The sequence below is a fragment of the Magnolia sinica genome, chromosome 18, assembly GCF_029962835.1.
Source record: "Magnolia sinica isolate HGM2019 chromosome 18, MsV1, whole genome shotgun sequence".
NCBI classification, from domain to species: Eukaryota; Viridiplantae; Streptophyta; class Magnoliopsida; order Magnoliales; family Magnoliaceae; genus Magnolia; species Magnolia sinica.
In genome coordinates, this window is record NC_080590.1 from 17,456,976 (window position 1) to 17,529,064 (window position 72,089).

The following is a 72,089-nucleotide window of genomic DNA, read 5'->3' on the forward strand; positions in this document are numbered from 1 at the left end:
TTGTAATATATTTTGCAGTCAATCTTCTCTTGTAATTCCTCCACGCTTCATTGATGCATTTTGTAACGTAATCAAGACTTGCAGCCCAACTTTGACCCTCAAACTCATAAAACTGTGACAATCTTTCTGTGACCATATGAATTTGTTCATGAGGCACTTGGCGAAAGTCCGGGTATATGATCGGGATATGAGAACGGGTGAGGACACCGACATGCGATGCAAAGTCCCTGTGATCGGAACAGTCCTCATTCGGTTGCCCGAATTCATTCGTCTTTAAGACTTTTTCCTATCAGGTGGCACAAGTAAAGAGACCCCCCTAGTAATGCCTCTTTTTTTAGATGAAGAAGAAGCTGACACAATTACATAAAAAGAATAACAGTTATATATACACATTATTGATTACTGCCAATATATAAGGAAAAGGAAATTTACATATATAATTAAGGAGAAGTATCTTATTACCTTTGGTATTGCTTGAATCTGTACTCCCAAGCACCTGCGCACCCAATACCTTTGCTTGTGAATCCATGTGCCTATTTCTTCCTTAATATGAAAAGATAAGAAAAGAACACAATTGTTAAAAAAAATCTAATAGTTAAGAAATAATTTAGATCACAGATAAAGTATAAAAAATTCACTATATTATCCAAACCTTGTTTAAACTTCCTCCAATAAATATCATTCTGTTACATTCTTAGAAAATACAAACAAATCAGTAGATTCTCTTCGATCGTTTTCTTTTCTTTATTTTCTCGACCACAACACTGACATCTTCAGATTCATTGAATATCAATTCATCAATCATTGCCAATGAGGTGAGATCAGGTCCTGCATCGGTATTACTTACAGCCCTTAATCGTTCCGATAGAACGCACGTCTCTTCTTCGACAAAATTTTTTTGGGGAACCTCCAAGACCACATGCCAGTCAGGATTTTTTGGATCTCTGGAGTAGAAAACTTGCGTGGCATGCTCTGCAAGAATGAAGGGCTCGTCACCGACTTTGTCTGAACTGTAAAGACTAGCCAAATTTACTAATCTCAAATTCGCTTCTGCATCAAAAGAAACACCATGATGTGTCACTTTCACCCAATCACACTTAAATAGGACGGGCTTGTACCCTGTTCGGTACTCTAATTGGATAATTCTACGAAGGACTCCGTAGTAAGGTTGATTTTCATCCATTGTATTGATATCCTTAGCACTTGATCGAAAGGTTGTCATACCCTCTGTCCTAACCCCACTGTTTTGGTTCGTTTTATTCTCCTCATAGTCCTTAGTGACAAAGAGGAAACCATTAATACAATATTTATTGTATTGCATAGAAAAAGCTAGAGGTCCTCTCACAACATCTTTAAATTCATTATCGTCAGATTCAATGAACTCTGGTTGCCTCTTCAACCAAGATATGAATTCGTCCTCCCTAGGCACCCTGTTGATCCTCTTATAGCAATGCTGTAAGAAATCTTTGTGCTTCCTGCGTGATATTCGATAACATTGTTATATTGAAATCGCATAAAGTAAGGAAGATATATATATATATATACATATATATGAGCTTATTATACATACCATTCCCACTCGTCGTAGCTGGGATGACTCTTCAGTACCCATCTACGAGCTTGTTCGTATTCGATACCCGCTAGGATAACACTTTGACCCGAACCTACTGGACCAACATCGTCATCATTAACGATATCTTCCAACTTACGTAGTCCTAGAATGACTCTGTTAAACCGTTTTTCCAGGTTTTCCAGTAGGCTTGTTTTCTGTTTTCCTTTATATTGGTTGCAGAATATAATTGTCTCCTCTTGGATGTACTGCTCTGCAATACAACCCTCAGGTCGTGTCTTGTTATGGACATAAGCCTTGAATGTCTTCATGAACCTGACAAAGTTAATAATACATTATATATACATGCAAATGTAGATGTTAAGCCGATTTATTCTTAATAAGCTCACAACGTACCTTTCGAATGGATACATCCATCGATAGTATACAGGACCACATATGCGAGCCTCGTAAGCCAAATGGATCGACAAATGCATCATAATGACAAATATCGATGGCGGGCATATAGTCTCAAGCTGACATAACGTCCTAGCCATGCCCCTCTCGAGAGTAAGGAGTGTTTGAAGGTCTACGGTTGTCGAGCACAAGGCATTAAAGAAGGTGCAAAAGCTTGTAATTATAGGACGAATGACCTTTCTATGCCTGAATGCATGCTGGATGAGAACTGGGAGCAGATGTTGCATCAACACATGGTAAGAATGAGACTTCATTCCCTTTAAATCCACGCAATCTTCCTTTACGATGGTCCTCCAATTCGCACTAAAACCGATCGGAACACGCAGCTCATGCAAAGTCTAGATGAAAAGTTTTTTCTCTTCTTTTCTTAGACAGAAAGGACTTTGTTTCTGAATCACCTTGCCATTGTTCTTTTTCAGCCATAGACACTTCTTAATTCCCAATTGTTTTAGGTCCCTGCGTGCATTAGCATCATCCTTGGTTTTGCCAGGCGTGTTCAACATCAAGGCAACAAGGATTTCACATATATTTTTCTCAATATGCATGACATCAAGGTTGTGATGCACGGGAATATCTTTCCAATACTCCAGATCAAATAATATAAACCGTTTGGAGAACCACGGTGATTCAACATCATCCGCTAGCTCTTGTCGGCCTCCATCAATACCCCTTATATTACTCTTCCTAGTCTTCCCCCACTGCATATTCAAGTTCACGGTTTGTCTTTTAACCTCAATCTCATCCAGACGGATCGGCTGACGTCGTATCTCCACCTTCTTGTTGAACGTGTCAGCACTTGTGTCCTTCCTAGCCTGTTCTGACATTGGCAACCATCGTCTGTGGCCCATATAAACATGTTTCTTTCCATATTGGAGTCGCAAAGAATCTGTGTTAGGACCACATACAGGACAACCATACTTACCCTTTGTCCTACAACCAGAAACGTTACCATATGCTGGAAAGTCATGAATTGTCCAAAGCAGAACAGCAAGCATGTTGAATTTGTTTTCATGGTATGCATTGAATGTCGTGACCCCTTCTTGCCATAACTTTTGTAGTTCATCAATCAATGGTTGTAAATAAACATCAATATCCTTTTCCGGTTGTCGCGGTCCCTCAATGAGCAAAGTCAACATAGTAAACTGAGGTTTCATGCAAAGCTTTGGTGGAAGGTTGTACATCACACACATAACGGGCCATGAACTATGCGACATACTGAAAGTGCCGAACGGGTTAAACCCATCTGTAGCCAAACTCAATCAAACATTGCGAGGCTCAGCTGAAAACTCTGTATACTTGTCATCAAGATTCTTCCATGCAATAGAATCAGCAGGATGCTCCATCTTTTCATGTTGAGTGCCATGACATTTCTTTCGCCAACCATGGCACACTGAACATTCTTTGTAGCCTTGGTGTTAATGGAAAATACCTTAACACCTTCCTAGGTATTGTAGATCCTTTTTTCTCAGAACCTATTTCAGTCTTGTACCTAGAAGTTTTACAATTTGGACAAATGGTTTTCATCTCGTTCTCTCTCCAGTATAAGATGCAGTCATTTGGACAAGCATGGATTTTCACATAATCAAGACCCAACTTTGTAATGATCTTCTTCTCTTGGTAGGTATTAGTTGGGGCCTTGTTATCGGAAGGTAAAACCTTCTTTAGTAGTTGAAGGAGCTTTGTAAAGCTTTTTTCACTCCATCCATGATTCACCTTTAATTTGAAAAGCTGTACAATGAAAGTCAGCACGGTGAAATCTTGGGCCCCAGGGTATAGCTCAGTCATTGCGTCTCGTAGATTTGCTTCAAACTCATTAGTTTCATTTTCTCCGAAGACGCCTTCAACTATAGGGGTCACGTTGGGCTCATCCTGTACAACTTCATCTAGGTTATTACCACCAAGTTCTTGAACGATCGCGTTGTGAACCTCATTTAAGTTCGAGACACTATGGTATTGTTGGGAACTTGATTCACGTACAGTAAACTAAGGTGATACATGAACCCCATGCATGTTCAAAACCCAATAGCTAGGTTCGAATCAATTTTCATTAGATGTATTTCCATATCATCATAAGAAACCGGAAAACGTGCACATCTGCAAGTGGTGCATGGACAAGGAACAAATTCTCTACCAGGGAAGGTTTTCTTGTGCAAACTTTGAAAAACTTCTGATTCCAGAAAGAAAACGTGGGTCAGGGAAACTTAGTGTCATCCACTCCCTATTCATTGCAGCCAAATCTCGATTAACCAATGGGTCCATTTTCAACCTGCACCTTATGAAAAATTAAAGTTGGAAATTAACCTAATGCACCATCCTCCTTAAAAGTTGAAAATGAAGAAAGTGCTATCAGATGATTGGACCCATACAGATATTATCTACCAAATACAATGTATTAAGGAGTTTGCCATCATTGTATTTTTACAAAAAATTAATAATGCAATTAATAAGTATAATATTAAACCACTTGCATAGATGAAAAGTCTCGCATGCAATTCTAATATATCAAGCTAAATGATGGATCGTACCAGTCAAAGACTTCACCACACAAGGGCAATGGAATGCTTACAAAGACCTAGGATGAAGAAACCACACAAATATTAGCTCTATCCAAAATTTCTTCAACCCACATTAAGTTTTAATGGTGAATTACCACTGTTTCTTGTGCATCCAATCCATTCATATAGGATTGGCTCATCATGATGAAAAAACTACCCAAAAATTGTATTATTCCGAGACTGAAGTGGACCATACGATGTATATTTACAATTTTTAGGTATAATTTTATAAGTGGCCAAACTAGGAGTTAAAACAACCTGAGTTTTTGAATAAAAGCCAAAAATGTTTACCCTCAAGCTTGATTCCTGATGAATGCAATGCAGTGGATTAACATGTTTTATGACACATGTGGTGGATGAGTCACCAACATTTAAAAAATGGTGTAAATGCACATGCTAGTCCAACACTTCAATCATATTTCTCAATATATATATGAATGCCTATGCCAATAACATAAAAGACATTGTAAAAAAAAAATTAAAAAAAATAAAAAACATAGAAATTCAAATTGATGTCACAATTTGACAAACCCATAAAAAAATAATTCTGGAATTCCCATGGATCTTAAGACAATCCACCGACATCACCATCATTACCTTTAAATCCCATCCAATCCACCCTAATCCCTTTAAAATTGCTTGGGACGTGTTTGGTTCAAGGGATTAAAAGGGATTGGAAAGTTTAATCCCGGGATTGGCCAGGCGTCCCAAACAGACCAGAAATAGCAATCCCGGGATATAGCAATCCCATAGATCTTGCACCAATCTATTGACGCAACTATCATTACCTTGAAATTTGTACAATCTACTCTAATACCATCCAAATCCATCCAATCTGCCCAGCCAAACAGGCCCTAATGGTGGGCATTCAATCACCACAGTTTCCTATGGAACATGATGCAAGTTTCAAGTAAATGATGCCACGTTACAGGAGATTTAGGGTGAGAATTTTATTGGTTGTTTCTTTCCGGGCAAGTGCCTCCAACCTAGGCACACTCAATTCCCTTATACGAATGGGAAAATTCATCACTAGGAGCCTGTTTGGACTGGGAAAAGATGAGAAAAGTACAGTGATTATCCAATCATAGACTCTATGAGCATTATTTAAACATGGATTCCCATGGATTCTATTTTTTGAGGATCTTGTTTCGATAGAAAGTGAAAATCTCACATTCCTCTCACAATTTTCACGTTCTATATTGTGCATGAAAATTTGACTATGGAAAGGCTAGCAATCGCTTCCAATCTCACCATTTCCTTTGCTATCCAAACAACAAAAAAGGTCCAAATAATGGAAAACCCTCGAGTTTTCTTTTCCTTTCCCACAACCCAAACAGGCCCTAGATTTCAAAGCATGGAAGAATGATCTAGCTGAGAATTGTGAACTTCCAGATCCTCTTCTCATCTATACTCGTAAAGAAAAACACATCAATCAACACCATCAACAATACTTCACATATCTTTGTTTGTTATGCCTTGAACTACCAAACAATTAATTCCACACCGACACACCCCTAAGAACTCAAAGCACTCACTAAGAAAGCACTCCTTTAGCGCATCCCCCATTCTTTATCTTCTTTATTAAATTCACCCTCAATAGCATTTACAACATGGTGACAGGAAGCTAGTGTCCTCATCACCCCTCCTTGAGCTACATAGCACAGGAATTTCACCTCCAAAACATGTCTTCTAGTCTCACAATATCCTGTTACTCCTTGAGAAAAAATTTTCTGTTTTGTACCTCTTTGGACCATATCCTTTCTTCTTCCTTCCAACCAACTGCTTAGTTAACAAAAAGATTTTCTTACAAAATGCTTAATGAAAAATTTGTGAAGTTTGCATACCTTTGACACTTCATTTCTTTTTTCCTTTTTTTTTTCTTTTTTCTTTTTTGAAAGATGAAGCAATAGGCATAGCTGCAAACCAGCAAGCAGGAAATAGCAAAAAGGAAAAAAAAAAAAGCATAAAATAAAATACAACAATACCAGTCCCAAGACGGAGGAAACCCAAACCCAAAAGGTCCTAAGAACTAAAGGCACCGAATCTCTAAAGAATAATAAAACCCTGTTAAACACCCCAGCTGAAGAGACACTCGGATTCTGAAAAATGATTTTTCATTTCTGCCTACATAGTCTAAAGAACAGCCAGGAGAAGGATTCTCCACTTCTTTCTCCCAATCACTCCTCCCAGATCCTCATGCCAAGAACATAGCAGACCATCAATTGAAGCGGGCATCACCAACGCAACCCCTTTGACACTTCATTTCTAGGATACAAAGCATCCAATCCAATGCAAAATGATGCAAGACATCACTTCTGACATCCAACAGGCCACAATTGTTAAAATATACAACTTGATCATGTAATTTTCCAAGCTAACCCAACATAACATGAAGCAACAAGCCGGTAAAAAGAACATTACACCAACAAATGCATGCACCCTTTTCTAAAGTAACCCAAAAGAACAAGCACAAAACAAATATAGAAAAGCCAAACAAAACAGAAAACAAAAGCAAGGAACCAGCCAAACAACTCGAAAAACAAAACTAAGCAGAGCAACTAAACAACTCAAGAAACAAAACCGAGAACTATACACAACTTTCGAAATCTTGTGGGTTCACCAAAAGAGGTGCATCTCAAGGAGGCCTTTCTAATGGAAATTGGGGGAGCTAATTCCATGTTGCGTTGGAAGTTTGGAACAAATAATCAATGTTGTCAAAATCATTATTGTATTGCAAATCATAATAGGGGTTGAATCATATCGAATCGAAAATCATATTGTAAATTGTAAGATTTTTATGATTTTCTACAAAAATGAAAAATATAAATAAGCAAAAAAAATTAAAAAGTTATCAATCATCCTTTTGCCATCAATATGCGCCAAGTAATACCATGTTATGATAGCGATAAAGGATTCTTATCTTCCTTTTTATTATTATTTATCTTTCAAGAAATTTCATTTAAAAAACATACAAGGATCCTTTTATAATTTATGTTCTTGTGACATTTCATGATTTAGAATCACGTTGGAAAAGTGGCATTTGATTATGTAGACCAACAGAAAAAGATATTTTGATTTCTAACCACTATTCCACAATACAGATAAGTCCACATGATCGTAAGCACCCATGAAAACATTCCAGATAAGTCATACATTAATTTGGTGTTTCAACTAGTTAAGAAGTAAGAGATCTTAAAAAGAGTGAGAGAGAGAGAGACACACACACAGAGAGAGAGAGAGAGAGAGAGCTCCATGATTTAATGTTGAAGAAAATATATATCATTTAATCTCTCATAAAGAGCACAATAAAATAATTTACCTTTTCTAAACGATTCTTAAAGCCCCCACCAATTTAAAAACATAATATGAAAGCCGAGGGAAGCTTAAATAGAAGAGACCAAGCATAATTTGAATTGTAAATCAGGATTTGAATCATAAATCATAGGATTCAAATCAGAGAATCGTAGGATTTATATAAAATGGGATACAAGGTGAGATTCAAATCGTCTTACTTAAAATTCAACTCAAATCATAAATCGTAGATATTAGGATTTTGACAACACTGCTAATAATTGCTCATCCATCCGTTCCTCTAAGGCTGTTTGAAAGGTCCAAACCATTCATCAGACAGAGCCCAACATGAACATCCCCTGGGCAAAAAACCAAACTGGTCTACTCATCAGGCGGACCATACGTGTACATTAACTATGGACCATTCATTGCCCTTTCTTTCCACCATCCATTTTACTCAGAAACTAGCATGCAACCTAATGAGTGGACCACAGCCACAGGTTTATAATCCAAGGCATGTTCATCCCACCTGATGACTGGCCAGGATCTTGCACCCTTGTGTAACAACAACATGTTCCCCCCAATTCACCGTCCAAGCGAATCTCCTTCGCATTTCTCCTCACAAATTTCAACTTCCAATCACCGAACATATAAATTAAAACCGTAAATAACAATCTGCAGAATCTAACCAGCAAAACCTAAACAAAGAATTATAATTCACAAGGCAATACCTGACACCGGCACACAATTCTTCGACTGCACAATCCCCGTTGCTGCCGACTCAGCAGCCGGCGATGCCTCCTGAGCAGTTATTACAATTATCTGTAAAAATAGATGGACGGCATGGATGAAACACATACATCATGGTGGGGCCCACAGAGCACCGACCACCAGCCATTGGCTGGTGTCAGGGGGAGTAGCCAGTCCGTTCCCCCGTTTGGCTGGGTGGATTGAAAGGGATTGAAAGGTATTATGGTGGATGGCTTGGATTTCTAGGTATTGATGGTGTTGACAGTGGACTGTCTTCAGATACATGGGATTGCTATATCCCTGGATTGATATATCCAGTCTGTTTGGCACACCCGGCCAATACTGGGATTAAACCTTCCCATCCCTTCCAATCCCTCCAACCAAACACATTGGGATTGGGATCCGATCACCGACTCTGTTTGGCACGCGACCAATCCAGGATTTAACTTCCAATCCCTTCCAACATCCAATCCCTTCCAATCCGACCGCCAAATGGGCCCTAAATAGAAACAGAAGGGGCAAATCCTTCCAATCCCTTCCAATAACATCCAATCCCTTCCAATCCGACCGGCCAAACGGCCCTTACATTTCAGAAACAGAGAGAGGGGAACGCGGATTGAACCTCTGAAAGATTTGAGAAAGAGATAAAGAGGGAAAAAGAAATATACTCACCGTACGATGCTTCTTCTTCTTCTACTTCATGCAGCGAAATGGGTTTCGGGAGATGCGGAATGCGGCCTTGAGACAGTGAGAGATGGTGAGGGAGATCGGGAGATGAAGAGAGGGCAAGGGAACGAGAGAGACTGCATGCGAGAGAGAGAGAGAGAGATGGAGACGGAGATAGAGAGGGGGTTTCTGTTTTGGAGGCGGGAGAAAATGGCGTTGGGTTTGGTTTTTGGAGGGAGATGGGCTTTTCGACGGGCGCGTGACGGACGGCCGTGAGCTGTTTTAGGATTTTAGCTACGTGGGGCCCACTTTGATGTATTTCATAATCCACTCCATCCAATAAATTTAAATTATTATTTTAAGGATGATAAAAAATTCATTTAGATCAAATCTTTAAGCTGACCACACAACAAATTAACAGTACACATTTAATTTATATTATTTCATATGGTGTGGTCCACCTAGATATTCAATCCATATAATTTTTGGGCTTATGCAACAACATTATATATCCGAATTTTTGGACGGCTTAGATCAAATACATATATTCCAGTGGACCTCATGGATCCCCCTCAGCACCATATAGGTTATAGGTTGAAAGGTATGCTTTAGCTACAGAGAACCTAGGCTATAGCCACGGATTAAATCCGTAGCTATTTTGCTACGGATTTAATCCGTAGAGAAAACTCTTTGCCCACACCTTAGAATAACTCTCCAATATTCACTTTAACCCTAGAATAGCCGTAGGGACCCCAATTTATAGTTTTGACAACTTCCCTTTCGCACCCTTGCTAAAACGGACTCAAATTTCTGCAGTCCACATCAAATCCGGAAACGAATCTGCGTAACCACGACTGGTCAAGCAGATTGCACGACCAATCGAGCCGACCTCACCCAAAAAACTTATGCTCGCTGGACTTTGAGTCGTGTCAATCCATGACTGGTCGAGCAGGGGCCACAACCGATCGAGCAGGGCCCACGACCAGTCGTGCGGCCCCCAGATGTGGTTCCACATCTTAACCCTTGTATTTTCAAAATTTACTTAGGCTATGAGTTGTGTTGATACTAAAATGTGGTCGATCCAGCCTCATCTCTTGTGAGCTGCTGAGTGCTTGCAATTTAATGGAGAACAAGAGAAGATACTGAGGATGCCAGTTAAGGGCAGAGACCCTCCGATGCATGAGTCAGGTGTATAAACTCACAATAAGCATAGTAGAATTGAGGTACCTGAGGTTGAAGTCATCTTTTAACGTCAACAAACATGACCAACCTCCAAAGTCATTGGTCAGCACCTGAGGTCGGATCGATACTCCATTCGCTGGAGAATTTCTATAATCCCTTTATTTTATTTCTATTGGGTTAGTCTCATTTCACTTATAACAAGTTACATAACCCAAATTTACATGTAGGGCTCAAAAACTATCCCCATTCATTATTCAGGTGGACCACATGATTGGGAGAAGCGCATCCTCCAAACCATTTCCCATGGTGGCATTTGAGCTTATTTCACACAATTATCATGGTGGGCCTTGTTAAAATCAACCATCGATGTTTTTAATATTACAACTGTTTTATTTAGTGGGGCTCATCTGAACTATCAGTCAGCCCAATTTTTTGGCCCCAAGCGTGACATGGGATGGCCCATGTTATGGTTGGAGTGGATTTCATGACACATCACAATGGGCTCATAAAATTAATCTCATAATGTGCTGCTGTTCTATTTCACGTACAAACGAGCGGAGACCCGCATTACAGACAGGAAAGAAGGAAAAAGAAAAAAAAAAGAAAGAAGCAGAAGATCCAACATCTACTGATTGGAGCCATAGGTCCCGGACGTCAGTGCCCCCAACGGATTTTGATAAACCCTTTCTTCAAATGAGAAGGGCGCACGGTGCACACTCGGCACACGCCATGGGCGAGCCCGCCCTGGAACTTAATCAAATAGAGTGGCTCGACACACTTAAGCGGAGGCAGCGAAACCATCAATCCCTACGCCATGTTCTCAAGCAATCCCGACATGCCGCAATCCACCTCATCGTCCGTGTAAAATACATTCTCCGGTGGTGAACACGTCGAGTTCTCCTCCGCACTTTTGTCACCGCTGCCGGATGCCGTCTCAGATTTTCGATGTCGTAAAGCTTCAGCAGCTTCCACTGCCCCCTTCCCTATGTCTTGGGCACTGCCAGACACTGGCCATGGCAAGAGCTGGCCCAATTCGATAAAATCTAGGCATGGCGGAAGGCCCGTGAGAGCCATCGCAGCGACATCGAACCTCCCAATCCACAGCCATGATGCCTTGTTCGGATCGTGCACCTCGCACGGTGCGCACTTGGCACACATGAAGAGCGAGCCTGCCCTGGAATTTATTCAAATGGAGTGACTCCACAGCAACACGTCAGCATCACATTCTACGTCATCCCAGTGGGACCCACTTGAGTGGATCGGAGGCAGCGAAACCATCAATCCCTCTGCGATGCCCTCAAGCAATCCCGCCATGCCGCAATCCACCTCATAATCCTCGTAAAACAGATTTTCCGGTGGCAAAGGCATCGACTTCTCCTCCTTACTTGTGTCACTGCTGCCAGAAGCCGTCTCAGATTTTAAAGGTCGGAAAGCTTCAGCAGCTTCTGCCGCCGCCTTCCGTATGTCTTTGCCGCTGCCGGACACTGGCACGGGCAAGCGCCAGGCAGAATCGGCAAAATTGAGGCAGGCCGATCGGCCCCTGAGAGCCATCGCGGCAACATCGTGAGCCCGGGCAGCCATCTCAGGTGTCTGGAACGTCCCGAGCCACAGCCGTGAGGCTTTGTTCGGCTCGCGCAGCTCGCAGACCCACTTGCCGCCATTCCTTTGCCTGACGCCCTTGTACACTGGGTGCCGTGTCTCACGGAATTTCCTTCTCCCGGCCCGCCGCTTGGGTGGACTGGTCGCCACCGTGGCGTAGACTTCCTCATCAGAGACGGTGGTTGACGGCCGTGAATTCTCCAATGTGTAGCTTGTATGGACATCTGAGTAATCACAGCTGAAGAACGAGGCCATGTATATTAAGGAAGGATGTGGATTGAATTGGGTTTCGGTAGAATTTGTTAAAGGAGTAGAGTTACCAGCTGCTTTTATATGTTTTGGTGGGACAAGCCCATGATTTGAGCTTTCTACGCGCACGCGGAGTCTTATCCATATGCCAGCCTGGGCGCCCACAGACTATGCATTGGGTTGTATGAAGGACGTGGCACTAGTTAGTCTCCGAATAGCTGGATGGTCTTTTCAACACGAGGATCTTTTGTGCTTACGTTCCACAATAGGAGCTTCCAACCGACTTCGCCCTTCCTTTTCAGATAACGTATATGGGCGCTGCTATTGCTACTCGCTGTGTTTCAAGTAGGATTTGGGACTTAGTCTGAGATGAAGGAAATAAGGGCATTCGCATGGTCAGGACCATCCAATGGATGGATCAAATCTCACTCGTGTGCCTTTTTGACACATGTGCATGACGTAAATAGGCTCTTTTACATGCACGCCGCTTAGCAAAGCTCTCCAACTGCACCCAACCTGACCACAGCGTACCTGACTCACACTGAATCCAAGTTTTTAACCGGCTCAATTTCTAAGCGGTTCCAAAAGTAGAACACGAACCGTTAAAATTAGGCCCAGCTCATACCCATCGAAGAGGAGACTTGAGTTCAAGTAGTTTTCACGTATACAAATATCTCACTATCGGAGGCATGCTTTGCCAGTTGTTGACAGTTAGAGAGACCGAAATCGGCTGTAAATAGAGAGTTGACAGTTACTTTCCGCGGAAACGCGTGAGCAGAAAAGGAATACGAAACAGGATATACAGAGGCCACTAATTGAAGTGGGGCCCACTAAACTGACGCTGTTTCCCATCACCGCTGAAAACGTTGAAGGCACTGAGGTTATATACAAGTGCCTTGTGGATTTATGATGGCCAACAGAGCCGTTTGTGCCACTTATGCCTACGTAGGGTCATCTTTGCACATCTGGGCCCACATGCAAGACGGTTGGATGATCAGAACCGTCCACGTTTTGGTTGCCACGATACGTTAAGAAACTTACGATGGGATGAATTTGTCCATTGACGTATGCCCTCGGTGATGGTACGATAGATTGGGGCCCACATGCAATGCAGTGTGGGGGGCTCACTGGGGTGTGTGCATGACATCTAATCTGTCCATCATCTTCGTCTACTCTTGTCCACCTGGGCATCCAAAAATCAGATTAATCCAGAACTTAGGTGGACCACGCCACAGGAACAGTTGGGATGGTAACACCCACCATTAAAAATATTTCTGATGTTGTACAGCCACGTTGTTAAAAAAAAAAAAGAACGCTATTCAAGTTCCAATCCATTAAAAAGATGTTCCCTGCCAGAAATCAGGCTGTTCGGATACTCAAATGGTCAACACCAAGTGATTTTAGAGGTCTTAGGCTCCATTTTCAACGGTGGCCCATCATATGAACAGGTTGGTCAGCTAGAAAGCTATATATGATAGGTCCAATGAGAGGACTTTAACTGGTACAATGGCTCAAGGTTTATTTAATCATCATTTGGCTTAGAAATCTATTGGCTAATTTTAATTGTCTAATCATTCATGTGGGCCATTCATCTAGATTCCCTATATATACTTGATTCCCACAGATTGATCAATTGCTTAGATCTAATCCTTATCCATTCAAATAGTGTTTTTTTGTTTGTTTTTTTTTTTCTTCTTTTTCGCAATTGAACTCCAATCATATCAATGAGAGATCTTGATCATCCAATCAATCTAATTTCCTAAGATGATTATGAAGAAATGAGCAGTCCAGATCATGATCAACGTGTCCTAATTTGGTGTAAATTTATGTACAAGGATTGCATGGTGACTGGACTGTGTGAGGCCTACAGTGATTAATGTGTCTTATCCACACTGTACATCCATTTTCAACTCATTTTAAGGCATGACTCCTAAATGAAGCATATTCAAAGCTCAAGTGGATTACGTTATAGAAAAAGCGAGGACAATGATGCTCACCATTGAAACCTTCAGAAGGCCCACAGTAATATTTAGTTTCCATCCAACTAGTTCATGAGGTCAAACAGACCTGGATGAAGAGAAAACACGAACATCAGCGACCATCCAAAACTTCTATGACCCCATTATTACATGTGGTGTGGTCCACTAGGTGTTAAATTCTCACTTATTACATGTGGTGTGGTCCTGACGGAGGGATGAACGTGATTAGGTCGAACATTGTCTTCCTCAAGAGGATAACTATTCTGAATTCACAGAATTTCTCTGGAGTTCTCACAGAAGCTTCTCGAATCCACGAGAAAGAAAACAAGCAAAATATAAAATAAATTCTATAAAATTCAAAATTGATTAATGAATGAAATAAATGAGTTCACAATGGCCTTTAAATAGGGATACCAAGTAATAAGAGAGAAATCGGAAGCAAACTACAACTAAAACTCCTACAATTTTCTACCTGTTATAAATAGTAAACTTACTATTTATAGATGGTCGTGATGTCTACTAATGCACAAGGTTTTCTGCCAAAAATAGTAAGTGTCCTATTTGGCTTTACCAAACTATTTTCCTAATTATTCTAAGCTCTTTTCATGTTGGGTGTAACTCCTAAAGCCTGACAGATGAAGAGTTATAATCAAACTAAAACTTACTACTTATATTAAAAACGAAATTAAAATAGGAAAAGATTTGGGGGTATTTTGCAAATCCGGCTTGCGCAACCTAGCATTACAGGGTTGGGCGGCTAAAGTAGCTTGTTTTACGTCAAAATCATATATCTTACTTCCGATAATTCATTCCGGATTGTGAGATACGCCTAATTTAAAGTCCGACGGTCCGAATCACTTCTGTTGTCGACTGGGCCTTTTCTGATCCATCTTGACCATGAAACTGTCCGTGACCCGCTCTACATCAGGTCCACTTGAGCCTTAGGTATGCTTTAATTTTAGACTCACACCATAAAATCACTGAAAAGGTGGGTAGACGACCTTTGTTGAAACATATACATTACATTAGGCCCCCATAGAGTCCGGTCACTGTAGAGGTTGCCACACATACATGTTTGAAATTTCTAGAAAGTGTCGAAACTTGCAAAAAGGCATTAAAACAAGGCAGAAAGTAAAATTGACATCGTAGGTGGGCCTTATATGAAACCAGCTGTTAAATTTCAATTGGATTGACCAATACTGTTCATCTAGATGGGTGGACCCGCTTTCGAATCCTTAATCATGTTGTATACGCAGGAAGCATGTACATTGGATGTGGGCAATTTTGTAAAGAGTTGCAACTGACTGCCAATCAAGAAGATTAATCGCTTGATATTTAATGTCTTATCTTTCTTTTTTAAAAAATAAGAAACGGAAAAGAAAAATAAATGTAATGATTTCACTATCTCACAAGTGATGGGGTCTTTTAGCCTTACACCAGCAGGAAATAAAAGGTCCCACCCACTATGAAAAAATTTAAGGGTGGGCTCGGCCCCTAAACTATAGCAACAAGACGTACTAAAATTGAGTAGCTCAACAACAACACGTCAGCTTCGATCTCCATGTCATCCCATTGGGACTTGTCCAACTCAACCTGAACCGAATGGGTGAGTTGGTCCGAACCGAGTAGGATTTGTCCAATCCGAACTCAAACTGAGTCGTGTTTACCTGACTTGACCCGTAACTTGATCCGATCACACTTGACTTGATCCAAAACTCAACTCGACTTGGGTTTGGGTCTCTCTCTCTCTCTCTCTCTCTCTCTCTCTCTCTCTCTTTCTCTCCAATCCCTCCATCATCTCTCGATCCGACTCGGTGCCAATTCGACCCAACTTAGTACTTCTAACCGGGTCAAACTCGGTCCGGATCAGTCCAGGCCAGACCCAGACTCGGATTGGGTCAGGCATGCTGGACTCGGTACTGAGTTGGATTGAGTCTGGTACTGTTCACGTATACGTTGGGCGATATTCAGAATACATCCAGCGGAGACGTGCCACTAACCAATGTTTGGATAGGACATATTACTCTAGCATGTATACAATTTCATGTCAGATCAATGTTTGGAAACGATCGGATAAGGGCCACACGATGTATATACGTGCGTGTAGTGGGGCCCACTCACTGTTCCGTTGAATGATCTAAGTCATTCCTTCACTTCAGAGGGTGGGCATTACCCTTGCCTAGGTGTCTTTTTATTTCTATGCAAACTATTGCAGAATCTCAACCGTTAAACATGAAATGGATGGCGGAGTAAACACCCTCATGGGCTATGCTGATTTCACTCCAAAAGCACTCCCTTCCGGATGGTTTTTTGTCCTAAATCTAATGGACGGAGTGGATTTTCCAAGAAGCTTCAATAAATGGGCCACCAAACTTCACAGAGTCGACGTATGCGAAACAGAGGTTCCGTCTTTTCGTTATGGGCCACCATCATGCAGTGAAAGGTGGATATGAACCGTTCATCAGGTAGAGAGAGAAAAACTCATCAAAAATATGTTAACCTTCATGGCCATGTACTTCTTCATGATCGCTACAATGATTAAAAGAAGATTGTTCGACTGTTGTTTCAGCTTGATTGTCTCAGTGGGACATATCATTGGATGATCAAAGCTCACCATTCATGTTTTAAATCTCGAGAGGAAGATGATGGACGGTGTAGATTTATCAAAAGACGGTCATACTGGGCATTACCAGTAACACAGTGAAAGAAGAAAATACTTTCTTTCTGTTTACGTCTGACTAAAAGTCCGGCCGGTTGCGCGGTACAATCTCATCGATGATGCAAAGTGGTTCTCGAGCGTATTAGCGCGCGTTGAATGCGTCGCCCGCTGTTCGTTTCCAAACGAGGGACAGGTCTCATCAACCCCACTAATACAATACTATACACTCGAAACCGTGAATCCAAACACGCCCTGAAATTCTTACGTGCATCGCTCCCTCAAATGAGTTCCGCGACCGACACAGAAACTATCACTATTTTTTCGACTCTCAGTTTTGTCTACTATCTTATACTTTATTTCCGCAGCAGCGTCCATACATGTGTATGGGTCCCGTTCATCTATTACATCATACAGTACTCGGCGTTCCTTTTCTAAATAAATAAACAAAGCAGGCTGTGCAGAGAGGGCTGAAGAAATGAGTGATGCAGGTTGATGATATGGGCTGGCCATGTGTCCAAATGCATTAGGTGGACATTAGGGGTCACTACTCACTAACGGTTGAACTTGGGATTAACAAGACGCAGAAGGGACGGCAAAAGGATATTCTGTGATGAGGTAATGTCAAACCAGCTGTCGAGTTTCAACATGATTGACAAATACTGGCCGTTGAATGGGCAGGTCACTCTCTCATTAATTCTTAATTTTTAATTTTGTTGCATCCGTGGGGAACATCACGTGTATAGACCTTTCACGTGGCAGTAAAGTGGGATCAACTGATAGACATGAACTTCTGCGAGCAGCTTCATGGGATGGGAATTGATGGCCGGTTAGCGTCATCCCGTAATTATGGTGATATGGTGGTCCTATGGCACGTCTGCATCAAATCCCAACTATAAAATTAGTGGAACCAACGGCAGATGGATCATATACCAAAATTATGTTGGGAGCATGGTCTTAGGCGGCCCTGGCAGACATGTAATAAAGGCTTAATAAAAGAAGGATTTTCCTTACATCCTGATTGGTTCATGTTATTACTGACATTGTCAGCTGCTGCAATTTAGATTGCCCTAAGTAAGATTTTTTGCTTGGGGCAATAAGAGGATCCGAATTCTATTCTAAAAGTAATGAGAGATGAAAATTCAACAAGAAGATTCCCAGTAACTAGAGGTGGATACCTATTGATTTTTAAAGAGATCACTCTCACCCGTTTAGAAGAAAAAAAAAATGTAAATGAATCCCTCTTTTCATTGTTGTATTTAAAAATCAACTTCACATGAGAGGGAGTGAAAGCATATGGATTTTTAATATGGCTCTTTTTTTTTAAAAAAAATAAAATAAAATAAAATTATTTATAACTTTTTAAAAGAGTGTTGTTATATATGGATAAAATTAGAGTCACATATTGAACTAACTCTAATTAGATGAAAGCATTGGAGGCAAAAAGCTTGGATGAGAGATCGGGAAAGAACTCGGCCCCAAGTGCCGACCACAACCCCCACGACTAATCCAGACACTATGAGTGGTGGCCTTAGTCACCTAGTCAATATTTCACTATCGGGACCAAGGGACATATATGGACACCGTCTTGATCAAAGAACTCGACCTCGACCTTGATCATCAACTAAGCTCGTTCTACATGACCTTGACCAAAACTACTTAGAGGATAGCTTTGGCTATCAACCATGACCTCCTCGGATGCCAATCATTAGGAGATGTCTCTCCATATATGGGATGTATTACCTCCTCGAGATTTTTACCAAGAATCATGCCGAGATAAGCACCATATATCTAGAGAACTCCATATGTGATACGTATCTACACAGCAGACTCATTACCATACAGGGAAGAGGTCTTGAAAATTTATAAATAAGAATCCTACATACAGTAAAACGTATGCACTAATACCCTAATTCAATTAGACTCAAAGTATGCTTATTCTAACTTAGGCAAGAAATGATCCCCTCCTACAACCAAGGCTCCCATTGTCACTTAGCTTTGCAGGTATACAACAGGCTAATAGGGACGAATAGATCTTAGCATCAATATTTCCAAGTAATGTTCTATTTTATATATGGTACAAAGTCTTTTGGAAAGTGTCTAAGCATCACAATAGGTGTAACATTCTATATTCATTACTATATCTAATATGTATTGATATTATCTATATACTAAAGTTGTATTGGTGGTGAATGAGATAGTTCAATACTCTAATTTGAAGCATGTTTTGAGAATGTTTGTATGTGTGGGTGCCATCCTTATCTGATCGAATCCGCTAACCATTACAAAAGAAGATGAAGAAGAAGAAGAAGAAGAAGAAGAAGAAGAAGAAGAGAGAGAGAGAGAGAGAGAGAGAGAGAGAGAGAGAGAGAGAGAGAGGCCCAGGCTGTGTGCATTTTTCATATGTGGGGAACTTTACAAAAGAGATCAAGCAAAAGGATCTGATACCCCTCCATAACAAAAAGGAGAGGAGGGCACAAACAATGATTGAAAGGAAAGAACCAAGATAGAAAAGACTATGATTTCCTGATTGAGCCAAGCCTGGCACAGCCAAGAAGGAACTCTCCATGGGACAAATGGGAGAACTCAAGAAGGAACTAATCCGCTCACCATTTTCTTATAAGAGAAAGATGGGTTATCTTCAGAGGGAATGTCTATGAACCTTGAACCCCAATCTTTTATTTTCAACAGACTTAGGGCCCACTGATGATGGTCTAATAAAACATTGATTGGATGTTCCCCACCTGTCCAACAGAATGCTCTACGATCATATAGTCCTTTTTTCCCCAATTTTCTAATATTTTCTTTTTTCTTCTCATTATTATTATTATTATTCTTTTAAATTAAATTTCCCAGGACACATGGTAATTAATCCAAAAGCACGTTACTGATATGTAAATGCTGCTGTTCTATTTCATATACAAATAAGCGGAGACCAGCCGTACAAATAATAAAACAACATCTACTGATTGGAGCCGTGCATCCAAGACGTCAGTGCGCCCAACGGATTTTCATAAACCCTTTCTTCAAATGAGAAGTGCGCAGAGTGCGCACTCGGCACACGCGATGGGCGAGCCTGCCATGGAACTTAATCAAACGGAGCCGCTCGAAGCAACACATCAGCATCACACTCTACGTCATCTCGGTGGGACACACTTAAGCGGCACGGAGGCAGCGAAACCATCAATCCCTCCGCCATGTCCTCAAGCAATCCTGGCATGCCGCAATCCACCTCATCGTCCATGTAAAATACATTCTCCGGTAGTGAATACGTCGAGTTCTCCTCCGGACTTGTATCACTGCTGCCGGATGCCGTCTCAGATTTTTAGATGTGGTAAAGCTTCAGCAGCTTCCACTGCTCCCTTCCGTATGTCTTGGGCACTGCCAGACACCGGCAAGGGCAAGAGCCTATTCAATTCAACGAAATTGAGAGCCCTCGCAGCGATATCATGGGCCTGGGCGGCCATTTCAGGGTTCTCGAACCTCCCAATCCACGGCCATGACGCCGTGTTCGATCGGCTCGTGCAATTCACACGGTGCGCACTTGGCACACATGAACAGCGAGCCTGCCCTGGAACTTATTCAAATGGAGTGACTCCACAGCAACACGTCAGCATCACATTCTACGTCATCCCAGTGGGACCCACTTAAGTGGATCGGAGGCAGCGAAACCATCAATCCCTCTGCGATGCCCCCAAGCAATCCCGCCATGCCGCAATCCACCTCATAATCCTCGTAAAACAGATTTTCCGGTGGCAAAGGCATCGACTTCTCCTCCTTACTTGTGTCACTGCTGCCAGAAGCCGTCTCAGATTTTAAAGGTCGGAAAGCTTCAGCAGCTTCTGCCGCCGCCTTCCGTATGTCTTTGCCGCTGCCGGACACTGGCACGGGCAAGCGCCAGGCAGAATCGGCAAAATTGAGGCAGGCCGATCGGCCCCTGAGAGCCATCGCGGCAACATCGTGAGCACGGGCAGCCATCTCAGGGGTCTGGAACGTCCCGAGCCACAGCCGTGACCCCTTGTTCGGCTCGCGCAGCTCGCAGACCCACTTGCCGCCGTTCCTCTGCCTAACGCCCTTGTACACTGGGTGCCGTGTCTCACGGAATTTCCTTCGCCCGGCCCGACGCTTGGGTGGACTGGTCGCCACCGTGGCGTAGACTTCCTCATCAGAGATGGTGGTCGACGGCCGTGAACTCTCTAATGTGTAGCTTGTATGGACATCGGAGTGATCACAGCTGAAGAACGAGGCCATGTATATTTAGGAAGTGTGTGGATTGAATTGGGTTTGGGTAGAATTTGTTAAAGGAGTGGAGTGACCATCTGCTTTTATATGTTTTGGTGGGACATGCCCATGATTTGAGCTTTCTACGCGTACGCGGAGTCTTATCCATATGCCAGCCTGGGCGCCCACAGACTTTGCATTGGCTCGTATGAAGGACGTGGCACCAGTTTGTCTCCGAATAGCTGGATGGTCTTTTCAACGCGAGGATCCTTCGTGCTTACGTTGCACAATGGGTGCTTCCAACCGACTTCGCTCTTCCTTTTCAGATGACGTATGTTGGTGCTGCTATTGCTACTCGCTGTGGTTCGAGTAGGATTAGGGAATGAGTCTGAGATGAAGGAAGGACTGGGTGTGTGCCAAATAAGGGCATTCGCATGGTTAGGCCCACCCAATGGATGGATCAAATGTCACACGTGTGGTCTTTTGACACATGTGCACGACGTAAATGGGGTCTTTTACTTGCACGCCGCTTAGCAAAGCTAACTGCCTGCACCTCACGTGACCCCGTTTTAACTGGGTGAAGACAGCCAACCCGAAACGGTTTCAAAACTTGGAACCCAACCCATTAAAATCGGGCCCAGCCCGTTGGAGAGGAGAGCGACTTCTACTCACACGAGTAGCTTTCACATCTAGAAATCATATCACCAACAGAGGCAAGTTCTGCCAGTTATTGACAGTTGGATAAACGAGGGATGGACCGAAATAGGCTGTAAACATGAAGAAAATGAAAGAGACAGTTGACAGTTACTCTCCGCGGTTCCGCGTGAGAAGAAAAGGAACATTTCATACGAGATACGAAGGGGAAGCGGATTGGCTGCTGATGTACCACACACCAGCCATATAGCCTGTGTTTTGACGTCAGCAAGTGTTCTGTGGATCCCATCATGAGGTATGTGTTATTTCCAAACCGTCCATCCATTTGGAGAGATGTCTTAATGCTTGAAAAGAAAAATAAGACAGATCTAAATATCAAGTGGACCATACTGCAAAAAGCAGTGGAGGATTGAAAGGGATACCATTGTAACCCTTATGGGGGTCACAGAAGTTTCGGATCAATAAGAATTTTTTTTTTTTTTTTCCTCTTCATCTATGTATTTTTGACCTTATTAAAAAATTGGATGTAAAACAAACGTTATGGTGGGCCCTATGAATTTTGATTCATTTTTTGTATAATGCTCTAAAATGATCTAAAAAAATGGATGAGCGGTGTAAATATAATAAATACATCATTATGGGGTCATGTAACTTTGATCTCCTTTGAACCGTTTGTACAACTTGGAGCTCGAGGAGCGTTGGCAGTCATCTTTGCACGACCCATATCTACACCGGCTATATAGCTGGTGTGTGGTACACCAGCCGATCCGCTTCCATACGAAGGCCGCCAATTGAAGTGGGCCACAAAACTATATATAGCTGTTTCCCATCACCGTTGAAAACGTTGAAGACAATGAGGGACGTCACTGAAATTATATAAAAGGGGCTTGTGGATTTATGACGGACAATAGAGGCGTTTATGTGGCTTATGCTTACTTAGGATCATCTGTGACACCACTGGGGCCCACTTGCAAAGGCGGATGGATGATCAGAACTGTCCACGTTTTGTTTCCTAAACTATATTTCTTAAGCTGAATGGATGGATTTTTCCCATAGACAGATGGCATCGGCGCTGGTACCATGGATTGGGGCTCACATGCAATGGCAATGGATTGGGGCCCACATACCGAAAGTGTACGAGACCACTGTTTTTTAATACTGGTTTTGCCATCCAATCCATTCAAAAAATGTTCCCTACCAGAAATCAGGCTGGTCCATCATATAAACGGGTTTGTCAGCAATAGTTCAAGGTTTATTTAATCATCATTTAGCATAGAAACCTATTGGCTAGTTTTAATTCATCTGGACCATTCATCTAGATTGCTAATATTTGATTCCCTGGAATAGATAAATTGCTTGGATCTAATCCTTATCTATTTAAATTGTTTTTTGTTTCCTTTTTTTTTTTTGCTTGTGATTTAACTCTAATCATATCGATGAAAGATCTTGATCATCCAGTCTAATTTCCTAAGGTGGCATATAATGATGAGGAATTGAGCGGTCCAGATCATAATTGGGGTGTCCTAATTTGGTAGAAATTTCTGGACATGGATTACTTGGTGACCTGGCTGTGTAGGTCCCAATGTGATGCATGTGTTTTATCCACACACCCATCCATTCTTCCAGCTCATTTTAGGGCGTGAACTCAAAATGAAGCATATTAGAAGCTCAAGTGGATGATACCATATGAATTAGTGGGAATGACGACGTCCATTGAAGCATTTTTAGAGCCTAAAGTAATATTTAGTTTCCAATGCAGGGATTCTCCATTTCCCTACATTGTTATTAGCTCACATCATCACTGATACTGTCAGCACTTTTCAAAAAAACTTCAACTATATTAAAAAAGGAGAGAAACTTTAGTTATTAAAAAGCAATTCTTGAGTTCTTTCCCTCGTGCACAGAAAGCATTCATTCTTCCTTTCATATCAAAATACTTCAATTGCTAGCACAAGAAATAGGCCGATTCGTTGAGGTCACCATAAGTAGGATTCCAACCATAACATAATGGGCAGATCCAAGATGTACTCATGCAAAAGCATCATGGAAACTTTCAAAAATATTAATTTTGCTATCAAAATGGTCATGAATCGATCCAAAACTCCAATCTACTACATTAAATGCAGTATGTGATAATGTGGCCCAACCACATTGCATTAAATGCAGTATGTGATAATGTGGCCCAACCACATTGCGACAAACAGGAATCCTAAAGGATTCCGATTGCTAGTTTCCATCTACCCTATCATAAGGTCAAAATGAAGGGAAAATATAAACATAAGCATGACCCAAAACTTTTGTGATCCCCGAGAAGCTTCCAATGGTAGGTGTTAAATCCCAATTGTTTCTTATGGTGTGGTCCACTTGGGCCTTGGATATGCTTTGATTTTGGGCTAATATCCTAAATTGAGTTGGAAAAAAGATGGAGAACATGGATAAACCACATACATTATGGTGGCCTCACATAGTCCGGCCACCACATTGGGTCCCCACTCATTGTGCCTGAAATTTTTAAAGAGTGTTAACAATTGCTTAAAAGCCTTAAAGAAGGAGAAAATTGACATCCTAATAGAGTTGTACATGAACCGAGTTAGCTCAATTTGCTCGCTTAACTTGACTCAAAAATATCGATTCGACTTGAAAAAGCTCGAGTTGACTCGTTCAAAACTGCATCAGAGCTGATTTTTTAAGTATGAAAAAATTTCTAGCCAAGTTTAACCTTACGTGATCTTGACTCAACTTAGATCGAACCCCAACTCGAATCGGACTTGGATTGAACCAATTCAGTGAGTCGGTTATTTAGACATTGATGTTGCTCAGCAACTATTTGATGAAATGACTCCACGAAGTGTCGGCTAGCGGTGAGGAATGTATAAATATGAAACAAATACCATTGTATTTTGATTTTTTATATTGCTTACTGGCTGTTTGATGAAATACCTAGAAACTGATGTTAATGTTGCTTTACATTCCATGAGAAATTGAAGGTGTACTCTATGTGTTTGAGAAAATACCACGGAACCTTAAACTCGGCTCGAAATGGCCCGAGCTGCTGAATGAACAAGGTTCACCTCGTGTACACCTCTACATCCTAGGTGGAAAATATATGAAATCAACTGTCCAATTTCCATCCGATTGACTAGTACTGTCCATCTAAGATGGGTGACAACGCTTTCTCCTTCTTATTCCTAAATCGCGTCCTATACTTGGGAAGCACCGCGTGCACGGACTTCTCCAAATGCGGAAAGGTCCACCGTACAGGAATTTGCTATTACCGGGCGCAAGGTATTAGCTGCCATCCGGCATCCGTGGGATGCTTCGAAAGCCACTGCAGCATCGTGGATATGATATGACGTTGCCTGTGCACCCGGAGCATGGGAAGTTGCTGTAGTCGGAAGCTGTCTGGTGTCCACAGATATGCCCGTCAGAAATCCACTCCGTCCATCATTTTTACAAGACAACAAAAGGACAGATAGCAAAAAAGGGGTCAGATCCAATACTCATGTTTTCCACACGACACAAAAAAGCGGGATTGAACGGCCACCATTGAAAATTTTGTAGGGTCCATTAGTTTTGTATCAGATGATATTTGTGCCTACCGTTTATCTGAGTGGGTTGCTGGGAATTAGTCCTGCAGCTACGTGCTGGCTCCTCCACTGTACATGTGCACCATATCCTGACCGCCCAAAATAATGGACATCTTAGGAACGGATCATATAGCAGAAATTAATCAAATAGTACGGTCCTAACTTGCCGATTGGTCAAGATGTCCAATCGATGAGGAAGATTCTCGAGGTATCTCCTCCTTAGTCCCATCACAGGGAGGTTCCAAGAACTCATGGACACTTGATGCTGATACAAGGGTCCTTTGATGCTGATGTTGCACAATGGGACCTTCTAACCGACTTCCCTCTTTTCAACGGAGGGTTTGGTGCATGGTATTAGATGGGATTAGGTAGGATGGAATTGCTTTTGGTCCTGTGCCAATTCTACTCAATGTTTAGGAAGAATGGAAAAGCATGGAATAGATTAGATGGAATTGCATTGGGTTCTGTACCAATTTCACTCAATGTTAGCAAGTTGTGTAGGTCTTACTATGATGTGTGGGCTATATCCACACCGTCCACCCATTTTTCGAGATCAGATGACATGTTAGGATGCGACTAGGATTAGAGTCTGAGATGTAGGATGGCCTAGGCTTATGAAGCCCAGTTGTATATTGGGCCGGCCCAAGACACACATTAAAAATGATCCAGCATGATAGTCACGCTCATGGTTTTAATATTCCAACTCTTATGCCACTTGAACGTGGTCAGACCTGATCTGGTCCAATACCACAAGTTACCCTCCACCCTGGTGAGTCACAACTCAACTTACATAGAAGTGGGCTGGGCTAGGTGTAGTAACGGATACTTATCTCTTGGTGCCATCTTAGACTGGCCAATTTGTATACTGGTTGTCTTTGAGATCTTGGCCATTGACCACGTGGGTCCCACCTGTATACCCATAGTTTAAAAATTAGGCTGGTTTTCTCATTAGTTCGGCCAGAAGATCGAGTGCTAAGAAAAATGTAGGACAATTAAATTAGACCAATAGTCCACATTCTATGTGTGGCCCACCTGATATGTAGAACGGGCCATTTTGGGCATGGGAGCACCCGTGCAAAGGGCTGTGAACGATTCATGTTAGAATTAGATCCTAGAGTATCCATCCCTGGGCAGATTTTGGGTCTGCTGGGTGCAGTTCTTTTTGGGTCTGGGTCGCGTTTACAAGGACCAGGGATAGGATCTGATTGGATACAGTCAGACTGAAGTTGTGATTCAGTCAGATTGAAGTTAGGACTGTCAAAGGACATTCGATAGTCAGGACCACACAATAGATGGATCAAACCTCACATGTGTGCCCTTTTGACACATGTGCACTGTGTAAATGGGTATTCTTACAAGCAAGCTGGTTAGCAATGTAATACTTTTATTAGGTGAGCTCAACATGATCAACGATTTAGATGATTTAACTACTTATTAGTGGGTCACACTATATTTGTGATTAATTCAAATATATTACAGGGTGGTGCGCTTAGACTACGTTACATAGTCACATTAATTCAGTTGGACATGCACTCTATTAAACACTTCTAAAAACAGAGTATAAACCTATGATTAGTTAGGTTACTCCATTGCCCTATTCTATAAATGTCTTGATCTCCAAACCAATACGAGCGAAAAATGTCTCAAAATGTTTTAAAAAAACGGTATGAGGTGCATAATTCTTTCATGATCTACATAATTGATACATAAATGATCATTTATTTTTATGATCTCTATAACTGATTCATAGACCATCCATTAATTATTCCGTGCATCAATCATGGTGGATCAATGCAGGTAAATCAGTTGTGAACCCCTTTTTTAAGGCCAGATCTGGACTTCCTATTCATGTATCACTTGTGATCAGATCTGAACCATTTATTTTTATATTCAGTGATCAGATCTAAACTGTTTGTTTGTGGGTATTTATAGTTAGATCTAGACCATCCCTTCATGAGCATTCGTATACAGATTTGGGCCTATTGTTCAAGCAATGCTCACTAACTGCACCCCACTTAATCCAGTTTTAATTGGGTCAAGACAGCCAAGCCCACTCAATCTGAAACCCCACTTTTAGCAAGCCCAATTTCTAAACGATTTCAAAAACTAAAACCCGACCAGTTAGAATTGGGCCCAGTCCATACCTGGTGAAGAGGAGAATCAGTGCTACTCAAGCGAGTAGCTTTCACTTCCAGTTATTGACAGTTGGAGAAGACCGAATTAGTCGTAAACACGAAGAAAATGATAGAGATAGTTGACAGTTACTTTCCGCGGAAACGCGTGAGAAGAAAAGGAATAGGGAACATGAGATTCAGAGGCCGCCATTGAAGTGGGCCCCACTAAACAGTTGTTGTTTCACCGTTGAAAACGTTGAAGACAATGAAGGACGTCACTGACTTTACATAAAAGGTTTTAGGTATCCTCCAGCTGGGAATCAGGAGGATGTTTCTAATAGAAGGGGACTCGTGGCCTTGTGATGGCCAGAAGTGGCGTTTATGCGGCTCATGCGTTCGTACGATGATCTGTTGCACCACTGGGGCCCACATGCAAAGACGGACGGACGATCAGAACGGTCCACCTTTCGGTTATATGCGACGGAAGCGAATTGCGTCTGACCGCCGGTCTGACCTAGCAACGTCTGACCAGATCTGTGTAGGGGACCACCGTGATGTATCTGTATATCCAAGCCATCCATCCTTTTTTCTCAGATCATGTGAAGGTAGGCCAAAAAATGAGGCAGATACAACGCTCTGGTGAACCACACCAAATACGGACGCGGATTTTAAGCCTTTGGTAGGGATGCAAGGTGGGGTCCACCATGATGTTTATGAGAAATCTAACCCAAGCTCATTTTATTGTATGCGACCAAAATTACTGAGTATCCATGACTCAAATGTACCATACAAGATGAAACAGCAGGAAAAGGAATTCCTACTTTGAAACCTTCTTAGCCTCCACATTGATGTTTACGTGCCATCCAAATTGTTTATAAGGTCATTTTCACTGGGATAATGTGAAAACACAAGAAACATGGACCTATAAAAAACTGTGGTCATATTAATATTTCAATGGTGGTCGCCAAAACTCCACTGTTTCCTCTAGTGTGACCCCTTTGAGTTTTGTATCCACATTAACGAATGGACGGTTGGATTTCTAACAAATATCACAGTGGCCCCACCAAGAATCCTTGCGTAGTAACTTCATGGGAAAGGCTTTCATCTCTGGCGTGGTTCACTAGAGCTTCGGATCTAACTAATTTTTGGGAACATACCTCAACATGATATAAGATAAAGGGTGGACGAAGTGGATAAACAGATACATCACGGTGGGCCCCACACAGATCTGCCCTCAGTGCTGGTACGAATGGGGCCCACATGCAATGCCAATGTGTGGGGCTCACTGTGATGTGTGCATCACATCTAATCTGTCCATCATGTGGGGACTATCTACCCCTTCTTTTTTTTTTTTTTTTTCTGTTCATCCATTTGCTGCCATTATTGGACAATTCAAGTTCATGATCTGCACCATTCGCAGCCTAGATGTGGTGGGACTCACTTGTGGGGTGGATGGACTTTCCGTGAAGTTATGGTACATCTGATTTGTATTGGGTCACTCCTGTGGTGACTAAGGGGATAAATGCTTGCTAATCAAGAAGATTTTTGAAGCATAACAATTTAGTTCTCGTACATGTGATGGGCTCATTTGGACCCACACAAAACAAAAGGTACGGTACAATATATATATATATATGGCTCCTGCTTATGGGCTAATTGGGTTCCACCCCGTATTAAAAAATAAAAGGTTGTGGACCCCATCCCTACACCATAACAACAACAACAAGGGAGCAAGACTCTTCATCAAATTGAGTAGCTCCACAATGACACATCAGCTTCGATCTCCACGTCATCACAGTGGTACCCACCTCCAAAGAATGTAGGTGGAGAAAGCAGCAATCCCTCTGCCATGCTAGCTAGCAATCTTGGCATGCCGAAGATAGCCTCCTCATCCATGTAAGACACATTCTCCGAAGAGGCTGTTGGAATTTCTGGCATTATATTACCATCATCGTTAGAAGCATTGTAAGATTCGGACGGCCGAAAGGCTTCCGCAGCCTCTGCAGCAGCCTTCTGTATGTCCCGAGGACAGCTGGACGCCGGCACAGGCAAACGCCATGCTGAATCAGCAAAATTGAGGCACGCCCTTCGTCCTCTAAGAGCCAATGCAGCAACGTCATGGGCCCGAGCTGCCATCTCAGCAGTCTGAAACGTCCCAAGCCATATACGGGACTTCTTGTTCGGCTCGCGCACCTCACATACCCATTTTCCCCTATTCCTTTGCCTGACGCCCTTGTAGACGGGATGCCGCGTCTCATGGAACTTCTTCCTCCCAGCCCGCCGCTTCGGGCCACTAGTTGCAACGGTGGCGTATACTTCCTCATCCGAGATAGTGCAACGGGTGCTGCTGATGGACGTCGACGAATTGTCGGATGCGTAATATGGGTTGAAATCAAAGTCATAGCTGAAGAAGGTTTCCATAGGAAGTGGGAAGTGATAGCAGCAGTAGTGTTGAAAACTGAAGCTGGATTGGTTTTGGTTTTGATTTTGGGAGTGTTTGGAATGCTATCTTCTTTTTAAGTGGTGTTCGGCTTCCAATTTGGTGGGTATGCGCACACGCTGCGCACACGTCCGAGCCTCGTTATGTACAAAGTGGCCGGAACTTTTTCAACATGCACGTGCGTACGGATAAGATTTGAAACGTTTTGTCGTCCATCTCCGGAAAGCAATTTTCTCCAGGGAAGGTGATTCGATGATTGGTAGACACGTGTAGATATCTGGGCCAGCGCACCGATAATATACCTAAGTTCTTACATGTGTACCCTCCCTCGAATGAGAGTCCGTCTTTGACTGAAAGACCTTTTTTTAATTTCCTGGGCCCTCGCTGGTGTCTAATATCTTATCCTTATTTTCGGCAACAGTGTCTTACTTGTGCATAATCTGGATCGTACTTTCAGCTATTCCCCCCCCCCCCCCCCCCCATTTTCTTTTGAATAAAAGTGACCTGTGAAGAGAGGGCTGAAGAAATTAGCGGCCCAGATTGATGCTATGGGCTGGTTATGTGTTCAAATGCATTTAGGTGGACATACGTACGAGGGATTATCAGCTGGCAGAAAGTGACAAGGATTGGGACAAGGTACGTGATTGACTGAGACTCGAATGGGTGGGGCGGACGCGTTTTGGCTAGTGACGCTGCTACCAGCCAGGTGGCTAGTAGTCGGTGCTATGTGACCCCCACCGTGATGTATGTGTTTTATCCATTCCATCCATCCATTTTGAAAGATAATTTTAGAGATTGATGAGAAAAATGAGTTAGGTCTAAATCTCAGGTGGGCCATGCCATGGGAAAACAGTAGTGACTGAATGACCACTATTAAAAACCTCCTAGGGTCTACTGTAATGGTTATTTGACATCTAACCTGTTGATTAGGTCATACAAGCTTGGATGAAGGGCAAAAAATTAAATCATCTTGATCCAAAAGTTTTGTAGCCCCCATGAAGTTTTTAATGGTGAGCGTTCAATCAATCAACACAATAGTGGATCAACTTTATTTTTGGGATCATACCATAAGATGATACGAAAGAATGAGTGGATAGCATGGATAAAATATATACATCATAGTGGGGCCGACAGAGCACCAAACACTAGCCATTGGCTAGTGGCAGGGTAAGTAGGCAATCCGTTTCGAGTTGGGCGGGATGCGGATTTTCGACCAAAGCCTTTCGCAGGAAGCTCCTGTCCCGGGAATCTAGGTGGGCCCACATTGATTTATGTGAGAAATCCACCTCAACCATCAGTTCTGTGAGCTCATTTTATGACCTAAGATAAAAAAATGAGCAAGATCTAATATTCAAGTGGGCTCAAAGCGTGAGGATTGAATGTCCACGATTGAATTATTGGTCGAACCCCATAATTTTTTAAATCAGTATAACATTGTTTTATTCAGTTCACCATGTAGGAATGACATTATATACAGTATAAAAGGCATGTAAACATCATTATTGACCCAGGAAGGTTTCGGAGAATTTTCCTACCCACCTTTTCCTTTCAGTGCGGCCCACTTGGTTCTCGAATCTTCCTCACTTTTGGCGTCAACTCCTAAAATGAGATAATAAAGTTGATGGATAGGGTTGTTATAACAAACATCGTAGTAGACCCACCTAAGCCTCGGGCACATGGGCACATAACTTCGTGTGAAAGGCATTAGTAGGAAATTTCAGTGGGGCACTTCCGGGTTGGTCTCTCGTTAATTTTTATTTCCAAACCGTGTTGCATGCATTGGGATGTCGCGTGTCCAGAAATGTCACAATTAGTGAGGTATCGCTTATGCAGTCGGTCAAATCATCACACTGGTGCATGTAATACAGTACCCTGACAGCTTTAATGATGATGTTGGCCAATCACACGATGCAGTAAAACATAAATTTTCTGATTTGCTAGTTGAGGATCCCAAAGCCCACGGGCCGGGTGTAAGAGGAAGCGGACTGGCTGGGGTACCTCATGCAGGCTATACAGCTGCTGTATTGGGCGAGCTTGTCTTAAGTCTTGAGACAAAAAGTAAGACAGATTTAACTATCAAGTGGACCACACCTAAAAAAGCAGTGGGGAATTGAACGTCTACCATTGAAACCCTTTTTGGGGTCACAGAAGTTTTGAATCAATATGAAATTTGTTTTTACTCTTCATTAAGGTTTTTTTTTAACCTTATGAATAGATTAGATGGAAAACAAGCGTTATGGTGGGCTATACGAATTTTTTGACGGTGAAAATCATTATCTCCGCTGATATTTGTGGTGTGGTCCAAATGATCTTTGGATATCACTGTGGGGCCAACGTAACTTTGATCTCGTTCGAACCATTCGTACAACTTGGAGCTCGAGGAGTGTCAATGCTTATCTTTGCATGACACATACCTACAGCAGCTATATAGTTGGTGTGTGGTACACTAGCCAATCCACTTTCGGTGTAAGATAAGCAGATCAACTAATGTGCCACACGCCACCAACCTCGCTGGTGTGAGTATGTAAGAAGACGACCACTAACCCTCCCCGACTTCCATGTTATAGGAAGGGTTCAAACTAGAATGAAATTAAAGTTACATGAGGTCGATAATAATGTATTTATTATATCCACACTATTTATCCATTTAGCAAGATTATTTTAGATTATGATCCCAAAACTGAATCATATCCAAAGTTCAAGTGGACCATACCACAAATAGTAGTGTGAACACCGATTCTCACCATTAAAACATTTGTAGAGCTTTTATTTTCCATCTAATATGTTTATAAGATCACACATACACGGATGAAGAGGAAAAACAGATATTATATTGATCCAAATCTCCTGTGACCCCTAAAATATAGCTGTTAAAAAATGTAATACATATTTGGTAATTTTGACTCGACTTCATTTGAACTTAGCTCTCAATAAAGCTATTAGCAATTTCTTTTCCATTATTGCTTAGGGATTTTTGGTCAAAAAATCGCAAGGGCATTAGGCATGATGTTTTTTTTTTTTTTTTTTTTTTTTGGTGGTGCACTTTGAAAGCCCCTCACTGATGTTTTCTAAGTTGGGGTATATCCTGAAAATATTCATACTATCTTTGGTAGACCAAAGACGCTTAAAATTTCTAAACATCTGAGAGATATGATTGGGAATAATTATTAGAAAATTTAATCTAGTTGATTCCTTTTTGGACAACCCACTCCCATTCTATTCACAGCTTCCTTTAAAAATCATATAAGATTTAGCTTTGACTTGATGATTTGTCATTTATGTAAGTCAATGGATGTTTACCTGCATTACATACTTATCACATTGCATTAGTTAGATGTGGCGACTTAGGAGTTGAGGTCGCATGATGAGGGAGTGTTGGTTATTTACGAATAAGGAGTTGGAATCACTATGAGGGAGTGTTGGATTGTGAGGGCATGCATCATCTTATATAGCATATATGTGCATTAATAAGAGTATTTAGAAACTGAGTGTTTAATTTGCTTTACATTACTTGTGCTAGTGGAATCAATAACATGTGTAACTTAGAATTAATAGAACCACTAAGTTGATCACTCACTCCCACTTTAAGACGGTGTTTTAAAATACCAACTAGACCCTATTATAAATGCAGGCACCCTAGAGTTCGACGAGTTGGATGAGGCATCCATAGATTCAGAGGAGAAGTCCTCATATATTCAGTTGCTCAGTGGGCCAAGGTAGGACGCCCGTTAGTCATCGATAAGATCTTATAGTTAACACATTTGTAAATTTTGGGTTGCATATTTTTATCAGCGGTATTCCCATACTCTGGATGGACATTTTTTACTTATAGTTGATTTACTTGCATTAAAATTTACATTTATTCCAGGGTACATCGCATAGTCTATTTTAATTATATAAACAGCTCAAATGTCAGGTGAAACGAATTATAAAATCCCGCTTTCGCAAAGTATAAGTGGCACTTGGAATATCGGGAGTCGAGTATTTACTCGGCCGGGGCATTACAGTTCCACAGTTCAGTTCTATGGATCGATTCACGGTTCGGTTCTACATACTCCTAAACCGATTGAGAACTGAATCAAACTAAACGGTTCTTTGATTTTTGGAACCAGAATTGGAACCTGTGCACTCTATAACCGAACCAAATCGTACGGTTTGGTCTATTCCGTTCCAGTTCCACGGTTTTATCAGTTTAATGCACACCCCTGGATATAACTCATTACTCCTAAGCTACTTGGGTTCCACCCAGTATAAAACAGAAAAGGGGTGAACCCCATCCCTACACCATCACAACAAGACTCCTCATCAAATTGATATGTTCCACAATGACACGTCTGCTTCGATCTCAACGTCATCTCAATTAGACCCACCATCAAAGGTGTGGTGGTGGAGAAAGTAGCGATCACTTTGCCATGCTAGCAAGCAATCTTGACATGCCAAAGATGGCCTCCTCATCCATGTAAAACATATTCGTTGTCTGCATGTGTTCTTACTTGTGCACCACTCCCTCAAATGAGAGTTCATTATACACGTGTATAATATGGACCAATCATCTACTAAATCATACAATCAGCATTTTTAAGTAAAAGTTTCATGTGATGAGAGGGATGAATAAATGAACAGTCCAAATAGATGACATGGGTAGGCCATGTGTCTAAATGCACTTCTGTGGATATATGGGGTCACTAATAACAACCGGGAGAGGGGGTTATAAGCGGGTAAAAATGGACAACAAAAGTTCATTCTGTTGTTGTACCCTATTTCAATCGTTCGTGTCATTGTAGAGAAAGGGAGAGCATGCTGCAAATTTTGGAGGAAACTTTTGAAGTCAAGTTGGAAATTTAAGAGGCATAATTGAGTAGAAGAAATGGAATATGGCCGAGAATCTAAGAAGTGTGGTTTTCAGTGAGACATAGTCAAGCGGAAGAAGAATGGTCAGAGGGACACGCACCAAGAAATGAAGGATCGAAAAAACTAACATGGCGACTCAATTGTCATAATCATTGGATTGAAGGAGAAAAACGTATACAAGAAAAAAAAATCTATAAATAGTCAGAGGATTAGCAGAATATAAGGCATCTCACACCAATTAAATCAAAATAAATGTATCTTTTATCTCAATTAATCGTAGGAGTAGCGACAATCCAGTGGTGGTAATTCTTAATGATAGTTCTTAGTTGTAATACAGGTATATGCTTATACGTTGGACTAGATCCTTATCCAATATTAAGTAGTTAATTCTAGAGACGCATTCTTCCAGTTGCTTGTGAGTTTTTACTTTTGTTTGATTGCACAGGTATACTAAAAAGTCCTTTTATGTAAAAGCCAACTCACTTTCGGAGGAAGAAGCCCACCCTTTGATTACTGCCTGATCATTACAAAATTCTGCAAGTAGCTGAGTAGGTGATTGATCTTTTTATATTCTTGTAATATATGTTCATATTGGACGTATTATTTTGGCACATGGGGTCAAAGTTGATCAGTTTGAAACGAGCCACTATATCGATTGTGACATGCTCACACATACCACACATGAAAAAAACAAACCAAGTGCCAACATTTTTTTGGCATGCCTAGTGGGAATCTGAGTATTAGAATATTTATCAGTGCATTAATCTTGAGAAATCATGAGCTAAAGATAGGTTCATCAAGCACCTAAGTAATTAACTTTTCTATCGAATCCAGTATCATTTCCATTAAACCCAAATAGGGTATCCTCATCTCGGTTTGATCCTCTTAAAATATTTTAAGATAGAATAATCGATATATGATAAGGAATTTAGCATATCGTCAAACAATCATGGGTTCAGATTGAAGCTTTAGGTAGATGGATGGACAGCTATGCTAAAAACATGAATTAAGTGATGGTTCTCTTTGCCAAAAGATCACCTATGGTGCCTTAGCAACAGGTTAACACTACTTCTTTCAAAAGTCTAACACTGATACCCCTAGTATAGCCAATACCGCAAGCACCTCCTTTACGACGGAACATACATCCTACTCCAATACGGGAAGTGTGGAATTTTCTTCTACATGCTGAGTTTAAATGACTAGAATAGGAGGTCAGAAATGTCATTCATGTAGAAGGAAACCATGGTATACTTGGGGGGCGACATTTCCCTGGGAATCTATTAGAAAAGTTTCTTTTGGATATACCGAAAAAAAGAAAAATAAAGATTATCACTAGGCTGAATCACATATAAAATACGCTGTCCTTAAAGTGTGATTCGCCCCCTTATCAACTGCTGATGGGTTACAGGCAAATTGCTTCCAGGATAAGACAAGCCTTATCTGGATCCAGCGTGCAGCAATCACGATAGGTCCACTATGGAACAATTTAACGCAGTAGATTTATTCTGGCAGATTTAGACGATGGAGAAGATAACAGTATTCTAAAATGAAGCTATAGACTATATCTGATTTGATGGGGGAGATGGTGTGTTGAGATGATGAAATCGGATTGGAATGGTCCAGTTTATATAGGCCTCAGGTTTAGACCTGTTGCTGTATGGTATTCAATGGTCCAGAACATTTGAAAAACGTTTCTGGCCGTTGTCCATTAATCTCAGACGTTTCTGGTCATTAGATCTGTAGATCTGACCGTTGGATCATCCTAGCCCGTTCGTTTTAGGACTATTGTGGCTTTTAAGGTAGCCATCCGTTTAAGAAACGGCTGGACGTTTCGGATTTAAGATCCGACCGTTCTCAGTCACCTATAAAACTCAGGCTCATTTTCAACATTTCAGATCCACACCGCCCTAAGGCTCTGACCAGACCCATCGCACCGAGGTCGCACCGTCTCGTGCAAAGTGTGCCATCTAGCGCCACTACGGCCACACTGCCTCATTGCCTCACTGCCCACGCCCACGCCCATGCCCGAGCGCGAGCGCGCGCGCGCATGTGCGTGCGTGTGTTCCAGTGCTTCGCACTGGAACACGCAACCCGTGTTTCATCTCTTCCAAAAAGTTCCAAGTAAGAATACACTTCTCAACATCTCATATAAACCACAAAACTATTCTTTGCATTTCCGATGTGGGACAAAGCACACACATCGCACTTTTTAATTTAAAAATTCAAAAAAGTATTTAGGCGGGAAAATCCCAAAATTTTGAAAAATTGAATTATTATTATTTTTAAACCATTGATTTTCAACAGAATCCACCGTATCATGGAAGACAAAACTAGGTAAGTTTGGAATTGCCGCCAGTACCTGAACCACACCAATTGGATTGTGACCGAATCATGTAATTGTTCTAAGAATCAGCATGCCAAGTTCTCAGCCATACTATTACCTAAACCTATCATAAGCCTTCTCAGGAATGGATTGACCGACAGTCTCCATTACTGCGTCGAATTTACTATTTTAATTTTATTTTTACCAAGATGAATGAGCTTAATCAAGACAACCGACTTTGATGTTTTTCGACTAAGATGACCAAATTCAACTAAGACAGCCGAATTTGATGCTTTTTAATCAATATGACCGAATTTGACTAATATAAATGAATTTGATATTTTTCGACCAAGATGACTGACTTTGATGTTTTTTGTTTTTTTTTTTGTTTTTTTTTATAATCAAGACAATTGAATTTGACTAATATAGCTGAATTTGTTGTTTTTCGACTTAGATGGTTGAGTTCGACCAAGATTATCGACTTTGATGTTTTTCGATCAAAATGACTGAATTTGACCAAAATGGATGATTTCGATTTTTATTTTTTATTTTTATGAAGATGACTGAATTCGACCAAGATGGTCGAATCTATTGTTTTTTTTTTAAACCAAGTGTGAGATGACATGAGAGGCAATGTTGTACCTTATTTCTTACCATTCTTGGAATAGTCAATTAGGAATGAACTTGTGTCATTGCAGGGACAGAGATAGCCTGTGGCATATCTTTAAGGGAATTTAAAGTGTGGCCGAGAATCCAAGAAGTGCGATCAAGCGGAAAAAACGGAATGCGGCCAAAAATCCAAGAAGCGCGGTTAGACAGAAGAAACAGAATGCAGTCGAAAATCCAGGAAGCATGATAGACTAGATGAAACAAAATGCTGCAGAGAATCCAAGAGGTGCGATCGAGCGGTCGGAAGGTAAGAGGCGGCCGGGAAGCTTGGAAGCATAAAGTGGTCGACTGAAAGGGAAATGGTCAAAGGGACACATATCAAGAAATGTACAAAGGATTTGGAAGGCTGATGTGGTGATTCCTCAACTGTCATATATTAACCATTAGATTGAAGAAGAAAAACATATAAACGAATAGGTTCAGAAAAAAAAAAAAAAAAAAATCTATAAATAACTAAAGGACTAGCAGAACATGGCACCTCATATCAATCAAATCAAAACAAAACAAATCTATATTTTTATCTCAATTTATACCAGGAGTAGCCATAATTCATTAGCAAAAAAACGGGTAAAGGCTACGGACTTAATCCGTAGCCTTAGGTCTATGGCTACGGATTAAGTCCGTAGCTAGTCCGTAACACGACCGTCGTCGTAGGTGCCATAACGATAGGTCTGGAACCTATGGCTACGGATTTAATCCGTAGCCATAGACCTAAGGCTACGGATTAAATCCGTAGCCTTTTCCCCTGTAGCAAAAAAAAAATAAACAGCTATAGATATATTTATAGCTGAAAGTCCGTAGCAATAGGGCAAAATTTAAAAGGCTACACCTATCTGATTATTGGCTACGGATTTAATCCGTAGCTATATTGTAAATAGCTACAGATATAATCCATAGCAATTATATCTGTAGCAAAAACTTCAAACAGCTACGGATATTATTTGTAGCTGAAAGTCCGTAGCAATATGCCAAAATTAAAAAGTCTACACCTGTTTGACTAGTGGCTACGGTCAATATCCGTAGCTATTTTGTACATTGAAAAATTAAATCACCTATTCATTCAATTACCACTGTACAATCATTCATTCATTCATCCATTCATTCAATTACAATCATTCATTCATTCATTCAATTACCACGTACAATCATTCATTCATTCAATTACAATCATTCATTCATTCAATTACAATTACAATCCTTCATTCATTCAATTACAATTACAATCCTTCATTCATTCAATTACAATTACGATCCTTCATTCAATTAATTACAATTACAATCAAATACAGTTACAAATACAATAATGCTGAAAATACAAATTTTTGGTTTCATTAGAGAAATGTGCTCGACTTCACCGAATTTCAGCAGCTTCGTATATTCCATCATCTTACAAACAGTCATGTCATTCATAAATTAGAATGCCCATTAGAGAAAAGAAAGACAGTAAAAGAAGTGCATCACGTATAACCACTTTTTTTTTCTTAATGAATTAAAAAAAAACTCAAAGAGGAATGAAATTGACACAAAAGAAATGGTCTCACCATATGATTATAGGTTTAGGTTTGGTTTAGGTTTAGGTTATAGGTTTAGGTTAAGGTTAGGCTATAGGTTATAATTAAGTTTAGGTTATAGGTTAAGGTTTAGGTTATAGATTTTGGTTTAGGTTTAGGTTAAGGTTTAGGTTATAGGTTATAGCTTTTGGGAACTTGATTACAAGTTAAGGTTTAGGTTTAGGAAATCGGGTTCGGGTTCGGGATCGGGTTTAGGTTTGGGCTTTCAAGTTTAGGTTTAGGTTAGGGAGTTGAGATTAGGATTAGGTGTAGGTTTGGGTTTAAGAATTTGAGAATACATTTAGGTTTTAAGTTTAGGTTTAAGTTAAAGGTTTTAGGAAAGGTTATAAGTTTAGGTTAGGTTTATGTTTAGGTTTAGGTTTAGGTTATAGGTTATAGCTTTAGGGAATTGAGAATGGGTTATGGTTTAGGGAAAGGTTAGGTTTAGGTAATAGGTTTTGGGATTTGGGAATAGTTTTAGGTTATAAGTATAGGTTTAGGTTAGGTTATAGGTTAAGGTTTAGGGATTTGAGTTTAGGTTTAGGTTTAGGATTAGGTCTAGGTTGAGGTTTAGGGAATTGAGTTTAGGCTATAGGTTTAGGGAATTGAGTTTAGGTCTAGGTTAAGGTTTAGGGAATTGAGTTTATGCTATAGGTTTAGGTTTAGGTTTAGGTTGAGGTTTAGGGAATTGAGTTTAGGCTATAGGTTTAGGTTTAGGTCTAGGTCTAGGTTAAGGTTTAGGGAATTGAGTTTAGGTTTAGGTTTAGGATTAGGTCTAGGTTAAGGTTTAGGGAATTGAGTTTAGGTTATAGGTTTAGGTTTAGGTTTAGGTTGAGGTTTACGGAATTGAGTTTAGGTCATAGGTTTAGGTTTAGGTCTAGGTCTAGGTTAAGGTTTAGCGAATTGAGTTTAGGCTATAGGTTTAAGTTTAGGTCTAGGTTGAGGTTAGGTTATAGGTTTAGGTTTAGGTTTAGGTTTAGGTGTCGGTTTGGGTTTTGGTTATAGGTTTAGGATTAGGTCTAGGTTGAGGTTTAGGGAATTGAGTTTAGGCTATAGGTTTAGGTTTAGGTCTAGGTCAGCGGTTAAGGTTTAGGGATTTGAGTTTAGGCTATAGGTTTAAGTTTAGGTCTAGGTTGAGGTTAGGTTATAGGTTTAGGTTTAGGTTTAGGTTTAGGTGTCGGTTTGGGTTTTGGTTATAGGTTTAGGTTAGGTTATAGGTTAAGGTTTAGGGATTTGAGTTTAGGTTTAGGTTTAGGATTAGGTCTAGGTTGAGGTTTAGGGAATTGAGTTTAGGTTATAGGTTTAGGTTTAGGTTTAGGTTGAGGTTTAGGGAATTGAGTTTAGGCTATAGGTTTAGGTTTAGGTCTAAGTCTAGGTTAAGGTTTAGGGAATTGAGTTTGGGCTATAGGTTTAGGTTTAGGTTTAGGTCTAGGTCTAGGTTAAGGTTTAGGGATTTGAGTTTAGGCTATAGGTTTAAGTTTAGGTTTAGGTTGAGGTTTAGGGAATTGAGTTTAGGCTATAGGTTTAGGTTTAGGTTTAGGTTGAGGTTTAGGGAATTGAGTTTAGGCTATAGGTTTAGGTTTAGGTCTAGGTCTAGGTTAAGGTTTAGGGAATTGAGTTTAGGTTTAGGTTTAGGATTAGGTCTAGGTTGAGGTTTAGGGAATTGAGTTTAGGTTATAGGTTTAGGTTTAGGTTTAGGTTGAGGTTTAGGGAATTGAGTTTAGGCTATAGGTTTAGGTTTAGGTCTAGGTCTAGGTTAAGGTTTAGCGAATTGGGTTTAGGCTATAGGTTTAAGTTTAGGTCTAGGTTGAGGTTAGGTTAGAGGTTTAGGTTTAGGTTTAGGTGTCGGTTCGGGTTTTGGTTATAGGTTTAGGATTAGGTCTAGGTTGAGGTTTAGGGAATTGAGTTTAGGCTATAGGTTTAGGTTTAGGTCTAGGTCAGCGGTTAAGGTTTAGGGATTTGAGTTTAGGCTATAGGTTTAAGTTTAGGTGTAGGTTATAGGTTTAGGTTTAGGTTTAGGTTTAGGTGTCGGTTTGGGTTTTGGTTATAGATTTAGGTTAGGTTATAGGTTACGGTTTAGGGATTTGAGTTTAGGTTTAGGTTTAGGTTTAGGATTAGGTCTAGGTTGAGGTTTAGGGAATTGAGTTTAGGTTATAGGTTTAGGTTTAGGTTTAGGTTGAGGTTTAGGGAATTGAGTTTAGGCTATAGGTTTAGGTTTAGGTCTAGGTCTAGGTTAAGGTTTAGGGAATTGAGTTTGGGCTATAAGTTTAGGTTTAGGTTTAGGTCTAGGTCTAGGTTAAGGTTTAGGGATTTGAGTTTAGGCTATAGGTTTAAGTTTAGGTCTAGGTTGAGGTTAGGTTATAGGTTTAGGTTTAGGTTTAGGTTTAGGTGTCGGTTTGGGTTTTGGTTATAGGTTTAGGTTAGGTTATAGGTTAAGGTTTAGGGATTTGAGTTTAGGTTTAGGTTTAGGATTAGGTCTAGGTTGAGGTTTAGGGAATTGAGTTTAGGCTATAGGTTTAGGTTTAGGTCTAGGTTGAGGTTTAGGGAATTGAGTTTAGGTTATAGGTTTAGGTTTAGGTTTAGGTCTAGGTTAAGGTTTAGGGAATTGAGTTTAGGCTATAGGTTTAGGTTTAGGTCTAGGTCTAGGTTAAGGTTTAGGGAATTGAGTTTAGGCTATAGGTTTAAGTTTAGGTTTAGGTTGAGGTTTAGGGAATTGAGTTTAGGCTATAGGTTTAGGTTTAGGTCTAGGTCTAGGTTAAGGTTTAGGGAATTGAGTTTGGGCTATAGGTTTAGGTTTAGGTTTAGGTCTAGGTCTAGGTTAAGGTTTAGGGATTTGAGTTTAGGCTATAGGTTTAAGTTTAGGTTTAGGTTGAGGTTTAGGGAATTGAGTTTAGGTATAGGTTTAAGTTTAAGTCTAGGTCTAGGTTAAGGTTTAGGGATTTGAGTTTAGGCTATAGGTTTAAGCTTAGGTTTAGGTTGAGGTTAGGTTATAGGTTTAGGTTTAGGTTTAGGTTTAGGTGTCGGTTTGGGTTTTGGTTATAGGTTTAGGATTAGGTCTAGGTTGAGGTTTAGGGAATTGAGTTTAGGTTATAGGTTTAGGTTTAGGTCTAGGTCTAGGTTAAGGTTTAGGGAATTGAGTTTAGGCTATAGGTTTAGGTTTAGGTTTAGGTCTAGGTCTAGGTTAAGGTTTAGGGATTTGAGTTTAGGTTTAGGTTTAGGATCAGGTCTAGGTTGAGGTTTAGGGAATTGAGTTTAGGCTATAGGTTTAGGTTTAGGTCTAGGTCTAGGTTAAGGTTTAGGGAATTGAGTTTAGGCTATAGGTTTAGGTTTAGGTTTAGGTTTAGGGATTTGAGTTTAGGCTATAGGTTTAAGTTTAGGTCTAGGTTGAGGTTAGGTTATAGGTTTAGGTTTAGGTTTAGGTTTAGGTGTCGGTTTGGGTTTTGGTTATAGGTTTAGGTTAGGGTTTAGGTTTAGGTTTAGGTTTAGGTGTCGGTTTGGGTTTTGGTTATAGGTTTTGGTTATAGGTTTTGGTTTAGGTTTAGGAAACCGGTTTTGGGTTCGGGGTCGGGTTTATGTTTGGGTTTTCAAGTTTAAAGATAGGTTTAGGTTAGGGAGTTACGATTAGGATTAGGTGTAGGTTTAAGTTTAGGGAATTGAGAATACATTTGGGTTATAGGTTTAGGTTTAGGTTTTAGGTTTTAGGTTAAGGTTATATGTTCAGGTTTAGGTTATAGGTTTAAGTTAAGGTTGAGGTTTAGGTTATAGGTTAAAATTTTAGGTCATGGATTTTGGTTTAGGATATAGGTTATAGGTATAAGTTAAGGTTAAGGTTTAGGTTTAGGTTTAGGTTTAGGTTATAAGACATAGGTTTAGGGAATTGAGAATAGGTTAAGGTTTAGGTTTATGATATCGGGTTTGGGTTCGGGGTCGGGTTTATGTTTGGGTTTTCAAGTTTAAAGATAGGTTTAGGTTAGGGAGTTACGATTAGGATTAGGTGTAGGTTTAAGTTTAGGGAATTGAGAAAGGTTAAGGGTATGGTCCCTGCAAAGCAAATACAGATATAAACAAGGCCATCCGACGCAAATGCCAGGCCCCTTCCAATGCTGTCCATAAAAAATGGACAGCTTCATCATGGTCATAATAGCGGTTCCCTCTTTCCAGGGAACCCCGCTCTTCCGAATAGCTCCGACGCACATCCGGGACTGCTCCATTAATTTCGATCAAATACATAAACACGGCCTATCCAAATGGACAGGCCCCTCCAATGCTGTTCATAGGAAATGGACAACTTCATCATGGTCATAACGGTTCCCACCTTCCAGGACCCGCTCATCCGGATAGCTCCGACGCACATCCGGGTCTGCTCCATTAATTTTGAGCAAATTTAATGGAGCAAATACGTAACCACTTGGTCTCAAATACTTACTTTATAAAAGAAAATATCCCATGTTTTCTCAAATTTTCCATTTCGATCTTTTTTAGCTCAAATCCATGTCAATGCATGAGAATCATGCATAAACATGGATTTTAAGCAAAATACATGAGGGAAATTACAATATAGATATCATGCACACGATATCACATAATGTATTGTTTGATGAACTACACATGTGCATTCTTGACAAGAGACGTACCAGATGCTTGAATCTGAAATATGCAGCTCCAACCCTCCCACATGCAACATCTGATTATCAGTATCAGCTGGGTGTAAGAAGCTAGAAAAACACACGCAGAAGAAATTAGTGAGCAAAACAAACATTGAGAAACATGAAAAGCTAAGAAAATGGAAGACTTACTCATTAAACTCGGTAAGATAACATGCAGATCACTTTGATCACCTAAAACAAGGAAAGAAAGGAATACAAATTAGACTATCAAAACAAGCATGTATGGCATAGCCATCACTATAAAACATGACATTTCTCTAAGCAAAGCTGCTCACCAGGAGTCCGTTGGTCATTCTCAGCATCAGCAAGCATGTATGGCATAGCCATCACTATAAAACATGACATTTCTCTAAGCAAAGCTGCTCACCAGGAGTCCGTTGGTCATTCTCAGCATCAGCAAACAGGTCCCTTACATTCTTTTCAGTCTCTCTAACATATTTACTTAGGACTTAAGGCCCATTAAACAAAAGGCTAACGGTTAATTGAAAAAGGCCCATAGGATATTTTTCATTTTTAGCTGTCCAAAAATATTCATACCCATCCGGCGCTGGCAGCCTTTTCTGGAACAATCAGAACTTTAGCCTTCCTCGGAACATCAATTGCTTGCGGCGTACAGGGCATATTTGAACTTGGCACCCAGACAAGTATGTATTATTGGCAGAAAAGACAACTAAAAAAAACACACACACCGTGAGGCATTGATGGGTTTTAATGGAAAAGTCATGTATGTTTATAGATATATGTTTTCAATCTCATTTAGAGTTTTGATGAGTTATAGAATTTTATGATATTTAATAAAATCTGGAAATGTGACGCCACCTTTGAAACCTTCCTAGGCCCACCATGATGTTTATTTGAGAACCAAATTATTTATAAGTTAACAAAGACATATAATAAGGGAAAATACAAATATTAGCTTAATAAAAAACTTATGTGGCCCAAAGAATTTTTTAATAGGAGGTGTTTAATCCCAACTGTTTTCTGTGATGGGGTCTACTTGAGCTTTGGATCTGCCTCATTCGTTGTCTCATGCCCTAAAATGATGTGATTTATGATAATACAACCGAGGTGAGGAGAGACATACTTCTTGGGTAATAACAGCTTTAAAACATAGGGGCGTTCTCCAATGTTACCGACCACCCACCAAAAAAGGGACGCTGATTGTAAATATTCCAGCTATTTTGTGACTGAAATTCAAGGGTCCAGATTCCCTCGTAGCTCGTTTCCTTCGTTTTAGGGTCCTTGGTGGTTTTCTGGGGTGAAGAATCTGATGGTATGGTTGAATAGTGCAAATAAATTACTTGGGACATCATGTTTCCAAATCGAAGAATGGAGGTGATATGTTTTTAATAAAATAAAGTAAAAGAAGCTCACCTGCTCCATTTGGATGTGCATAGACAGCTTAAAACAGTTGGCACCTGTGATAGGACACTTGAGATTAGACAGAGTATATGGATGTGCTACCATTTATCTTAAAGCGATGTATATGCTATAGTATTGTCAATGCCCATCAAACGCCTACATATCAATTTATCATATATTAGCATAGTACACCTTCATCTTTAAGTTTTCCGCATGTATGATTGTACAAGCGTACGCCATGCCCATGCACCACATGTCCCTCGCCCATCTTCAAGCTCCGCTTGTGCACCACATGCGGATATGCCACGGGGCACCGTGAGCTACAATCCATATTCAACCGCCCCATGTGCCAGGGTACCACATGTTCTTAAGTGACAAAGTAACATGTGCTACAATTTATCTTTAACACTACAAAAGATTACAAGTGAGAGGTGATAGATTTGAAAGTGTATGAAATTTTTTCAAAAACTAATCTCATTGAAAACCAAGCCCTAAGCATACAAATGGAATTATAGGTTAGGTCTAGTGTTTTAAAAACTAGACCAGACCATCCAATCCAACCGGGTTCAACTAGAACTGGAACCCTTTTTAGTTTGGTTTTAATAAAACTACTCAAGCACTCAAAGAACATTAAAAATGGACTGAATAACGGCATGCCGACAGTGGAACCTATACAAACAAGTATGAACTGTCAGTATATTCGGTCTGAACCAAACTTGACTAAACTCAATAGGACATGTGCAATCAGTATTGCTCCATATACATCATGAACTCTTCACCTTTTAAATCTTGGCATTCATATTATCTATTCACTATACAGCCGAGGAACTTGCCTTGTAAAATGAAGTGAAAAAAAGGGCTAGATTTTGAATAAATGCCTGAATGGACCAAAAGAAGCATATCAGACATGCTCAATGGCACATCAGAATCTCAGTATGAAGATGCAGCAGAGGCATCATGAGTTTACATGCATGCAGCAATTCCATGCAATGAAGAAGTACCTGCTCTTACCATTTGCATAAGAATTAGGAGTATTCGTTCCAAGTGGGAGAATACTCTATGGAACATTAGATGATGTGTCATTGAGCACACTCAAGGAAACAAATAGCAATTTTGGATATAGAACTAATACACATGCAAATATGCAATGATAACAGAACGATACCGGTAGTTGCATCATGAACATAGTGTACATTTTAACATATTACATGTCATAGTAATCTTCAAATTGAAGGGACGAAACCTGTGAACATCATGACATTAGGAAACATAGAATAATCACTACTTAATAGAGAAAAATGGTAAAATATAGATTTCTATTGAACTGTGAAATAGATTCTTACATCTGTTAAACACAGGAGAATAAGATTCCTATACAATGCCATGGGAAAGTACTTTAGGAGTGTTTCCAGCTATCACACCCACAAAACATTAGCAAATGCATAAGATTAATGGGAGATAAGAAAGTCGGATAAAGGAAAATGTTACAGAAAAATATAGAAACCAAAAGTAACTTAGCACTAATAACTCTTTAGATCCGTAGTTGTTAAAACACAAACCAGCAGGGATTCAAATATATAGCCCAGAGGAATCCATGATAGAAAAGCATGCAATGTTGCCAGTGTTGCTCGTATAAGTTTTGTCCTTTGTGATGAAGATAGTACATATAAGCACAATTCATGAATTAGCTGAAACTCACTGTAGACAAACCAAACAGGATGTCAGTAACATGGGCACTATAACTAACTAGAAATAACAAGAACACAAACTACAATTAGTGGTTTGCATCTTTCCAAAGATGTTACACTTCACTATTCCCATGTTGTCCAAACAATAGATGTTGTAGGTGAGAAGAAATTGTTGAAGCTCACTGTTTAGATAGCAGAGTTTTGAAACTATATATCAGAATTTTTGGACGGATTAGATCAAACACATATATTCCAATGGACCTCATGGATCCCCTTAAGCACCATCTATATTTAATATGTTTTAGGTGAGAAGAAATTGTTGAAGCTCACTGTTTAGATAGCAGAGTTTTGAAACATGGAAAATCCAAGCTTGCCCATCAGTTGGATGCTTCAGATTCATCATCAGACAGTCCACATGCACAGAAAAGATGCAGGCTACATAGATATCATCTGATTTAGGAAATTTATTTGATTCCTATTCTAGGTAAACTAGTGTAGCTAGCTCCATTCCATTCAAAATGGCGGAACTAGGCCCCAAATTCTAGCTAGGATTGCTTCAGGCCTGCTTGAAATGCATGAGAATATAACTAAAGAGTAACCATTAATATGAATTAAATTGGTGTCACCTTGCTTTAGCAATTTTTGTGTGTTCATTTGATTAACAAATATCCGCACAATTTAAAAACAACGCTAATAAACTAAACCTAACAATTGAATTCGAAGCTAATTTGAGAAACTGGGTGGAACGATACGTTGCAAGATAGAAATCATTGGAGACATTAGAGACTAAAAATGATAGAATCAGTTTAGTGACTCTCCAACTTAAATCCCATGATCTAAATGTCACCAAATCAGTTTAGTTGCCCTTTGATCTTCTATTGCCCCATTGTTGGAACCTAGTTAGCTAGGTGCTTGGTACAAGTCAAAATGGGATGGATTTACTGAGTCGACTCAAGCAACTCACAAATCTGCCTGACCTGTTTGTTTTTCTCATATTGGATGGTCAAGTTTTGATGCTAAGTGACTGAGCCACCATTGGTGAGTGGTGAACCAGGTGTGTGATTTTTTGAAGCCACAACACCATGAGTCACCAATAGTTGGATAGTGCGAATCCAGCTTAGTGGCCAAAAGATCAAAATAGGTAATAAAAGTATAAAAATGAGCAATGTTAGAGTAAAGTAAAAGCAAGAGTTCAACATGGAAGAGGCAAGCTTAGGACTAGAACTATAACAGAACATATTGAGATTCAGCACATGTGAAATACAAATAGAAACCAATACGAATAACAGAATCCAGAAAAAGAAAGTCACAGAAAATCAGAAAAGTGTACCCCAAGAATACAGCATCATTAATATTACTTTGAGCAGAATATCAATGCCAACAAAATACAATTGGGTATTGAAAAAATAATCACAGCAGGACAATCAAATAAGCTCACCTTCCTTGCTATGTTCTCAAAACTAGGCCTGCTAATGAGAGAGAAAGTAAGGAGAGAGACATTAGCGCCACTGTAGCTGAGAGTCTCAGCCTGTTATAGTCTTCTTGACCTGCATGGAGTTTCAATGTCTTGAAAATCAGTAATTACAATGCACAAAATAGGAAGATGGTTTTATTTTAATTTCTTTCCCAAAACCATTAAATGCTAAAAATAATTCAAATTACTAAGATTTAGCACCACTAATTCCAACAATGGATAAAACCCAAAACAGGATATGGATTTGGTCCTCATTTAAATACATCAAATCTTATGTTTTGATTTGCAAAACAGGCCTGAATATAGTTGAAAATGAGTTCATAGGCTTCCTATACCTTCAAATGAAGAAAATACCTTGACAACTATACAACTATCCATGACTAATTGTAAGAAATAAGATTCTGTCATAGAAAAGACATAAATCACAATACCTGATTTGGATCAAGAGGAATTCTTCATGATCCCATCCCCAATTCAGGAAACCGATTCAGGGCTAGAAATGGAAAAAAAAAAAAAAAAATCACCCAATAACTGAAATTCGTTGCTGAAAAGAATCCCACCCAAATCCAAAAGGTTTTTTTAACAAACACACTCTGGTTTATATCATGACGCCTGAAAGAATCCTACACAAGTCCGATTCCCAATTCAGGTCGAGGGTAGAAATGCAGGGGGGAAATTAACACAGAGCCAATTCATCACTTCTCACAAGAAATCCAGTTAGGGTTACAATGACAGATGCCATGTTAATGAATTGCCAAAAAGAATTCATCGTGATTCTCAAAATTCATTATTCTAACCCAAATCCCCAATTCAAAACCCAAATCCTGCAAATTCCAATTCAAGAAAATCCCATTTCCAATCAAACGTGACAAATCCAAATCAGTAATTCCTTACCGATGCAACAACAGAAATCGCAGAACAGTCAGCTCGAGTGCTTGACATTTTCTTCGATGAAATAGAGACGGACAACGACACCGCTGCTCTCATTGACGAGCAACGTGCACCATGTCGGCATCCCTTCGACATTGTAGTCCTCGATCTTAGCACATTCCTGGAGGAACGATCGGATATTGTCGCGAAACAGGCCCGAGTAGTCGACTGGGCAGCTAGGGTCTGCGAACGCATGGAATGCATAGGCCTTGATCTGCCGTTTTTGCTTCTTGTAGGCATCAAAGATGGTAGACATGAGATAGAGCGTGGAGGTGCAGCTAGGGCGTGGGGACCTTCTTCCAATTCAAAGAGAGAGAGATAGAGAGAGATAGAGGTGGGGGTGCGGCTAGGGCGTGGGGACCTTCTTCCAATTCAGAGAGAGAGAGAGAGAGAGAGAGAGAGAGAGAGAGAGAGAGAGAGAGAGAGAGGTGGAGGTGCGGCTAGGGCGTGGGGGTGAGGTGGAGGCGTGAGAGGGATGTTTGAGAGAGAGGGAATGAAAAAAAAAGGCCCGCGTCAATGAAATAGGAAGGACCCGCGCAGCTTGTTTTTTCGTCGGATTTAGCTACGGATATACAGGCTTTAGCTACGGATTAAATCCGTAGCTATATAGCTACGGCTTTAAACCGTAGCAAAACTCCGCTATAGGCTGTATCCTTTGCCCGATTTTTTGGTAGTGATCATAACCATTTGTACCTGTAATTCAGGTATACATTTATACACCGGCATGTTTATCCAATATCAAATATTTCTTTCAACAGACGTATTCTTCCAATCACTCTTAATTATAGATTGTATACAAAAAAAAAAAAGTCAGTTTGTACTGTAAACAAAAATGTCCTTCCTAGTAAAAGGCAAAAAGGCAACCTTTTTAGGAAGAAATCTACTCTTCAATTATCAAATCATCGATATAAAATTCTGAAAGTGACAATATAAGTGATTGATAATTTCATATTCTACTGGTATACATTTACACTCGTTGTATCTGCAACTTTCAATGCTTGGGTCAAAGTTAATCGGTTTAAACCAAGTTGTTATATATTAATTTAGGCATGGCCGCCCACACCACCAAATGTAATAAGAAAACAAACGGAGTGACAACATCTGTAATAAGGCAATGTGAAAGCAGCTGTCCAGTTTCAACATCTTTTACTGATACTGTCATTTGAATGGCGCGGAGTCACGTTGCATACGTGGGGATGTGGCGGGTAGCGATTTTCCGTATGCTTGAAAGTGCGACCAATGAGCACACGTGACTTTCTTGTGACACCGGTAGCGGATTGAGTGGCGCGTGTACATACACCACCGACTTAGCTGATACGTTGACGTCACCAAGTTATGTGGGTCCCATCATGAGGTATGTGTTATATCTAGACCATCTGTCCATTTCGCAAGCTTGTGGTAATATGCTTAGCAGAAAAATATGACAGCTCTAACAATCAAACAGACCACGCTGTAAAAAGCAGCGGAGGATTGAACGTCTGCCATTGAAACACTTTTAAGGCTTACAGAAGTTTTGGATCAATATAATATTTGTTTTCCATTTTCATCCATGTCTATGTGAAACAGGGTTAAATGGAAAATAAACATTATAACAATCCCTACAAATATTTTAACGATCCAGATGGATGTCGGTGTGAATATAATAAATACATCATCGTGGGACTTATCTAATTTTGATCTCCTTTGAACCGTAGCTCCAGGAGCGGTAAACCCTCGGTCTTCACACGACACGTACCGAAGTCGGTGGTCCGTGGTACACCAGCCAAGCCGCTTCCTGTTGCATCTGCAATACCACGGCATATGGACGCCCCAGCAGCTTCACAGAGGACGCGATTTGGTTAGTGACGCTGCCGTCAGCAACGTGGCTAGTGGTCTGTGCTATGTGGACCCTACTATGATGTATGTGTTTTATCCACGTTGTCCATCCATTTTGAAAGATAATTTTAGGGCTTGATCTAAAAAATGAGGTATATCTAGATCTCACATGGACCACACCATGGAAAATCAGTAGTGATTGAATGTCTACAGTTAAAAAACTCATAGGGCCCACTGTAATGGTTATTTCACATCTAACCTGTTGATTAGGTCATACAGAATTGGATGAAGGGAAAAATGCTTGATCCAAAACTTTTGTGGCCCCTAAAAAGTTTTTAATGGTGGAAGTTCAATCAATACTGTGTGGTCCACTTGAGATTTCAATCAAACTCATTTTTGGGTTCATAATATAAAATGATCCGGAGGAATGGATGGACGGCATGGATGAAACACGTACATCATGGGGCCCACATAACACCGACCACTAGCCATTGGCTAGTGGTAGGGTGAGTAGCCTATCCGTTTCCCTTCAGAGAAGGGGGAAGTGATAGCTGGGGGGCATTGTACCACGTAAAAGGTGATGTCGTGTTCCCCTGCGGTATACGTGCTAATTGGTGGATCCTCGTGACAGATGGATATATTCCAAAATCCTCATCGGGTATATTTGAATGAACCACTTTGAAAATGATGAGAACTTTGAAACATGCTTCCTACCATATGATCTTTGGCAATTACACTTTGCCTGCTGAAATATTGTCACATCACCTAAGGCCTCACCTAATTGCTTAGCATTGTGGCACAAAGAGCGGTAAAAGTTTGAAATTCAACAAAAAGATTCTTATTGATCACTGGTGGGTACTGTGATTGATTTTGAAATAGACCATGCCCACCTGTGTAGAAAAAAATAGTACACACTCTATTTGTTTGAGTATTTCATAAAAGAATGAATAAAAAAACTATGTTGCTATTTTTTTAAAGTGTAAAAGTTAATTTCACGTGGGAGAAAAGAAGATACTTGGAGTGCTTATCTTATACGTGCATACAAGACCGGTCAGCAGGTGCTTGATTATAAATAATGATGCACCATTTTTGAACCATGTTTTAAACAGTTTTTTCGTATAAGGATTCTTAGATACAATACACACACTATCACGCCGCGAAATTCGGTACCCAAGTTGGCCAGGCTTGAACCCGAATTCCAGGATTGTGAGTTGTATTTAAATAAAATATACATCGCAACCCCCATTATTTCATACATTTTCAAGGCAATCAGAGCAAATAAAAGGATAATAATCATTTTTATTAAATAACGTTCACTAATCAAATCTTGAACCTTTAATTACATAAAAAAATATTAATAATAACAAAATGTATTGAATTTTACGAAATCTTCAAATAGAACAATAGGAAAAATCAACAATCTTGCCCAATCGGTTCTTCATATATAAACCCTGCAAAACAGTCTATACGGGTGTGAGCGCGACGGCTCATAGGGTCACATCCTTCCCAAAATTGAAAATTCTACGTTAACACAAATAAAACTTAATAAAATAAATAAGAACAATTACGAGTATTGAATCGGCATTTTACAGGACAACAATAACAATTTATTTTTTTCATAACAACAAAATAAGACAATGCAGTCATCTAAAATTCTTTTTGGTTCAATCCAGGGCAGAGCACTCATGTGTGTTGATCCTTTTAGGGAATGACCCTCGGTAGAGCACCTGGTGAATAAACTTTTAGGGTAAATACTGAGGGCAGAGCACCCGTGTGTGTTGATCCTTTTAGGAAATCGCTTAGGGCAGAGCACCCGTGCCGATCATTTCGGGAATGACCCTGGGTAAAGCACCCGTATCAAAATAATATAATGGTCCTTTCAGGGCAGAGCACCCATAATAAAATTAAAAGCATTTAACAATAATCAAATGAATTTATTCCACATATTAGAAATCGAATATTTGTATTCTACATCATGTAAAACTAAAATTAAATGTCTTAAATCACCAATACGAAAAAAATAATTAATGAAATGAAAGTATATAATAATATAGTCTTTTCAATCGGGAAAATCACCTACCTGGTGTGATGATAAAATACTTTGATATAGATATAAATTTTCATAGGATTATTCTCAAGGTAACAAAGTCTGATACAACTCTGATTCAATGTAATGATCACGAACAAAAATGGATTTGTATGATAGAATTGGTCCGATCGGATAAGATTTACGATGGACTAAAGAGCGATCGTGGAGATTTCATGCAGGCTAGCCTCATTTGGCCGATCGATGGAGGACCGTCAAATTTCGTGGGTGGCCCTCTCAAGGACAAGCCTCATCAATCTCTCCACTTGCGGCCATTGCTGAGGTCATGGCCTTGGAAGATGATTTAACTTAGCTGGAAGGAAAAAAATGTAGAGGATGATGTCACGTCGGCATAAGATTTGGAGATGGTCGAACCCAAAGGGATCTTGATGATGAAGAGCCCCAATATTGAACTGAGTATGAGCCCTGGCCCATGGGCCACCAATCCCAGTAGCTTGAGTTTGGCTAGCACCAGCAGCTGCATTCCCATCTCAGAGAGAGAGAGAGAGAGAGAGAGAGAGAGAGAGAGAGAGAGAGGAAGTGGATTGGTTTGTGGTGTGACGTGCATCAGCACGTCACTCTTGTTTTTTTATTTTTATTTAGAGAGTGGGCTTCACAGGAATGGCTTGACAAATCCACACCGTTCATCAGTTTTGCCTATCAAAGTTGGGGCATGTGCCAAAAAATGAGATAGATCCGGTGCTCTAGTGGGCCACACCATAGGAAATGCTGGGATTTAGGTCCCACCGTTTATAAAAAACGGGTTGTTACATTCTACCCCCCCAAACAAAATTTTATCTTTTAAATTTACTACACTATCGACAACACTCGAATCTCATTGTAGATGGTGCGGTCGGTGTTGGCGCGTCCTCTAGCAATGACATTCCCTCAAACGGTGGCTGACATACCCGTGTGTTGAAATTTGCTTAGTCTCTGGTGGTGTGACAGTTTATCCTTGTGCTGATGTGAGCATCGTGAAGACCTATGATGTTGTCATTGTTATCGTTGTTGATATGGTTCAAGTAGTTGTTGAGATTATCGACGTGGTCCTTGGTATGGATTCAATGTAATGTGTACAACGAAAGTTGTTGCTGAGATGCTCGGTATGGCCGTGGAGAACCTGTTCCTGTGGTTGAGTCTTCAAGTGTTATGGTTGTGATTCTGAATGTTGCGTCTAACCTTAAATGTTGTGGCTTCTAATGCGGGGTCGGTGATGTCCACTACCTATTCACTTGATCTGTTGTATGATGGTTGGTATGATCTTGCTGCAAATTGAATCTCGTTGCCTAGTTATGGAAATTATTATTATTTGTTTTTATTTATTATTGGTGCGTTGAGTCTTTGCATTGTAATATAGTGGCATCACACTCTTGCATCACGTTGTTCTATGGTAGTGATGAGTCATTATAACCTTGAGATGGATCGTCGTATTGTCGAGATGTGTTCCTGTAAAGTTGAATTATATCGTCTAAGAGTGGTGTCGTGGTTGGGTGTATCTATGAGTATGAGGTCATGGGGCATGGCTCCTTGGGCTTGTATGTTGATGTTGAGTGGTCTAACTTGTTAATGTGGTTGTTGAGGTGGCCTTAAAATGTCTTGTGGATGACCTTACTGTTGTGACCTCGATTATGACCATGACACTTTTGAAAATATGGTGAAAGTGATCTTAAAATGATGGTTATGCTGAAGAGTGTAGTGGAGATCGTTGGTGCATGGATAACAGCTCATTCTGTGGAGGTGGCCTATAAACTTGCTTAGGTAGTCCCTGATTTTACAGTTGGGAAAGAGGAAGGGGTCGTGCATAGACATACAATATGGTCTTCATATCCACAGTTGTAGGAGGATTTTAATAGTAGTGATATAGAAGTTTGATCATGGTCGGTATAACCAAAGCAACCTAAAAATACTTTAGGTCGTAGCTACTCTATTTGCAAGTGATCCACTCTAAAGGCATCGGGTCAGGCGTTCATGATAGCGTGTTGTGGCTCGTATCACTCAGATATAATCTACCATTGATTAGACAAGGATTTTTTTTAAAAAAATTATACGTACATTAAAGATTCTTTTTAGGATTGCAAGGAAGATTAGATGGTTTAAAAGACTTACACATGAAGATCAAGAGAATAAGAGCTGTGATATGTACTAAGGTTGTAGTGCAAAAAATTCAGATTATGAGGATATTGTTCCTACTAATGTTTCTGGTATTTGTAATTATTGGATTAGTCTAGAACTTTTTAAAACGATGCATCTATTAGTCTATTATACCTCTAAAAAATTTCAGCTGAATCCAAAGTTTATAAAAAATCTTAAAATTCGGATAATTGGGTCTACCCAGAAGTAAATGATTTCTAGCTAGTATACATATAAATTAAAATCGGTATTGGAGAAACTTAGATTTATATTTTTATATTAATTTTTTATAAAACTACGTTGTTAATCTACAATTGAAATTTTGAATCGCCTTAAATGGATTTATAATTAATTAGTTATAATTTTTATAATTCAGGTGTTTTATACTTACTATTATAGTCCAACTCACCGTACTAGGCTAAAAATTCTTAAAAATTTCTTAGGGTCTAGTTTTGGGCTGTTAGTTCAATGTTAAGCCTAATTAATATTATATTTGATGTCATACAGATACATAGGTTTTTTTTTTTTTTAAAGTTCATATTTTATTTTTATTTTTATCACAAAAGTAAAAAATATTATATTTAGATCTCTAATTCAATCTCTATCATAGGTCCTCAAATTGAAACTAGCCTAAGCTTAATCTAATCATTAATGTAACATATATCAAAGGTCCTCGTGAGAATCTAAAACCTAGGTTCTGATACCAATCTGTCACGCCCTGAAATTCGGTACCCAAGTTGGCCAGGCCCGAACCTGAATTCCAGGACTGTGAGTTGTATTTAAATAAAATATACATCGCAACCCACATTATTTCATGCATTTTCAAGGCAATCAGAGAAAATGAAAGGATAATAATATTGTTATTAAATAACATTCACTAATCAAATCTTGAACCTTTAATTACATAAAAATAATAATAATAACAAAATGTATTGAATTTTAAGAAATCTTCAAATAGAACAATAGAAAAAATCATCAATCTTGCCCAATGGGTTATTCATATACAAACCCTGCAAAACAGTCTATACGGGTGTGAGCAGGGCGACTCATAGGGTCACATCCTTCCCAAAATTGAAAATTCTACGTTAACACAAATAAAACTCAAAAAATAAATAGGAACAATTACAAGTATTGAATCGACATTTTACATGACAACAATAACAATTTATTTTTTTCATAACAACAAAATAAGACAATGCAGTCATCTAAAATCCCTTTTGGTTCAATCTAGGGTAGAGCACCCGTTTGTGTTGATCCTTTTAGGGAATGATCCTTGACAGAGCACCAATGTTGATCCTTTTAGGGAATGACCCTTAGCAGAGCACCTGGTGAATAAACTTTTAGGATAAATACCGAGGGTAGAGCACCCGTGTGTGTTGATCTTTTTAGGGAATCGCCCAGGATAGAGCACCAGTGCCGATCATTTTGGGAATGACCCTGGACAGAGCACCCATACTCTGTTGATCATTTTGGGAATGACCCTGAGCAAAGCACCCATAATATAATTAAAAGTATTTAACAATAATTAAATGAATTTATTCCACATATTAGAAATCGAATAAATGCATTCTAAATCATATAAAACCAAAAATAAATGTTTTAAATCAGCAATACGAAAAAAAATAATTAATGAAATGAAAGTATATAATAATGTAGTCTTTTCAATTGGGAAAATCACCTACCTGGTGTGATGATAAAATACTCTGATATAGATATAAATTTTCGTAGGATTATTCTCAAGATAACAAAGTCTGCTACAACTCTGATTCAATGTAATGATCACGAACAAAAATGGATTTGTATGATAGAATTGGTCCGATCGAATAAGATTTATGATGGATTAAAGAGCGATCATGGAGACTTCATGCAGGCTAGCCTCATCTGACCAATCGATGGAGGACCGTCAAATTTCGTGGGTGGCCCTCTCACGGACAAGCCACATCAATCTCTCCCAGTTGTGGCCATTGCTGAGGTCATGGCCTTGGAAGATGATTTAAATCAATCGGAAGGAAAAAAAAAATGGAGGATGATGCCACGTCGGCATAAGATCTGGAGATGGTCGAACCCAAAGGGATCTTGATGATGAAGAGCCCCAATATTGAACTGAGTATGAGCCCTGGCCCATGGGCCGCCGATCCCAGTAGCTTGAGTTTGGCTAGCGCCAGCAGCTGCATTCTCATCTCAGAGAGAGAGAGAGAGAGAGAGAGAGAGAGAGAGAGAGAGGAAGTGGATTGGTTTGTGGTGTGACGTGCATCAGCACGTCACTCTCGTTTTTTTTTGTTTTTTTTTTTAGAGAGTGGGCTCCACAGGAATGACGTGACAAATCCACACTGTTCATCAGTTTTGCCTATCAAAGTTGGGGCATGTGCCAAAAAATGAGATAGATCCGGTGCTCTAGTGGATCATACCAAAAGAAATGCTGGGATTTAGGTCCCACCGTTTATTAAAAAAAAAACGGGTTGTTACACACACACACACACACACACACACACACACTATAAGGTCGAGCGCATAGAACCATAACTTATGGTCGAGTCATGTCTTAGTGGTGAGCTGTTGGATGAGGCCGTTGGATGACAAATATTCAAAATGCGCGGGAAGATGCGACAACCTCTTGGGGAAGCTTAATTGGATAGGAAGTTAGTTAGGGCCCACCATCATGTTGTGAGAAATCCACACCGTCCATCTTTTTATTTATTTATTTATTTAAATTTCACGCTAGGGCATGAGACAAAAAGTGGGGTAGATCCGAAAATCACGTAGGCTTCACGACAGGAAATAGTGAGGAATGGATGTCTACTAGTGAACATTGGTGGGTTACAAAAGTGTTGGATTGAGCTAATATTTTTATATTTTCAGTTCATCCTAGTAAGAATGACCCTGTGAACAGTATAGATAGCATATAAGAATAATGGTAGACCTTAGGAAGATTTCAACAGTAGGCATTTAACTGCTCACATTTTCTTATTGTGTGGCCCGGTTGATTTATAGATATACGTCATTATTTTTCCCACGTCCTAACATGACCAGAAAAAATGAATGAACGTGGTGGATTTCTCATAAACATTATAATGGGCCCACCTATCTGTGTAGATAAAAATTCCTTCCCACACAATCCATAGGACAGGCTATCTGCGAGGTGATTATTCAATCACCACTGTTTCGATAGTATGGTTCACTTTAGAATTGGATTTTCTTTATTTTTGGAATGAGGACCTAAAATTGTCTTCCAAAACAGATGGGCCATATGGGTACACAATATGTAGATCAAGTTGGGCCCCACGATGAGGGACGCACTGTCTTAGGTTGAGCGGAGGCCGCACCTAATCTGCTCCCTTCCGTGGGGCGCGGATTAGCTACTGACAGGTTGAGTAGGGAGACTAGCTACCGAAGTGATGTCACCAAGCTCCATGGGCCCCGCCATCCACACCTTCCATCCATCTGGAGAGATCATTTAAGGACAATATCCATAGAAGTGTTAAATCCAAAGCTCCAGTGGATCCCAACATAGAAAACAGTGGGACAGTGATGCCCACCATTAAAAACTTCTAGAGGCCACAAAAGTTTTAGATCAAGCTGATATTTATGTTTTCTCCTATTTCATGTCTTTTTTTAAAAACTTTTGGACATGTTGGATTTCAAATAAACATTATGGTGGGCCTTAGGATAGTTTCAACGGTGGGAATCACTCTCCCCACTGTTTTCTGTGGTGGGGTCCACTATAGCTTTTTAATTGCCTCATTCTTTAACCCATGCTCTAAAATGATATCTAAAAATGGATGGACGGTATGGATAACACATACATCATAGTGGAACCCACGTAACTTGGTGACGTCACTTCAATAGTCGACTCGCTACTCAACCTGTCAGTATCTAATCCACGTCCCCTTCCGCGTGGGAAGTGGAAAGGCTGGTGTGCCACACGCCACCGACCGTGTTGTCGTCACTAAGTTCCATGGCCCCACCATGATATAAGTATTATATCTACACTGTCCATCCATTTGAAAAAAAATCATTTTAGGACATTAGCACAAAAATTAAGCAGATCCAAAGCTTAAGTGGACCATAATATAGAAAGTAGTAGGGATTGAACGCTTACCATTGAAAACTTCTTGGGGCCACAAAAGTTTTGGATCAAGATGATATTTGTTTGGTCCCTTCATCTAGTTCTATGTGACGTTATGGATAGGTTGGATGTAAAATAAACATTATGATGGGTCGTAGAAAGGTTTTAACAGTGGGCATCATTGTCCCCACTTTATGTGTCGTGGTCCACTTGAGGTTTGGATCTACCTAAGTTTTACAGTAAAGCCTTAAAATGATATCTCAAAATAGATAGACGGTATGGATATAACACATAGATCATGGAAGACCTCACACAATTGGCAGTGCACCCAAAGATTGTATAACTTCGATTTATCCAATTTTGCACTTTTTTTTCCGGGATGACATTTCCACTGTATATTTTGAAAATTTATCATCCAATGGCTCACATTAAGACACGACTTGACCGTATGTTATGGTTCTATGCCCTTGACCTTATATATACATATTAAATGAACTACTTCAAAGGAAGAGACACAAGACCATCCCTCGTATACACCATCTAAAACATAGCCGTCAAATGAATATATGAGGATACAAAGGTCTTCACTCAAGCCAGGGATGTACAATGAAATTGAAGGCTTTGGCTATAAATTGGAACAAAATTGAAGTAATGGATATTGTTCTCCGCAACATAATTGTTTTCACACATACATGTAAACGCACCAAATTAGACATAGGGTTTGTTTTGGCATATCTATTCTAAATATAATAAGAGCTTTTTAAATATGAGCTATTCTAATAAGCTCTTTATGCTCCAAATCTTGTTTTAAATAAATACTTTGGATAAAATTATATTAAAAAAATTGTTGTTTTAAGTAAGCATATTTGGTAAAATGTTCAATCAGAACTTTTTTTAAGGGTGGTAGATATCATTTTTAAAGATTACCACAAATCCATTATAAGAGTAATCGAGATAGTTATTGTAACACCCCGAATTTTGAGGGTCGAGCAAAGCTCAACTCCCGAGATCCAACGCATCACTTATCCAATATAGATAATGATGTTTAAATGTTGTCCATATTAGTGCATTAAACATGAGAGAGATTATATCAAATCAGTATATCATACTCCAGAGTTAATATAGTTAAGCAAGCGGAAGACTGAGATAAATATATAAAGTATGTACGTGTTTCACAACCTCCAGAGTATGATTATATTATGGGGCTGAATATATATATATATATATATATATATATATATATATATATGTTCTGTCTCAAAATATACAAATGTCAAAATGTAAATGTCCGACTAATCCATATAACCCCGTGATCCCGTCGAATCAGTACAAGGTCTACATAGACCCGTCTGATAGTTGAATGCAGGAGAATTCTTCCTCCTCGTCTATGAAGTCTAGCTCAACTGCATAGATTCCGTCATCACCTACATTTAAACCAAAGTCTAGTTAGTGTTTTAAAATACCGTCCCAGAGTGGGAGTGAGTGATCAACTCAGTGGTACTATAAGGCAAAGGTTAACATGTGATCAATTCAATTAAGCAGTAATGATAAAGCAGTACAACAAGCATTTCCTAACTACTCTTATTAATGCAGGGGTAATATGCAGTAATGATGCATGCCCTCGCACGAAGCTCCCTCAAGCAACTTCATCAACCATTCGGGCATGACAAACTCCCTAAATGTGCACTTCCTCACCAAAGCACATGCATTGCGGTGCATGGCCGTGTTAGCCAAGTACTTAATTAGGCTTATTCATACAGCAGATTTGGGAAACTAAAGTACCTTCCTTTATATCATTTACTCAAACCGGAGGATCCATCTAAGGTCATCAATCCTAGTTAACCACATACGATAGGCAAGTTATAGGGCATCGTCCCTAATGAAAAATAATGGATAAACAAATTCAAGAGTTTATACTCGAGGTCACTACGGGGAGGCTCGTCACCTCAGCGCAGGCCGATATCTCGAATATAGTATCCCATACCACCATATTCAGCTCACGAGTTTGGGTTGCTCATTGGTCACTACGAGGAGGCTCGTTACCCCAACGTAGGCCGACAGCTCGACTACGATGTCCCATACCACCATGCCCGGCTCATAAGTCTTAGCGGATCATGGTACCATGGTTGAAGTGGATCTTTTACATTATTAAGTTGTAAGACCCGTATCTTAGACCGTACCGTTCTATAGGCTTCTCGGTCCTCCCGGTCGAATTCTTGTAACCCTCGACCTATATCCGACATTTGCGCGCGATCTTAAGCCGAGTCCTACATACCAAAGTCAGCTTGACCAGAAACTTATACCTTAGTGACCGCACCATCATCGCTGTTCCAACGCTGCGACTCGCGCACCAATCCTATACCTGGGCCAGGAGATGTGGGCCCGTGTTCATTTTAAAGAAACGCCATGTGTTACGAATTTCAAGAGAATCTCTACGACATTTCACATCAACTCAAGTCAAGTACACCACCATACCTTAATGCCACCTCACCCTATCTTAAGTACAAATGACCACTCCCTCTTTTCCCATAAGTCAACACTCTCTCTCCCAACCCATCCCTCTTTTTTCAAATTTCAAACAAAACCTTACCTCTCCATCCCCTTCCTTACAACACCCATCCCATATCAATCCATCATTCCTCTCTCCCTCTCATTCTCTAAGAAATTCTCAAATCTTATGAGAGCTTCCAACGTCCAAGCTCTCTCTTAAAACTAAGTGTGGCCTACCTTCTCATCTCCCATCTCAACCACTCATTCTCTATCAACCTCCATTAAAATGGAAGGCAAGGAGCATAGGAGTCCAATGAGTTAAAGAAGAAGGCCGATAGGTGGGTGATCCACCATTGATTTTTAATTTAATGACCCACTTGTGATGGGACCCAATTTGATTTATGTGCTGTAATCATATGAGGGGCCCATAGTGGTGGGGTCCCTCCACTACACCGATCTCTCTCCCCCTCTCTCTTTCTCATTTTCTTTTGGTGATGTTGATGATGAGTGTGTGGCCCGCTTATGATGTATATATTATATCCATATCGTCCGTTTTGGGATGCATGGACCCCATCGTAATGAATGGATTAGATTCACCCCGTCCATTTGAGGACCATGTATAAGTGGGGCCACCTCTATACATATATGTGGTTGGTGGGCCACGAGTACGTAGACCCTACCTTGATAAAGGTATTTGTATCCATACCTTGGACGTCCACTGTGTAAGGGAAATCACAAGCAGCCATATATAATAATAATAATAATAAATAAATAAATAAATAAATAAAGAAGAGGAGTAAATATTTAATTAATATACATATAATATATTCTCATACAAGGTTAGTACGTGAGGTGGGCCACACCTGATTTCATGTGTTAAATCAGCACCGTCCAGAGCATCCAAACTCTAGACGATGGCCCTTTTTACATTTCATGAATATTATGTATATTATAATATAATATATTATATTATATTACATGGTATGATATCATGTTATATCCTATTATATAATATATTAATATATACAGCATGAGAGAGAGGGAAGGGGGTGGCCCACGTACGTGGGACCCACCTTTATGATTTGTTGTATATCCCAGCCGTCCAGCAAGTCTGGACGAAGGGTACCCACCTTGATGTAAGAGCTTTATACACACAGTCCATATTTGGACAGTGGTAAGTGCAGCCCACCATGATGTATTTTTTTATACATCCAAGTCGTCCATCTGTTTCGGTCATGGGACCCACCCACATGTGTCACACGTGGGGGGTGGGACCGGCCCTGATGGTAGTGCCTTGTATCCACATCGTCCGTATTTGGACGGTGGTGCAGCCCACCTGACTTATGTATTTTATCTCTGTCCGTTCGTCTGGACGTGCTGGTGGGGCCCACCTTATGATATGTTGTATATCTGAGCCGTCCAGCAGCTCATGCTGCTGTTGACATCAATAGCTGTGGGCTGACCACGAGGCATGTGTTTCTCCAACCGTCCATTGCTGTGGGACGCACTCTGATACATGTGTTTCAACCATGTTGTCCATGGGTCCCACGTGGGGACCATAGTGATGTATTTACTTCATCCACACAGTCCATTCATCTGTGAGGACCCCACCGTGATATATGTTTTGTAATCCACGCTGTCCATCTGTTGAAAGACCAACTATGATGTATGTTTTGATCCCACACCATCCATCTGGACAGGTGGTGTGGGACACCACCATGATATTTGTGTTTCATTCATGCTGCCCTACAGCGTGGGCCCCACACATGTGTAGAACCTACCATGTTGTATGTACAGTGTGGGGCCTGCCTTGATAGATCGGCCAGATCATGGACTCCACCATGACATATGTATTATATACAAACCATCTGTCCATTTATGGTGGGACCCACCCTGATGTAGTGTTGTATCCACTCCGTGCATCCATGGGTCCCATGTGAGGCCACCTTGATTTATGCATTCTATATCCCCACAGTCCACTTATCTGGGACAGTGGGATGTCACACCATTATGTATTTGTTTCATCCACACCATCCAGATAGTGGTGGACGGTGCTGGACAATGTTTGGACAATGCCATGGGCTCCACTGCGATGTATGTTGTACCCACACTGCCCATCTGGTGGGGGGCCCATTTGCTGCGTATGCGGGGCCCACCTGTTATGTATATTAAGCCCATTGGTGCAGCCCATGTAATGTGATCGACTTAATGTATATGAAGGCCATTGGTGCGACCCATGTAATGTGACCGACTTAATGAATATGAGGCTCATTGGTACAGCCCGTGGATGCAGCCCACTTGATGTATGCGGCCCATTGGCATGGCCCATTGATGCGACCCGCTTGATGTATTTGAGGCCCAAGTGCAGGGCCCACCTATTGTGTAATTATGACCCATTTAGCGGTGGGCCCACTTAATGTATATAAACCCATTGTTCTGGCCCATTTGTGCGAGGTCCGTTGGTGCGGCCCATTGATACAACCCATGTTCGGGGCCCACCTGTTGTGTATTTGAAGCCCATGTGATGAGGCTCATCATGATGTATTTGAGGCCCATTGTTGTGGCCCATTGTGATGTATATGAGGCCCTGAGATGTGGTCCATTGTGATGTATAAGCGGCCCACAAGTGATGCCCAATATGATGTAATTATGGCCCATGTGCTGAGGCCCATTGTAGTGTATATGCAGCCCATTAGTGAGGCCCATAATGATGTGTATTAGGTCCTTATGTGAGGCCATGGGCCCATGATATGTTTACCTCTATGTGGGCCACTCCTTGGGAGTAATGTTGGTTGAATGTCACATTGATGGGCAATGATGGTTAAATGTCCACATTGTGACCTTCCCTTAGGCCTTGTTAGGCCCATCATCACCAATTCTAATTGTCGATTTTGATTCTGACTATTATCAAGGCCGATTCCAATTATTGAGGCCGATTCTGATTGTCGAGGCCGACTCCGATTGTCAAGGCCGATTGCCGAGGCCCATTTTGATGTATATGCGGCCCGTATTTGAGGCTCATTCTGATGAGTTTTCGGCCTCCGCTTGATGCATTTGAGGCCTATGTAATGTATGTGAGGCCTATGTGATGAGGCCCATTGTGTTGCATTTGAGGGCCAGGCGATGAAGCCCGTTGTATTGTATATTAGACCCATGTGAGCGGCCCATCGTGATGTATATTAAACTCTTGAGTGAGGCCCATGGTGTTGTATATTAGGCCCTTGTGTAAGGCCATGGATCCACTATATGTTAGGCTCTATGCGGGCCATTCCTTGGAGGCAATGTTGGTTAAATGTTCACATTGTCGAGGTCAATTGTCGATACTGGTTATTGATACCGATTATGAGTATGTGACAGCATAGCATCATGATACATGCCCATACGCATCATGTACATGTTTGTTATGAGATGTGGTTGACCATTGCATATGTCATTGGGCAGCTTGTTATGAGACTACCTGATGGGCGGAGATTGTCTCACTTGAGCGCACGGTATGCGCAGGATTGATGCATGACTGGATTGTATGACTTATGTATCTGGCATTGTGTGTTGTGATTACTGTACGCCCTAGCGACATCAGGACCATAGCCTCCACAAGCATGTCGTGGATGGCTAGATGGGACACCGAAAATATGTTATTAGCATCGAGCTGCCATAGATGGCCCTGGGTAAAAATTTCTAAACCCTCTTGGTACCAGAGGATGCCCCAATGTCGAAACTGAGTGGATATAAATGAGCACATGAGGGCCGTATACTAGTATGTCGTGTCTCTCACTGTGTCGTGGTCGGTTGGGAGGAGGTGTGGCCTTACCCGCCTGAGAGAATAGGCATAGCTAGGCTGAGTTTGACTAGCTCGTAAATGGGTCCGCTCTCGACATGCACACAATAGGCCAATCTATTTATTTGACAAGTTTGATTGGTACGAGCACACGCAGACTTAATCGACATGGAGCGCATAAACACCCTTTGTCGCTTAACCACTGTCGACAATCGTCGTGCGACTCGGATTCGACTAGATTAGTTACGACATGATCCATAGCAATTCGTTACACAAAGTGGTCGTAATACATATGTTAAGCATGAATCCTAGATTTGTAGTCATGACAAGCACAAATCACAATTTCATATTCATTCAAATATTTCAACAAACACATGGAATGCATCTTATTTTCAACATAGTTCACAAATATATAATTTATCGAAAACGTCGTAACTAACATCATATGGCAGCAATCAAGTCAGACATAAATTATTGCTGACATTAAAAGCCTTAAAAACCATAACCTAAACGTTTATAGTCCGCACCTTTCGTCAGATTACTCGATTCGGACATGGTTTGAATCCTACGTTTCCAAAAATGGAATAACGGGTACATAAATCATGAAATCCATTAGCTAGGTCGACAAATGACTATTCTAAACCTTAACTACGGCGTTAGGGTTTGGATTTCTTACCCAAATCATAGTTGAAACGATTCGTGTAGCGCAATAGAGAGGTGAATCAGTGCCTGAAGTTGTGGGAAAGAATCCTAACAAAGATCTCCAGGAATCTCTCTTCCTTCCTTCCTCTTTTCTCTCCTTCTCTCTCTCTCTCTCTCCTAGGGTTTGGAGTAAATTCGTATGAGAGAGGGGTGGAGTGGTTTAAGGTCTTTAAATAGGCCCAAAATTGGTGTCAATAGCCCAAGGGCCATGGTATACTTAGGTTATAACCAGAGGGTGCATGTTTTTGACAAACAGGGCCCTTAGGAAGGTCCATTACTCACCTACGTCATAGGGTAAGTTCCTTGACCATGAATCTAAGCCAGGTTACGATTTCGGCACGAGTGGATAGGCTGATCGACCGTGAAGGACCTATATCAGATCAACGATCGTTGTCACTCGATCAGGGCCACAAGTATACAGATATGTGTAGGAAAATTTTTCTGATCTATGCGTGAAGTTTGGTCAGAAACTGACAGTCCGAAATCTTCAATTTCACCGGCAAGCGAAAGGCCTAATTTACTTAAGTTCAGTTATGTTTTCTAAAGATATTCGTGTTTCTCACACACTTTACTCAGGGCTCAAGTTGTACTATTCTGGATACTATTTGGGTTCGATTCCCGTGATGGTCCTCAAGCCCAATAAGATGGTCATAATCCTATAGTTTCGCGGTCATCGGACTTTCGACGTGCGGTTTAGGTCAAATACGGAGTTTCAATGTACTCTCGAGAGCAACAGGCTTTTGGAATTTCTCCTAGGTTTTTAAGTAGTGTTGAGTCAGTGATTGTTATGGTTTTGGGTCTTGCCATTAGTATAGATAGTGATTCGAATTAAATCCACCGATTTATTTAGTTTGTACTTAATTAATTTTCATCTAATTCCTACAAAATACGATCCTTAGGAATTTCTGCCTGAAGTGGTACTCAGGTTTTCGTACGGATTTTTCCGAGACGTTACAGTTATTTTAGTGGATCTTATCATAAATTGATTATCCCAAATGACAAAAGAATAGATGGCTACAATCTACATGTTTTATGATATTTGAGTCATCCATGATGTTGGACATTTGATGTGGATCATCCATCATATGGAACCCACTTTTGATGTGGATCGTCAATCGTGTGAGCCAAGCCTTTAAAGTAAGTTGTCGGTCGTGCAAGGCTTGTCTTGGATGTGGAGCATTTGTCATTAAGGGTTGACCTTTCATGTGAACTGTCCATTATGTAGGGCCCACCTTGATGTAGGTCATCTATTACATGGAGTCCACCATTATTGCTAATTGTCCTTTATGTGGGGCCCCTCAATGTTCATTAACCATTAGATGGAATCCACATTTGACATGTCAATTGTGTGGGCCCCGCCTTCGAAGTGGGTTGTCTATCATGAGGGATAACTTTTGATGTCCATTATCGTGTTGGTGCACCTTTTATGTGGATCATCCATCATATTAGGCTACTTTGGATATGGGCCGTCCATCATGCAAGACGTTAAATGTGGACCATCCATTAGGCAGGGCCCACTTGATGTGGAATGTCCATCATGAGGGGCCACACGTTGATGTGAGCCATCCATCATGTAAAGCTCACTCTATTCATTATGTGGGCCACTTTGATGTAGACCATTCATTATGTGGGGACCCACCTACGATACGGGTTGTTCATCATGTGGGCCCACCTTTGATGTCAACCGTCCATCAGATGGGCCCATCTTTGATGTCCATCATCCATCACATGGATCCTAGCTTTGATGTGGACCATCCATCAAGTGGGGCTGACTTAACGCGGATGGATGTGTGCTATCCATTGTGTGGGGCCTATCTTTGTTGTGAGCTACTTATTTTTTTAACAACTATTTTTTTTTTTTTATATTTTATTTTAAGCTCTTGAAATTGTCTACCCGCTTAAAAACAACTGAAAATAGCAAATTAACAACTTGGAAAAGAAAAGGACTTAGGAACCAAATTTTGATCTCAAAATGATCCTATGTTGCCCAATCATTCATAGTACTTGTCAATAACATTCCAATGATACCTTATAATAGTGATTCTAATTACAACCATAACATATGATTGTTGAAAGATATAACATGCAGTTTTGGCTTGACTTCATTTGATCCTGGCGCTCCGTGAAGTTGTCTTGCGGCTTCTTCTATGTCATTGTCCCGTGGTTGCTAGTCATAATCTTTTTAAAGGAGGCAACTTTTGAAAGCCCCTCAATGATGTTTTCTCAGGTGAGTTATATCTCAAGGTATTTGTAGTATCTCTAATAGTCCGAAGATGCTTGAAATTTCTAGAAGCTTCCAATTCAAAAGATATGGTCGGAAAAGATTCTTTGAAGAATTTAATCTAGCTGATTCTTTTACGACAATACACTGCCTCCGATCCATAGCTTCCTTTAGGAATCATGTTGGATTCTAGCTTTGACTTGATGACTAATCATTTGTGTTAGCCAATATACATTGACCCGCATTAGATGTGACCGCCCCATCTGAGTCAAACAGGTGTGGGCCCTGTTCAGATCCAACCTCAGAGCCCATGGATTGGACAAATGCCAGGTGTATGGTCCCATCCCGGAACACGTTGCCGCCTAATAATATTCCTTTTTTCGTCCATTTATGTCAATTTGCATGGATGAGGCGGCACTTGCACGTGGACTGATTTTCCTACCTCGTAGTTGATTTTTCTTTTTTGCTTTTTTGCCGTTTTTCTTTTTCATGAAATGCTGCACTTGTTGGACAGTTCAAGTTCATGATCTGGACTGACTTTCCTCCCTTCTAGTTGATATTTCTTTTTTCTTTTTTCTGTTTTGCTTTTTCATGCATTTGCTCCACTTGTTTGACAGTTCAAGTTCATGATCTGCACTATTGGCAGCATAGATATGTAGGACCCACATGTGGGGTGGATGGACTTTCCTTTTAGTTATGGTGCATGCATGTGATTTGTATGTCCTGTAGTGATTAAGGGGATAAATGATTACTAATAAGAAGATTTAAGACACTTGATTTTTTTTATTATTTTCATTCTTCGAAGTGTAACAATGTCATTATCTTACATGCGATGGGCTAATTTGGGCCCACCCAAAAATAATGATATTGTACGGAAAGAGATAGAGCTCGTACTTCTGGGCTAATTGGGTTCCACCCGGTATTAAAAAATAAAAGGTTGTGGACCCCATCCCTAAACCATAACAACAAGGGAACAAGACTCTTCATCAAATTGAGTAGCTCCACAATGACACATCAGCTTCGATCTCCACCTCATCATAGTGGTACCCACCTCCAAAGAATGTAGGTGGAGAAAGCAGCAATCCCTCTGCCATGCTAGCTAGCAATCTTGGCATGCCGAAGATCGCCTCCTCATCCATGTAAGACACATTCTCCGTAGAGGCTGTTGGAATCTCCGGCATTATATTACCATCATTGTTAGAAGCATTGTAAGATTCGGACGGCCGAAAGGCTTCTGCAGCCTCTGCAGCAGCCTTCTGTATGTCCTTTGCACTGCTGGATGCCGGAACACGCAAACGCCATGCTGAATTAGCAAAATTGAGGCATGCCCTTCGTCCTTTAAGAGCCATTGCAGCAACATCGTGGGCCCGAGCTGCCATCTCAGCGGTCTGAAACATCCCAAGCCATATACGGGACTTCTTGTTCGGCTCGCGCACCTCACATACCCATTTTCCCCTATTCCTTTGCCTGACGCCCTTGTAGACGGGATGCCGCGTCTCATGGAACTTCTTCCTCCCAGCCCGCCGCTTCGGGCCACTAGTTGCAACGGTGGCGTATACTTCCTCATCCGAGATAGTGCAACGGGTGCTGCTGATGGACGTCGACGAATTGTCGGATGCGTAATATGGGTTGAAATCAAAGTCATAGCTAAAGAAGGTTTCCATAGGAAGTGGGAAGTGATAGCAGTAGTAGTGTTGAAAACTGAAGCTGAATTCGTTTTGGTTTTGATTCTGGCAGTGCTTGGAATGCTATCTTCTTTTTAAACGTAGTGGCCTTCCATTGCGGTTGATACTCGCACACGGTGCTCCCACGTCCGAGCCTCGTCATTCAGAAAGCTATCATCACTTTTTCAACAAGCACGTGTGTGCGGATAAGATTTGAAATGTAGTGTCGTGCATTTCCGAAAAGGGTTCTTCTGCTGGAAGCGGATTGGCTGGCGTACCATACACCACCGATCTGGCTGGTGGGTTCACGTCACCAAGTTACGTGGTTCCCATCATGAGGTATTTGTTTTATCCAAACTGTCTGCCCATTTGGTGAGCTTGTCTTAAGGCTTGAGGCGAAAAATACCATAGATCCAAAGATCAAGTGGACCACACTGTAACAAGCAGTGGGGGATTGAACTTTTACCATTGAAACCCTTTTAGAGGTCATAGAAGTTTTGGATCAATATGATATTTGTTTTTCTTATTTATATAGTTCTGTGTGACCTTATGAACAGATTGGATGGAAAATAAAAGTTACGGTGGGCCCTATGAATATTTTATAGGTGAGAATCATTGTCCCTTCTATTTGTGGTGTGGTCTACTTAAGATTTTGATATAAATAATTTTTGGTCTCTTGCTAGAAAATGATCTTGGAAAATGAATGAACGGTGTGGATAGAATAAATACACCATTGTGGGGCCATGTTAATTTGTTCTCTTTTAGACCGTTCGTACAACTGGTAGCTCGGGGAGCGTCAGCGCTCGTCTTCACACGACACGTACCACACCAGCCAGGTCAGTGGTGTGTGGTACACCAGCCAATTCACTTATGTCCACCATCTGTCTTTATTTTCCGGCAACGGTGTGGTACGTGTGCATAATCTGGACCGTTCAGGTATTCGATCATATAATCAGCCTTCTTTCCTTTTTCTTTTTTTCTTTTTAATATATATATATATATATATATATATATATATATATATATATATATATAATTGGCCTGCCAGAGGGCTGAAAAAATAAGTGGTCGAGATTGTTGATATGGCCATGTGTGTAAATGCACTTATTTGGACATATGGGGTCACTAATAACAGCTGGTGGAGGGGTTATCAGCTGGCAGAAAGGGACAAGAAACCTCATTCTATGAAACTAGGCAATGTGAAACCAGCTGTCAAAGTTTCAACGTGACTGACTAAACTATTAGCTGCATAGGTGAGGGTGGACTCCCGTTATTTTTTCTTAATCGCGTTGCTTACGTGGGGATAGCGCGTGTAAATACTTTCCACGTGGTAGTACAGTGCGTGCGTTGGCTAGGTTTAACTTTATGCAGGAAACGGATTGCGTCGGACCAGATATGTGGGACTACATGATATATTTGTTTATTTATGCCTTCGAACCCTCGTGTTTTTTTGGAAGCGGATTGGCTAAGTTACCTCACTGTGGGGCGATGTAACTTTGATTTCATCCGAAGCGTTCGAACAACTCGGAGCTCGGGGAGCTTCAATGCTCGTCTTCGACACGTGCCTACACTAGCTAGTTGGTGTATGGTACACCAGCTATATAGCTGCTATACCGATGTCAGCGAGTTTTGTGGGTCTGATCATGAGGTATGT

At 40.6% G+C, this 72,089-nt stretch overlaps 4 protein-coding genes across 4 annotated transcripts; all 4 read right to left on the reverse strand.

Moving 5' to 3' along the window:
- Positions 1–10,975: 10,975 nt before the first annotated feature.
- LOC131233277 (dehydration-responsive element-binding protein 1B-like) lies at positions 10,976–12,384 on the reverse strand. The gene has a single exon (XM_058229923.1). It carries the CDS (start codon positions 12,322–12,324, stop codon positions 11,656–11,658), a length of 669 nt encoding a protein of 222 aa, XP_058085906.1. The 5' UTR covers positions 12,325–12,384; the 3' UTR covers positions 10,976–11,655.
- LOC131233276 (dehydration-responsive element-binding protein 1B-like) lies at positions 10,976–21,236 on the reverse strand. Its single transcript, XM_058229922.1, has 2 exons — positions 20,437–21,236; positions 10,976–11,560 (listed from the first exon to the last, which is right to left on the reverse strand). The coding sequence occupies exon 1, from the start codon at positions 21,202–21,204 to the stop codon at positions 20,536–20,538; it is 669 nt and encodes a 222-aa protein (XP_058085905.1). The 5' UTR covers positions 21,205–21,236; the 3' UTR covers positions 10,976–11,560; positions 20,437–20,535.
- A 6,463-nt stretch (positions 21,237–27,699) lies between these two features.
- Positions 27,700–30,076, reverse strand: LOC131233592 (dehydration-responsive element-binding protein 1B-like). The gene has a single exon (XM_058230367.1). It carries the CDS (start codon positions 29,948–29,950, stop codon positions 29,273–29,275), a length of 678 nt encoding a protein of 225 aa, XP_058086350.1. The 5' UTR covers positions 29,951–30,076; the 3' UTR covers positions 27,700–29,272.
- A 39,481-nt stretch (positions 30,077–69,557) lies between these two features.
- Positions 69,558–70,492, reverse strand: LOC131232238 (dehydration-responsive element-binding protein 1B-like). Its single transcript, XM_058228443.1, has one exon. The coding sequence runs from the start codon at positions 70,433–70,435 to the stop codon at positions 69,758–69,760; it is 678 nt and encodes a 225-aa protein (XP_058084426.1). The 5' UTR covers positions 70,436–70,492; the 3' UTR covers positions 69,558–69,757.
- Positions 70,493–72,089: the final 1,597 nt, after the last annotated feature.

Bases quoted from the DNA above. Each gene is read 5' to 3' on its own strand.
- LOC131233277 (XM_058229923.1), bottom strand. From the start codon at position 12,324: ATGGCCTCGTTCTTCAGCTGTGATTACTCAGATGTCCATACAAGCTAC.
- LOC131233276 (XM_058229922.1), bottom strand. From the start codon at position 21,204: ATGGCCTCGTTCTTCAGCTGTGATCACTCCGATGTCCATACAAGCTAC.
- LOC131233592 (XM_058230367.1), bottom strand. From the start codon at position 29,950: ATGGAAACCTTCTTCAGCTATGACTTTGATTTCAACCCATATTACGCA.
- LOC131232238 (XM_058228443.1), bottom strand. From the start codon at position 70,435: ATGGAAACCTTCTTTAGCTATGACTTTGATTTCAACCCATATTACGCA.